Source organism: Nelumbo lutea, chromosome 5 (genome assembly GCF_056320005.1).
Source record: "Nelumbo lutea isolate HS-2025 chromosome 5, American lotus-T2T, whole genome shotgun sequence".
NCBI lineage: Eukaryota > Viridiplantae > Streptophyta > Magnoliopsida > Proteales > Nelumbonaceae > Nelumbo > Nelumbo lutea.
This window is the reverse complement of record NC_142688.1, coordinates 8,511,283-8,576,172: the sequence shown is the minus strand read 5'-3', so window position 1 is coordinate 8,576,172 and position 64,890 is coordinate 8,511,283. Positions and strand designations below refer to the sequence as shown.

Below are 64,890 nucleotides of genomic sequence, written 5' to 3'. Positions count from 1 at the left end.
AAGTTATGAGGCAACGTGATATTATATTTTGAATCTCATTCTGCTATACAAGTTAATAGCCTCCTTACATTATTTTATTTCATCTCCAAGTCTTTGCATTTATTTGGGTTAGTATGGTATAGTAAGAATAAATATTCTAGCCAAAAGGGGGCACCAGAATAGAACTTATTTGGGTTAGCATGAAAAAGCATTCAGCATTCAGATTTACGCTTAGAACTTAAGGAAAGATTAGGAAAAACTGCAACTATTTTCCTTAATTCATGTAGATAAATCATCTCAACAATTTCTCTATACTTCCCAAGCAGGCCAATCCAGTCCCATCTGGTTCTTTGTACCCTGAAGTGCTAAACAGGTAAGTGAACTGTATCTGCACTCTTTACAAAGATTATTGTACTTCCATGAGATCTTTCATCAACATTTACCAGTTCCTTTCATCATCTAACCTTCGTTTAGTTAGATGGCCTTATAAATATCAAGCTTCCTTCTGTCAATTGCTGAAGTTCTGTGCAACTTTGTTTCTTGAAACAAGCATCTTGTGCCCCTTGCTTCTATTAGCCACCTAGTTGGTTGCATACTCTATCATCTTTTCTTGTCCAGAGGAGACATGCAGATTCCTATGAGTTAATCTGGTTGTGAGGGGTCTCATATTGTTGAGCTTCCCTAATTGCTGATATGCCAAGCATTTTCAATTTGATGGATAGCTGTCCACAAAGTTAAATACACAGTATCATGGTTGAGTTGGCGGAGCACTTGGTCTTAAAATTACTTCAAATTTAGTGAAAGTCTTATTCATTACTCTGTTGGAAACTGAATGTTCTTGCCTGGGTTTTTTCATAGTCATCCTTGCTTTAGCTCTTATCTTTTCAAACTGTTCAGTGCTCATTTGTTATGCAGTCGCTTCTATCCTGCTTGGCAAGGTAAAGTTTTTCTATAACGTACTGATTCAATGCTCATTTCTTCGAACTATTCATGGCTTGCATCTGAGTGTTTCTCTTCCTTTTTGATAGACCCAAAGTAATGGATATTTTCTTCAACGTTTTCCAGCTCAATCTGTGGCTGAATAGACTTAACAGACAGTTATTCATATTGTTAGATGAAGCAAACGGATATCCTGGTTGTTTTCCGTATCAAATATGTTGCTGAAAGAAGATGAAACCAAGGAAATGCGTGAATTGGATTGAATTCCCAAGCTTGAACCTTAAGGCTGAGTTTGGTTTGACAGAAAAAGAAGAGAAAAACAGAAAGTAGAGGGAAAGTTACTTAATGAATTGATGTGTTCCCTTTTAATTTATTAATCTTGATTTTTTTTTCTCCAATAGGTTTTCACTCGCATAAGATGATGAAAAATCCTCTCCTCTGAAACAATTGACAGTGGAAACCCTGCTTTTGATTAATTCTACCGTAGTCTTAATTCCCACCTCCTCAGGATTTGCCTTTTGTTCAAATAATGAACTCTATCAATATAGTACAGTACTTACAGTAGTACACATGATGCACATGGTTAGGATTTAAAACCTTCCCTGTGAAGAACTAAAACACTTACTAATTGATGAAAAATACTGACAACTAAAATAAATAGGAACAGAAAACATTTTGAATCCTCACAGACAATAGAGAGAGAGAGAGAGAGAGAGGTGCATAACCCAATAGCAGATACAACAATACAACCGGACACAACATTTACAGGATCAGTGACACAACAATTACCAACGACACCAATTCCCCTTTTCTTGTTTCTGATTCCAACTCCTTGGATTCACCAACAGGAGCACTAACAGTACTAGCGGCAACCACACCAACTCCCCCCAAGGCTAGTGAATCATCTTTGATATCCTCTGCTTTTTTCTCTCCCTCAAAAGCTTTTGTAGAAACTTGTGGAGCAGAATCAGAACTACAAGCATCCTTTGGATTTTGTTAGCTCAAGTAGAGGTGCTTCATCTATTATTTTGTTTAAGAACTAGTTGTAATATTTACACCATTTCAGGAAACCAGTTGACCAATGTTTTGATGTCTTACAACTAGTACGGGAATTAATGGATTATTGCTTGCATAATAATTTGATAGTTGATATTATGCTAATCTTGCAACAATTTGTTATTTCGTCAGTTTAAATATTATTTTTTAATATTTTTATCAATAAAATAATAACTTTATTTTTAAAATTATTTTATTACCATTTTTGTTGAAATTAATATTTTTTTTAATTAATATTCAATTGCCGAAGCCTTTTATTTTCAATTTGTTTATCATATAAATTAAAAAAATTAGACATATGACCAACTATGTAGATTATTTCATAAATTGTATATGAGATACATGAAATAAAAAAAGTGTGGTGTGGACTGGTCCACACCGCACCTACAAAACGCCATTGTGGGTGTGGACTGGTTTGATCCACATAATTTATCCATAGTTTAGAACAATTGTGAACTGTGATGTAGTGTGGATTGGTCCCTATCACAGGGTATGGTGTGGATACACCTAGAGGAGTAAAACGAATCATGTTGCCTGCAACACAGCCCGACCCGAATTTGGATTGGCATGGCACAACCTGCAGGCCTGTAGTGGGTTGTGCCCAACCTACCCAATGAACTAGCCTAGTCTCGACTTTTTGGGGGGGGTTTTATAGAAATACCCCCCCCCCCAACAACTATAAATAACTATATATGGAGGTATTTATATATTTTGGTTTCATGAGAGAAAGAATGACACAAATGCCCCCCAATAGCTATATAACAACTAGTTTGGGGGCATTTTGGATAAAGTGATAAATAACTTTACCATATTTTTTGTATATTCAATAGTTGTAAAGCATTTTTTCAAATTATTGTATTTTTTTAATTTATTTCATATTTTTTAATAACATAATTTTTTTCAATTTGTAACTATATTATATTTTTGTATTTTATTAATTTATTCCATTTTCCAATTTTTCATATTTCATTCATCCAACCATTGTATACTTTGTATCGTTCAAATTTAAATGAAATAAAATTCCTATTTTCTTCCAATTTGTTATTCACTTTGAGCCTTTGTCTCTTTTACTTCTTATTTAGTTAAGTATTTTTTCATTTCTTTGTTAGATTTCTTATTTTTTCAAATAGTTCCCAAAATTAAATATTTTAGTTTTAATTAACAAAGAAATTAAAAAACAAAATATCAAAAATGTCAAAAAACAAAAAAAAATCAATCTGGCCTAGTTCGGTCCATGCCCAAGGCCCAGCCTATGCCTAGCTTGGTACAACGCAGCTTGTAGCCCACCCAATCCAGACTCACGGCATGGCACAGCACGGGGCTGCACGGGTTTAGGCGATAAATAGCACCAGGCTGACCCCCAAATTATCCCTGAAGATAACAGCACGGATACAATGACCCGTTTTACACCTCTATAAACACTCGATTCCAATTCGAATTCCAAACCCCTATTCCCACAAACCTAACGGGACATAAGGACTCCCTTTTTTGGGATGTACATTCATACAGAAATAAAGTCTATCACTTTCACTTTTGACGTGACGACCCGTGAATCACAGCCTCTTCAATCCAATGATGTGGCCCATTTTGACATCACATCACTTCATCTAATTTAAACTAGGGCCGCATGAAAACATCCAATAGAAAACATTTCATGCAACACCAAAGCCCCCAACGAAATGCAAGCACATCAGCATCTCATCTGATATAAAATGCCTTAAATAGTTAAATTTAAATTATTTAATTGAGAGGTTTCGAATGATCTTTCAAGCCGTATATTGAAAACATCTCCCGATGTGATAGGAGGAAAATATTCACAATACACGGCGACGGCGAGGATATAGTGTGGGACGTTGTGGGGGGCAATTTAATGGAGGCTGATTTGAACTGGGAAGTGAAACACGGGCTCTGCAATCGAAGGCAATGATTTCACACGGATGGCTTGATGATGGGAGAATCGGATTTATTGCTTACAGTGCACCGCAACTGTGTATCGAAAACATCAATCTCCTGTAGTCGATGTTATCATTGATTTAGCGGAAAATGTTCACAATGCATGGCTGAGATGCGATGTGAGGTGGTGTGAGTCGCGCTCTATATGGAGCAAGTCCCAATTCAGTTGATGGTTGACTGGTTGATAGTTTGATACTGGTTGAGTGGACAGGAAAAAATAAAGGAGAGTGTGTGGGTTGTGAGGACAATAAATGGAGAAGATTTTTCAGTTTTCACACGGAACTCTGGAGGGGAAGGTGGAATGGAAGCCAAACCACCAAGATACTAGGAAACCAACACCCTTATTAATTGAATCAATGATTCCAAGTTCTCAAGGACGAGATTTTTCACACGGGTGCCCTGCATCTGTAAAGTGAAGCCAAGATCAGCCACATCACCAAGATATATACCAACACCCTTGGCCTTATTAATTGTTGACTGAACGATTCCGAGTTCCCAACTAGTTACGAGAGTTCCAAGTTCCAACAAGAACCAGCCCACCCACTTGACCACTTGCACTTTGTAATAGGGTTTTAACATATAAAGGCAACTTTTAGGGTTTAATATAATAAAAATAATATATTAAAAAAATTCAAAAATAGGTTAACTTTTTAAAAATAATATCAATAAAGAATAAAAAGCATTGTTCATCTTTCTTTTCTTATCATTTGTTCACCAGAATCGTCGTCCGATGCGCCTCCATCCAATTGGTGCACGATTTGGCTACTCTTAGCTAGAAGGCGATCCAAACTCCAATTGAGCGGCGAGTTTGATCGTTCTGCAAAACAGTGGATCAGACAACCCGGGGTAGCTAACTCGGCAAGGTCGCTCTAATGCTTAAATCAATACTTATGTTGTGAATGTGAGTTGAATGCTTGAGAACTTGAGTGCTAGTGAGTAGAATAATCACGCGTACCTCTCTTTTTTCTCCTCTTTGGGTCTTTGGGTCTTTGGGGTTGGTGTCGTTATATAGGCATTGTTTAGTGTGGGCCTCACGCACTGCATCCGAGATTTCCGGGAGATCGTGTCTAATCGGTCCGAAATCCTTGGAGGTAAATATCATGCACGTTGACCACCCTCCGAAACATTTGGTACGTGGGCCAACTCCCAAGAATCGTGGGTGTCGGGATATGCATGCCGAATTTTTCGGTGAGCACATTTCGTAGGTCGCCACTTGGATCTCAGTCAGGTCAGCATGCCCTCGAGGGAGGTTGCTCCTTGCGTCGAGGTCACTTCATCCAGTGACGATGTGTTGTAGGTCGGCCCTGGACGAGGTGCTTCTAGCCAACCTGAATTGTGGTCGACGTTGCCAGGTTGGCAGTGAAGGCAAGTCGCTGGGTCTAGGCGAAGAGAAACCACGATCTGGGATTCCAAGCTATATTGCTTAGGTGGTGTCTATGTGTCAACTAATTGTTCCAAGATGTCATGTGTCATGATGTTATTGGAGGGCCAAATCCGCCATAATAAAAAGCAAAAACACTTTTCATCTTCCTTTTCTTACCATTTGTTCACTAGAACCGCTATCCTTTGTCGCCTGCCATGTCTCCATCCACCTCCGCCTCTGCCTTCGACAACCTTGCCGGAGGCGGCCGGAGGTAGAGACGGCGGTGGCATTGGACAAAGAAATCACTAGCGCCGCTGGCTCCACCTCCGGCAACATTGTCGGAGGCGGAGGTGGGCGAAGGCCACGACGGGTGGCAAGAAGAAGATAATAAGTGTTTTTGCCTTTTATTGATATTATTTTTAAAAAGTTAACTTATTTTTAAATTTTTTTAAATATATTACTATTAAACACCAAATGCCCTTATATGTATTACCTCTATATTTAATGAAAACAAATGCCAAATAAAACAGCCGGAAAGATGGAACAAGACAGAGATTCCAGCAAAGAAATCTTTTCTTTCATTTGTGCATTTCAACTCATCAAAAAACTAATTTGAATATGGAAACCAGATAACATTAAATAAATACATACAAACTTAACGCTACCATGTTCTAAACTAGTAAATTACCACCTACCCATTCATATTCATTGATACAGTATACGACCTCATTTCTTGTCCTGGTCTCTTTGACTCTTTCTCCAAACCAACCCGGTTTTCTGTTCTGAAGCTCAGATCTGCGTATGCTAGCTAGCTACTGCTACGGAGCTGTCAACCGATGGAAGAAGAAAGCACCGCGATAATGGAAACTGTTAGTTATTTTTTCCCCGGGTGGGGGCAGGGGGAATCAGGTTACAATGTCGAAATGGATATGCCGGAGAAGAACCGGAATAACGACATCTGGCGAGCTCAACTGAGGGAGATGACCGTCCGACGCCATGACCTCGACAATGGATTCGCCACCGAGGTTCCTGTGCAGGTATTCGGACACCACCACCGGAACAGCCAAGTCCTTACTACTCTGTAGTATGTGACAAGGGACCGTCACAAGGCCTAATACTTGCCTTAAATCGCTCTGGAATATGGTCTGAGCCACGCTGAGGGCTATATCGGGTCTTATGTTGAACAACGTCCGGCTAAACTCCTGCACCGCCACGGAGTCCATATCGCCTCCCACCGCCAACGGCGCAAACCCCGAACACCACGCCTTGTAATTGTCTCTCATCGCATTGAATAGCTGGTCTAGATCTTCTTGTTCGAAGCCTCCGTAATACTCAGCGTCGTTCAAGTACCTTCATATATTCAATAGTTTGGTCAGTTGGAAAAGAAATGAAATATACACATGGCTATAGGTGGTGAAGACTGTCAAGTTTAAATTTTTTTTATTAATAAAAAATAATATTACCTGGGTGAGCTGGAGATCATGATGAGTTTGGAGAAGAGATCGGGGCGAGCGACGGAGGCTAGAGCGCCGACCATGGCGGAGACTGAATGGCCAACAAAGATGCAGGAAACGATCTGGAGCTCCTCCAAGATGGCGAGGAGGTCGTACGCATAGCCTTCGAGAGTAGAGTAGCGATCAAAGTCGAAATAGTCGGGATTAGTGGTGCCGGCGCCCATGTTGTCGAAGAGGATAACCCGGTAGTCGTTGACGAGGTGAGGAACCAAGTGTTTCCATAAGGATTGATCTGTACCGAAGCCATGAGCGAGAACTATGACCTGTTGGCCTGATCCCAACACCCTTAGGTTGTGTGCTTCCTCCACTATTCCCATTTCTTCTCCTTATTTTGTATTCAGGTGTAAAAGGTTAGACCTTTTAAGTAGCCCCTTCTTCTTCCTAAGACCTCCTTTGAACTCAACAGATGGATTAAGTGGGCTGTGGGCGTGTTAGCACCACGTATTTGGTTACCAGAATCAATGACGATGGAGATAGCGACTTTTGGGATATGGTGGCCACGAGACACCTCAACCACACATCGGGAATATATCCCATGAATTACAACATAAAGTACGAATGATATTCCCGATGTACAGTTTTAGGATCTTGTGGCCAGTGTCTTCTCGTCAGAAGTCCGGAATCGGAGATGGGGCACTTCTCTGCAATTTGGATTTTGGACCACAACCGTCCAAAGATCCGTTCCCTTCTGCATTTTATTTTATTTTATTTTATGTTTGTTTGGTAATTAGCAGATTACATTGATCAACTAGAAGAAGGTCTATGATCTATCCAAGACTTTACAGCCATCCAGGGCAATCAGACTCAGACCCCACCAAACCAGACTCTACCAGACCTTTTTCCGGGGGATACGCCACATTGTTTAGAAAAGTGATATAGACAAACAGAGCCCCAGTTTTATCCAGAATATCTTTACACAAGAAAAAAAAAAGAACATGAAGCCAGATCACAGTACCTCCAACTCAAATCTCGAATGAGGGAGACACAGAATATCTTTACATAAGTCGAGACTTTATAGCTATTGCCGGGATAGGCGAACTGCACTTTGAAGTGGTGGGCACACGAACTCTATTCCCGTTTATCGTATTTATACTGGAAGAATATCTCATTCTCTCTGTATAGTATTTATATAGGGGGAGATGTTTTCAATTCACGGGGGTAGGGGTAGTGTGTTGTGGGTAGAGATGTACAGAGTTCTCGTGGGCAGGAAATCCGAAATCCACTTTGAAACCCCCTTCGGCCCACCCGCATTCAGCAGCCATGGACCCATCATAAAATTGTGACATGTCCTATATGAGATGTGCCATGGAAAGTATTTCATTCACAGCTCACAGGAAACGAGATTCAGCAAAGAAAAAATTTAGTTGTTGGGGCCAACAGCCTATGCTGTTGAGATAATTACATTTTAATTTATTTTGACTAAAAACTAAAGCTTGGGCGTGAATAAGTGAACTGCCCAGAACGTGTCTAACCCAGAAACTGTCTCAACAGCTTATGATGTTGGGCCCCAACAGCCAAAGTTAAACCATTCAGCAGATTCATTTAATAGCTAAACTTTGACTGTTTGTAAAAAACAGCCTACGGCCCTACGCTATTTTAGGATTTACACTCGACACTTTTTAGTTGTAAAGATCAATAAGGACCTGAATTATTTAAGATGCATGTCTATAGGCTCCCGAAACAGCGCAGGCTGTTTTTTCCAAACAGTCAAAGTGATCTCAAAAACAAAAGCTGGAGCCTGGAGGGGTAATGGTTGGCACGGCCCACTTTTTCAGGCAGCCCGCTACACCAACACACACGCTTGGGTGGGCTGTGACTGCAACCCCTCAAAAGGGAAGCACATGACTTGCAGCAAGAGCCCAAGTGGCCCCGGGCCAGGCCAGGCCACAGGTTGTGAGCAGCACTAAGTTTTAGAAAAAAACTAAAAAATAAATTAATAAGATAAACAAAAAAAAATTGAAAAAAAATGGATTTGTACTGTTCAATCCACCCGAACAAATTTTAGCTCCACCATACAGTGACCAAATTGGGCTCCTCAAAACCCAAGCTATGTTGGGCTAGGGCCAACATGGGCCAGGGCCAGCCCAAGTTATGTTGGGCTATGTTGGCTTGTGGCGACCTGGCCCACTTAAAAGGTCTAACAGATGCATGTGTGGCCCAAATCAACCTTAAATATACTCACATTATCAAGAGTCCGTTAGGTTGCAAGAATAGGGATCTGGAATCAGAAATGGAATAGAACGGTTTATTTGGGCGCAATTGAAATTTCATTCCAATTTATGGTGGAATGACATTCCCTCATTTGAGGGAATAGTCATTGATTCATTGTCTCCCCCTCAAGAATGAGAATCCATTCCAGTTTATTCCAGTTCTGATTCAACTCTCATTTGAATCAAACAAGAGGAATAGATCATTCTCATTGACTCCAAGGATTCTGATTCCAATTCTGACTGCAAAATCAAAGAGACTCTAAAAATTACGCTCAATGATAATAAAGGATCATGAGCAATTAAAATTATTGCATTTGCAAGTAATGAAAATAATGAAAATTGATGACAATACGATTAGTTGGAGCAGTAGAGAAATAAGAGATTGAATTGGACCAGTCCAGACTTAATGGTCCAAAGCATTTATTGGATTGGATTGGCCCTGGTGCATTCGCAATGGATTTATATTGGATGAGCTCAAATTGAATCAATATCCAGTCCGTTGATAGAACATAATGCATATGCCAACGGACAAGATTTGGATTGGGACCAAACTAAATTAAAATCAATTTAAGCAGATTGGACGATCCAGACATTGAATTAGACTGGTCCAAAATGCTCCATATTATTCAACGGATTGGATTGAACCTGATCCATCCATAATCTGACTCACCAGATCAGATTGAACCAAATACGGTCCAATTGACACACCTGCTTCGTGATTATGTATGAACTGTTATATTGATCATAAATATGGTGACGTCATGGACCTACAGGGGTCAGCCGTCAAAGAAAGCAAATGAACGGTGCGAGACAATGTGCATTTAAATAAGGGAAGACGAGGTTCACGGTGTCGACTGTCCATACATCAATCATCACCATTAGGGTACTGTTCCTAAATCTTCGAAATGACCACGCAGGTCCAAAATTGTCCTCAACACAAGGTCGTGTCCGAGGAAAGTGTAGCACCGGTTCAAGAACAATCCAAATCATGCATATTCATGGGTTGTACCGTTGTATGGATAAGACAGTACCCATGTGCAATTTTATGATTCCAATGCTTTTGAATGAGGTTCTTGAACGACGTTAGCAGTAGATATGTGCAATTTACAAGTATATTTATGCATGGTGGGAAAGAGAGGGAAATGAAGGGCAAGAAAAATTGAGATCCCATCAATTAAAATATGGATGTTACCGCATTACACTAAGAAATGGAATGAATAATAATAGCAACGGTATACCTTCCAGTACATATTGATGGACGTGAGATAATTACCCACTCTAGAGAAAAAAAAAGTACAAATAACTTATATTAATGAAAATTATGTAGCCACTCGATCTGCAATTGTTGAAAGCATAATAAAGCTTAAAGACACTCAAGCCACTGCTACCTTCTGGGTTTTATTTGGGCGTCCGATAGAATCATTTTCTCTGGAGCGAGCATGTTTTCCATCAAAATGTCTCCCACCCCTACCATTTTTTCCTCCCCTGTACAAGACATAAATGTCCCAATCAAAACTTTATTTTGGATTAGAATAAAAGTAAAACCGAATACCATCAACCCTTGGAACTTTTTTTGCTCAAACTGGCCACACCCAGAATTGAACCCGAGTTGTCACACTTACCAGCCCAAGATTTTACCATTACAAAAAGTAATGGACCCCTTCAGAAGCAAATATTCATGCAAATATAAAGTAGATAAAGCAAATATTCACCTTCCTCTATTGAATTTACTTTCCCTGTGCCTCTCCTGATTACCACGGAGTAAGTTCCAGTACTCCGTCTCTGCCTCACCTGAGTATGGCAAAAAAGGTGATAATTTCTTAGCGCAGTATCTTTCAAAACGAAACTAAGGGAAACGATTACAACTGCAATACATTTAAACCAATAAGTAATAGATTAGATGTAACATCCACACAATGCCCAGCTCAAGGCTGATGTCATTAATTTTGCTACTTTTATCAATTAAGATTCATCTGATCCTTCCCGCCCTTTTATTTTTCAGTTTCTCCTAAAAAAGCAATCTACATGGCCACTTATCATTTCCAATAGAATTCATGCAAAAAATGACACTTTAGGCAGTTATAACTGTGCAAGCTGTTATTAAAAAGAATAGAAACATGACCTGATTTACATCTTTTCTTTTTTGTAAGTACATATCAATCGTAGTTTTTATGACTAACCAATCATTTTTTCTTCCTTATTTATTCGTTTGGGGGGATGGTTAATATCAGATTTGCTCCTCACAGAGTGCACCTCACACCAACCCTACAGCACATTGCATCCATGCATTGAGAACATCTCCCATTCTAGATGTTATCATTCATGGGGTGATGTTCCCAATGCATGGCTGAATGCACTGTGAGGTTGGTGTGAGGCGCACTCTGAGGAGAAAAATCCAAATTCAGATGGGTTGGGGTTCAGAAATATGTAGAGCGTACTAGCATAATCAGGAGCTAAACATGTTCATGAATGCCATTGAATCATGCAACAATGAAAAGGGCTAAATAGGCAAGTCTACATCTGCAATAGTAATGGATTAGACACACGTTCATATACCCCCGCCCCCACCAAAAGGTTGACACTTAAAATAAACCATTGCTTTCTTAAAATGATATATGTATTGCAACTGCATAATACTATCAAAACATAAAAAATCATTCTCAAACTAGGCGCAATACATGCAACAAAGTGGCTTTAAATTGTGCATTTCTACATAATGTCAAAGACGCTGTTGAAACCTTGCACAACATAGAAGGCTAAGCAAGAGAGGAAAGGGTATATGGCACATCTACATCAACCACAACCCCTGTTTTAGAGATGATGGAGAGAAGGATTCATGTAGCTCGCCCCTTATAGTTGGGACAAGGCTTAAATGATGAACCCATCAGTCAGATGTTTTTGAGCTGATGGCAAGCAAAGTCTAATCATGGGTATCCATACACAGATTTACAGTAAGATCTGCAATATTGTTTTGCATTATTCTTAAGTAGATGCAGATAAAGACTGATGCATACCAGTAACTGCTTCCAAGGTAGCAATATAGGTCTTCACAATTAGCCCACCTTCATCAGCGAGCGCTGCTGCCGCACGAGCTTTTTGAGCTGCTTCTGGTGCTTCAAAACGTATATATCCAGATTCCTCTCCAATTCTGTAGTCAACAAACTTCGAAGTAGAAAGCACACACATAGGCAGAATGTTTTCAGAACCTCTCCCATTTATATATTCTTCGACATTGATCCAAGACAATCAAAACAACACAAACAATATGACAATATCAGGAGTCATAATAACACTAAATAATTTGACCTAAGACAAGGTTGGTTGTAGTGGAGACAAGACACGGGCTCGGATAGCACCTTCGCCCGGGTTGGGGCTGTGGGCAAAAAGGGACAGGCAACCCCCCTGGTTGTATAGTCCCACAATCCAGGTAAGAAAAAACTGAATTAAACAACTACCATGCATAAGCTCACTTATCCATGGCGAAAGATTAACTTGGTACATGTTGAGGTCACATGGAACCAGCAAATAGCCAATGAAGCAAGCAGTATGACCGTGGGAAGGAGCAGGACAAGGAAAAAAACGAAACAAATGGTGGTTTACAAGCAGCTGAAGAAACAGACAAAAAATCAAAGATGCAGATGAAGCAGCAGCATTGTCAAGGTTAATTTTAGAAACAACAAGGCTTAGTTCTAGATATACATTGATAAACACAAATGTTACACTTCGGATCATTATCTTCAAACCAAGGTCTCATATTTCAATATCATGAAACATCAAAACATGCATCCAGTAATGTAGTATAAGGAGAAACAAGCACCATAAATCCATATGACTTTTCCATAGAGATATCAAAAAACTATGAAAGAAAGTAAAGATATTGAACAGTATGACATGGGAGAGAGGAATTAATGATAACTGTCCTAAAAACTCCAAGATTGCAAGGTCTACAGAATAATATCCCAAGTGGCCTATGATTTGTCAAAAAGCCAAGGCTCACAATGATTTGAGGGTCTCCTTGGAGTAGAGGGATTTTTTTTAGCAAAGGTAACTTTTATTGAATTAAAACAGGAAAAAGTACACGAGTGAATGTACTGAAAACTAAAACAGCTGAGGCAGAATTATTTAGGTAAGCAGGAGTCACTATACAAGCCTTCCCTTAAAACCCCTGATTCTGCAAGGCTGTCTGCAACAGTGTTTTGCTCCCTAGGAATCCAGACCAGATTTACATTCATTGACTCTAAGATATCTCAAGCATCAACTAGCAGATGTGCAAGTCTCCAAGGCCCTCCTTCCTCCCTTAGCCAGGCTATAGTAATTAGAGAGTATTCATAGTTAAAAAGCAAAAACCCAGCTGTTTAGCAAGCCAAATTCCTGTGAGTACTGACAAGACCTCTGGCTTTTGTAGCATCAGCCCTCCCAATCGGACCACTATAAGCCCAGCTGATCCCCCTCTCCCCATGGAAGACACCACCAATTCCTGCTTGGCCAATAGATCCTTGGGCACTGCCATCAAAGTTTAGGGTCATCCCACCATCTTCCCTAACAAGGCTTCTCATGGTCAATTCAGATCTAGGAGAGGACTGCAGGATGGCTGGAAGGTTGCTTTGGAGGTCATTTAGAGACAGACCTTTGAAAGCTTCAGAATTAGCCACCCAAAGGTTACAGAGAAAAGTTATGTAGGAGATTAGATCTTCCACATTTCTGAATTAATTTCCACAGGTTATGTTGTTCCTTTCTTCCCATAAGCCCCAAAGGACTGCATGGAGTAAAGGGATGATGGCTACATCTTCTTTGTCTACCCAATATCAGAGGTCTTAAGGATGATAATTTTTTTATCCAAAAGTAACTGGATAGTCAATCATGAAGGGTGAAATTTTGCAAGATTTAGGATGCAACAAAATCATGCAAACAAGAAAAACAATAGATGGAACCTTTAAACCATGGCACCTGCAATGTGAATAAAACAAACAAGCTCCAATTAATGTGATATAATGGCTCAACAAATTGCTCAACAATTCTGATTTTCAAGCTAACCACAAACTCATTCTTTCAATAATGACTAATCAACATACCCAAAACAGGTCATGATCAAAGAGGGGGCAATTAATACATGGGACCAGATGAAGCTGAAATTCAATGAGTTTAAATATGCTGGCAACAAAATCACACCAAGACACACAATCAGAGACTCAATAGGAAACTTTATTGCTGTCAAGAGAATACCTTAGGTCATGATCAAAAAGGGGGCAATTAATACATGGGACCAGATGAAGCTGAAATTCAATGGGTTTAAATATGCTGGCAACAACACCAAGACACACAATCAGAGACTCGATAGGAAACTTTTTTACTGTCAAGAGAATATACCTTGTTACCACAAGAATATCAACTAGCAATTTGTTAAGGGTAGAAAGAAGACCAAACAACCCTACAAGATAAGGGACAACATTTGGGTTTCAAAAATAAACGTTGGAACTACTGTCTAACAACTATATCCTTTGTATATGATTTCTTTTCTACATTATGAAACTTCTTTGATCAGGATGGCACAAGGAAATAGAAAATTAAATGAAATTATCATCTTTAACTATTATATTATCATCATAACCCCTTTTTACATAACGGTATAATGGAAGTGTACCCATTAAAAATGCAATCCACTTTGCAACCTGCAACTTCTAAGGCACTTATTTTCACCTATTGGTCGAAGCCAAACTCACAAAATATGCACCGATGAATCTATTAATGAAAAATAATGGTTTTCTGTGTTGATCCCTCAACAGATTACCCAATATGTTTTAAATGAGGCATCTGCATATCGCTTTCAGGCTTCTAAGATTGTATAAGGATTATTTTCACTGTTTACAAAGCATGTGCAGCATCCATGACAAACCATGAAGATTTCCTTGTTATAGTCTGACATTCAAGTAAGAAGGCAAAGTTATTTTGAAGCTAGGTTTTTTATGAATGTTATTTTGAAGCTAGGTTCACTTTGCTGTTTGCGGGAAAATTTGGAAGGAACAAAATAGAAGAAAAGTTGAAGCAAAATATAGTGTTGTGATTAAATTTGTATGGAAACATGAAATTTAATTTCAGATTGGATTCTTATCCATTCATAATTTGTACATTTTTTGTAGGAATTCGGTTGGCTATATTAGTGACTGGAGTGTTACCCCAACAACCTTTCCATAGCTGTAATTTTCTTTTTATATTACTAATACTTCTTTTCATTTAGTCAAAAAAAATCCATGTAGCCAAGACAACAATAGCTTCAAATAAAAATGAGGCATGCTAATACAATAATCAAACATGGTAGGAGATATATCAACTAGAAGTCTAGAACAAGTCCAACAGAATACATAAAATACCACATTAAGAAAGATGGAGAATGAAGATGAATGTCAAGAAGATAAATAAAATTCTCTATACTCAACATCAACAAAACAAAAAGGATAGAAAACAAAGGGACCATTGTAAACATTGCATGATTGGAAAGTGAAATCATTCAAATGCAGATGAATTTCAAAGAGAAAAGCAATTACCTTGACAGTGCCAAATCTGTTAAAGACATCCTTAAGATCTTCACGCAAGACAACATCATTGTTGTCTTTGTACATAGTAGCTTTGGTTATTTCTCCACCTGATGCCTTCACATTGCACTCTTGAGATGCATCTTCAGGAGGTTTCTTCTCAGCCTCATGGACAGCCTCTCCAGACTCCTTTTCTGCACTCTCTTCATTGACTTTCTCAGTAACTTCTCCCCTCTCAGCTTTAACATCATGCAAAGGTTTTTCTTCAACATCTTTATCACTTCGTGAGGCTTCTTGTCCACTCACTTCAACAGAATTTTCCTTGAAATCTAGTTCCTCCCCTGTCTTACAGGCATCTCCATTGTCATCTGCTGTCTTAAGAATATCACCTTGCCCTCCTGACACTTTCTTAAGTTTAAACGCTATAATTAAGCCTTTAGGATAGCTGTGATGAACATAAAATTAAAAAAAAAATTAAAACAGAAAAAAAAGATAATCACAATAAACAATGAGACAATGGAATAAGCAGTTAGACATGGTTACTGGGAACTTACTTCCCACTTGTACTAGAATTGTTTTTAAACTTTGAACCTGTAGAGGAACGAGAATTCTCATATTCATCTACCATTTTTGCTCTTTCAGCATCAAAATCTTTCCTGAACAAAACAACAAAGTAAATGTAAGATCTTAAGGTTCAGAACAGAAAAAAGCATGCATGCTGCAAAGAAGCCAAAAACTGAATTTATTTCTAAGAAAAACCACCATGTTAGGCCATGAGCATGCAGGAAGATTAACACACAAGTATATCAAAAAATGTGATTTTGTATTTATTTGTCAAAGGAAAACCTAAATCCCTAACATTCAACAGAAAGCCTTACCAAGTAACAAAATATGCATGTAAACTCTAAGTTTTTACATAAAGAATTGACCATCAAAATAACAAATTACAGTAAGAAAAAATTGTACACAGATGCCCAAAATATCAATTAAGGGAAAAAATAAAGTGGCCACTTAGCACAATAACAGTTTTACTTTTTGTCTTATATGGGAAGCATAGGAATGAAGCTGAATTAAAAAAAAATGGTTTTTCCTCTCGGTGATACAGAACCATTTAACAATTTCATACCCATATATATTGGGTGCCTGGGATCTTTTCAAGACTATAGAGATATAGTTGAAATTGTAAGAGCATGGTTGATTTTCTTATATCTTAACAATTATAAAAATCTTCTTTTACTAAGTTATTCCTCATTTGAGAATCCATAAATTATTTTCAGACTTGAACAAAATTAAGGTATCTTCCATTTTCTTTATGAGAAACTACAATTACTATAATGCATTTTCAAGTCAGTTCATCTCAACAAAGATTCAAATGTCACATTTAAAAAAAAAACACACACATTGTAGATCCAAGAATCATAGAAAACTATGGAATGCCAGAAAATCAACATAAGACAATGGCATCACATATTATGGAAATGATGTAAAGATTTCAACTGTTAGTATAACATTTCTCCTTCAAGTTATTCATCAAAAAAAAATTCAAGTGTATGCAAAACTTTCTGGTTCACCAACTTTGGAATTAAACTATTGCCTTTTTCTTGGTAAAAAGATCATAAAGAAAAAGGTTGGAACAATTGCCCCATTCTCAAAACTACATGACATAAGAAGCTTAATGTCTCAAAACAAGCATAAGAGCTTATTACTATAAGGGTAGAAATAAATACTAGATCAGCATATAGGTCTTTTACACATTAATATGGTGATAGCTTCACAAGTAAATCAGAAAATCTATCAGATGGAATCATTATTGGGGTATAATGAGGAATATACATGAATCTAGGGATAAGCACAGCCTTTTAAAATCCGAGTTAAAAAAAAATTACCAAAAAAAAGGACAAAAACTTTGAGAATTCTTTCCCCTATAAATTTGTTCCATAATTTTCAGGAAATTGCTAAAAGAATCCCAACTTTTCTTCTCCATTTCAAATATCGTATTATAGTCTTCTCACATGTATGTTGCACACCAGCACCATGGAAAAAACACAGCTTTTTGAAATGACAGATTTCACCAAAATAAATGACAAATGCAATGCAGCCACTTCACATGAATGAATAGAAAAATTAGTACTTTAATATCTGTGTTAAAACTAATATATATATATATATATATATATACACCAACACAAACAATTACAACTAAATCATACTTTGGTTTTAGCTTTAACTCGGTGCCTGCATAGAACAAACTTTGTTTCAGAACATTTTCAGCATCTTCCTCTGATGAGAACTCAATCAGAGCACTGCCACAAAAGACCTTCTTGTCTGCAATATGGCGAGGTAGCCTGACACTATTCACCTGCAATAAAAACATGCAAGTGATCAGATAAAAAATAAGAAAAAAGTGAGTGGGAAAGGAGAGGCCAAGACAGGTGTCCACAGAATACATACTGAAGAAGGGCAACAGATAGCACAGCTAGCACTAGATTCTTATCAGTATACGTTCATTCATATGTCATCAACTATAACTCCAGCTCATCCTTACTTGACTTTTAAAGCACAAATTCAAAATAAGGTGGTGACTGGTGACTTATTTGTTGCCATGTCCAGCTGTCCCCATGAGAGGGAAGCAGCATACCATGCCTCCATGCATTTCCCATTCAACTCAGGTTTATGGACAACTTTCTGTGGCCTCACCAATTATGTAGGGGCTGCCCCGAATCATTAGGTCATTTGCTGTATTGAGTATGAAGGGCATATAATGGGGACATTGCATGGAATGTTGTACCTCTTATAATTATTCCAATACAATAAAAGGAGAATAAAACATACGCTTTGAATGCAATGCACTCAAAGTGGAAGTAATTGAAGTGCAAAAGAGACAATCCATATCCACTCATGGCTTTCTGTTTCACAGCTATTTTATGGACTTCCCTAATCATGCTTTTTGTGACCATTATATCCTTCGTGTAAAGATGAATGTCGATTTATGGTGTTTCATGCTTCATAGGGCTGTCTTTTTTCTCTTTATACATTAGCCACACTTGTATTTATTTTGCAACACACAATTAAGACAAACACTACTTTCTTCAATAAAAAATGGTATAAATAATCCAGATATCTTTATTCTAGACATTGATGAAAACTAGGCCCCAATCAAATTGATACAAATCACATGAATCAGATAAACTGTGAGATTCAATGATTGAACTGTAAGATTTGATTCAGAAAAGGATCCACTTGTAAGATTTAGAACCTACAAAAAGATAACATGGACTAGATCAAGCCAATCTTCTTACTATGAGCATATAACAATAACATTCAGATTTTAGCTGCATAGATAACCAGGAGAGAATGATCAAATTATGTATTAAAAGCGCATATTATACATATAGATCTAAAAGCAAAATACATACAATGAGTGCTCTGTGCTCCTTTATGACTTCTAATGTAAAATCTATAGCAGATATGCATTGCATCTTAATTAACTGAAAAATGGGATATAATAGCCTATTCACCTTATAACTTGAAAAGTTAAACTTTAGGTATAAAAAATGAAGAAATAAACAGAAGACTGAGACTGAAAGCTGGAAGTGTTGCAGTCCAACATGGGAATAGTCCATCTAGATCATATATGAGAAACAAACATGTAACAAGAACCTAACTGAGGGCAACTACGTAAATTCCAGGTATTTAGCTGATAATAAAGTTGTAAATGTCATATAAAAACAATAATAGCACGGAAAAAGTGTAAAGTGATTAAAAAAGAAATTCAGTACCTTGCCATATTTATCAAAGAAGGACTCCACTTCTTCAAGTTTCACATTATACTCTAGAGGTGATGCAGCAATGGTTCTTATGTTTACTTGCTCTATAACCTCTTCTGGTTTTAATAGTTCAGTACTCCTGCCAACCTTCTTTCCTATAACAGGAAGCAAAAAGAGGAAAAGCATTAAGCAAATAAGATCAAAAGACTGCAGTCAAAAACAAATGATATCAACATAGTCCAAGAAAGAAATAGCATCGCCATCAAAGAAGATAGTGAATAGAGCCCCATTCAATGATTATTGAGAAAATAAAAACAAGAGAACATTGAAAAGAAACATCAAGGTAACTTACAAGGATATATCATATAGTATTCATAGTTTTACTGGAATCAGTAATTCAGTAGTATAAAAGAAAATATTGGGCTACATTGCAATATGAAACATTTAGGTTCCGTATAAAATAAAATAGAAAACAATGCATAAGATGACATATACGAAAAATGAGAGGAAAAAAACTTGTCTTTCGTGCTGATATAGCTCAGCGCATATACTTCTAACAGTTATAAGCACGATATAGCCACTAGCCAAACTACGTATTCAGACAATAAAAAAGCCTATAAATTAAAACCAGACTAGAAACATCAACATAGTGGTTTTTCCTCTTTCCTTCGCCCACCCTCGTTGATAAATTCCAAAAGAAACCTCAATAAAAGAAGATTCACAGAAATAATAATCCATGAGATAAAAACAAAAACTACAGCATGAAGGATCTGCATTGTTTGATTTAATATTTCCCTAGACTAGAATCATATTTCCGAACCGTGAAAAAAAATAGCATAAATATCGTATGAGTAAAAACTCACCATCCTCGGAAACTTTAAGGGAAGCAGAATTTCTTAGAGTTTCAGCGACGGCCCTCACCGTCTCTTTCGACACGTCGTCCGGCTTTAAATCACCCAAACCGAGATGGCTTCTCATCCGAGAGAAAGAACATATTAATGCCAAACTAACCACTAAAGTTTTTAGTCAGGGTCAACGGAGCAGAGAAGACAACAGAGTTAACTAAGCAAAAAATAAAAAACTCAAATTTGACAACAAAATGGTAACAATTTCACTTAAAAGGATACTGCCATCTTCGCTCTCGCTCACCGATTTCTTAAGAAAATTATCCCTAGGAAGATTGCTATCACTGAAGTAGAACTCAACCTGTAAGGAGAAGATAAATGATTTTGCAACCGATTAAAATTCAACACCCCCGGGTGCAAAAATAAATAAATAAATACAAATAGGAGGCGAAAAGATCATATGCTTTTAACCTGGCGAAGGACTTTCTTTGACGTTTCTTCGTCCAATGGGGCAGTCGCCATTGTAGTCCGATCTATCGAACTTGAACAGGTGCAGTAGGAAGAAACTCGTAGGTTATTGTTGTTCGGTCTATCGAACTTGAATATTTGCAATGGGAAGAAACTTGTAAGTTTTTAGGGTTTTAGCAAATTCTTTTCAGCTAGGGGAGCACTTAAAATTCCACTTTCTTTTCCCTCTCTTCGTCTCTCGCGAACCCAATGGACTTTGAGTTCACTACGCCACTTTACTCCTTCATCGACGGTGAGATAGAAAGAGAAGGGACATCGGACGGTCAAAGTACGACCACGTGGCACATGTTACAATGTAATCCTAATGGTAGAGCGACGTGGTTTCCCGGAAGGGTCCCAATCATTCCTAAATAAACGCGTGTATCATTCGCACGATCTTGCTTTCGCCGTTACCCCTCCGGCATCGTAGATGGAAATTGCCTTTTTGGAAATTTACAGCACCTGTATATTCATACTGAGGCACGCAACCTTGACCGAGCTCAACCCGAACCCGGAAGTATCCGATTCGACATTTTACATGTGTAGGCCTTGGATTTCGATATTCGGCTGAGGCTTCCATAAGGTGCAAACGGATCTAATCATGATCCGATTCGATAACCAAACCTATTTGCTAAGATTCGGGTCACCTCTCTTCGGATCTCCGAATGCATAATAAGATTCGGTCAGAAATCGGATTGGATTTGGATTACTCCCTAGTCCGATCCGATATATTATATATTTATATGGGTAAATCTCTTAAATTACCCTTATTGTTTAGCGTAAATGATACACGGTACCCTTACTGTTTAGTTATTGTCTTACGGTACCCTTGTTTTCTGACAATTGTCCAAATCCTCCCCTTTTGTTACTTGATCGCCGGGTCCTATTTGCATTCAACACCACGTGATTGATACTTTTTTCCATAATTCCCAAACTACCCTTTTATGATAAAAAATACCCTTTTGATTTTAGTTCGGACTCACTGTCTTTGTCAGCACTGAACTGATTGGGTTGTTACTTGTCACCAACACTAGAACTACGGTGTAGGGCTCACTAGCGTCCTATTGCTAGTCACCAGCACTGGACCGTTAATTTCAGTGCCAGCCTCATTGGTGCAGTGGACATTTTCTTAGAGTTAGGGATGAGCAAAAAAACTGGAAAACTGAACCCATCGAAATTGAACCAAAAAATTGGTTAATCGAACCAGTCGATTCGGTTTGAGTTCAATATTCTTAAAAAACCAAAAATTTTGATTCGGTTTCAATTAACTTATAAAAAAATGATGATTAACCAAACCGATCTATATATATAATAATATATATCATATATAATATTATATTTATTTTTATACTTTTTAAAAAAAATCGGCAACCACAGTTACGTGCATGTGGCATGTCCGCCTTTCCCACTTTTATTTTACCGGTAACATGCATGTCTTTTCAATTTTCCCCTTTCCCAAGTCCCAAGTCCCAACAGGCTGGTGCACACTCGTAGAGGCTGAGTGAATAAACTTGTGCGCACATAGGCCTTTCCAGTTTCTCCATTCTTCAAAAAATGAGATGCTTCACAATTTTTCCCCCTTAGAGAAAGAGAGGCTTAGTAATGGGACTTGTGAAAATTGGATATTCACAATTTTCAAGTGGTGCACACTCGTCCAGGCCACACTCTTCTTCTCAGTTTTCCCCAAATGTTAAGTAATGGATTTTCAAATTTTTTATTTCCCATTTTCCCCTTTCTCACTTTCTCACTCTTGTGACTCTTGTCTCTTCGTCTTCCCCAATCCATGTGTCTCTTTCTCTTTGAGTATGTTGTCTCTTCATCTTCCCCAATTCATGTGTCTCTCTCTTATTCTCTATTGTCTATCATCTTCGTCTCCGCCACGCCAACCATCAAACAAGTAAGCACGCAGCAACAGTGCAAGTGTGCAACGTCGGTCGCCACCTTGATTCCGCCAAACCGCCACCTCCCACTCCCAAGCTTTGTTTGACTATCTCTGCCTCTCTCATCTTCACGGCTCCGCCACCTCTCAGGCTTTCACTTTAGGCGACAACAACCACCAGGCACCAGCAAATCATCGGCCACCACTTCGCCCTCTCCAGCTCGCCCCTCTGTGATGCTTGTTCAAGCTTTTTATTTATTTTTATTTTGAGTGCAAAAAATAAAATAAAAAATTGAACCGCAGTTAACCGGTCCACTGGTTAACTAATTACATCAGTTCGGTTTCGGTTTAATTTTTAAAAGAACCGATCAAGTCAGTTCAGTTTCGGTTTAGTTTTTAAAAGAACCGATCAAGTCAGTTCAGTTCAAGAAAAAACCCCACGATTCGGTTAACCAAACTGTGAGCACCCCTAGTTAGAGTATGGCTCGTCACCGACGTCCTCTTATAGAACATCGACTATGTCGTTTTAACTTGTAGCGTTGTTTTAATTTGCAGCATCGGCAGCGCCAACATCGTCGTTGGTGACCCCAAGGAGGGTTTTGAAACCCGCGGTGTTTTGCAACTATGGTGTGGGGTAGGATAACGACGGTGACCAATGCATTGTGCCACTGCCATTGCAGCGTGGGGGAGGAGAGAGGAGAATGGTGGTGGGATTTCGAATAGATGCAGTCATTGGTTGTCATCTATTCGACGAAATTCCTAGCCCCCACCTTGCACGCCCAACCCCCACCTCATTCCGGCATGCCCACCCCCTTCCCCCCCAGCACACCCAGCTCCCCGCTTCGCACGTCCAACCCCTCCCCCACCCCTTCCACCCCATATGCCCAGTCACCCGTATGTGATGTTTAATATGTTATTCTAATGATTGCAGGTACAACAATTGTGATATGTCATCGTGAATGTGGTGTGTCCATGCAGTGGAGAGTGTGTCAAAGTCATGGCTAGGCATGGAAAGTTTGAGAACGTTGCCCAGCAGTTCAATGAGTGCCACTACTATGTAGGCTATCGGTTAGGTAATTTTGTTGTAGTTTGCCCAACATCTTCTATGTAGGTTAACATATTTTATGTTAAATAACATGTATTTGTTGTAGTTTACCCTCAATAAATGATGCAACATTTTCTTATGGAAAGATGAAAGCAATGATGTGTCTTATTACATTGGGCTATGTCGAGTGTTCACACCGAAAAAGCCTAGCAGCCAAGGAAAACGGTTCTAGGTGTGTGCAAAGCCTAAGGTAAGAAAAAATGTGTTATTCCATAATTGTTTTGTTCAATGACTTATGAAAATTCAATTATTTTTTGTATGAAGTAGGTAGCTGTAATTTTTTTTCATGGGTAACACCGTTAGATAGTGTAACCATGAAAGTAGATGATGGTTTAGGACCTTCTGGAATAAATGAAATGTCATCTAGGGAAACATTGGACGATATAGTAGCAGTTGTACAATTTGAGAATGATATTTTGGATAAGATGTCCGAATTTTGTGATAAGTTATTGAAGCATATCAAGGATTTACGCATAAAAGATGCATGATGTGGCTTTCTGATTTTGCATTAGTGTTTGAAAGTGTTTGTTTAATATATAGGGATGACTCTCACAACTCTCTCTCACTCATATGTTTTATCAAACATTTGTGAACCTTTTTTTCATATACTGTTAAGTATAATATTATAGTATGTTTATTGTCCATTTATCATTCTTAAACAAATATTACTGATGTAATATATTTGACTGCCATATGTTTAATTCCTGTCTTGGCCATTAAACAAACTGTCATATATTTGATTCACTCTCATAACAAGTTGTAATATATTTCACTCACATCCATAACCTATAAGAAAACAAATTGTAATATATTTGAACCTAATAATCCTTTGTTATACAATAGTTAGCATGATGCGGACCTCTAAGAAAACAAGTTGTCCCTTGAATCCATATTTATGAGATGAAATGGAACTAATTTAGAAAGCCCCTTCATCCAACCAAGTTATCGCTTGAATAGTGAATATTGATATAAATTGTTTATATCTCCACTATGTACCTGCAAATTATGATTTATTGGATGCATGGTATGGAATTGAGCTAATTTAGAAAGTCTCTTCATCCAACTAAACTGTCTCTTGAACAGTGAATAGTGATATAAACTATTTATATCACCACTATGTACTTGTAAATTATGATCATGGGTGTGATATAAGTTTAAGGGCACCCTAAGTTTAAATTTTGTTATATTCAAAATATACCAAATTCTAAAACATATCACAACATAGGTGTGTCAAAAATAAAACAACCATCACATCCATGTATAAGTTTAAATTATCTTATATTCAAAATATACCAAATTCTGAAATATATCACAAAGTTCAAAAAATATACCAAATTTTGAAACAACCATCACATTTATGTGTCAAAATATATCAAAGTTCAAAAAATAACACAACTAAAAATTATGTCTGAAAGAACCCAAGTCATCATATGGGTCCTCTCATGGTTGGGAGTATTCTGAAACAACCATCACATCTACGTGTCAAAATATATCAAAGTTCAAAAAATAACACAACTGAAAGTTATATGTTTGAAATAACTTATGTCATCATATGGGCCCTCTCTTGGTTGGGAGTATTATGAAACAACCATTCCCTTGAGTTTTTTGAAGTTGCTACATAAATGTCATAGACAGAACCTATGATTTGCACCAAGAATGCAACATGATACTGTTTCAACAATGCCCTGCAAACAAGCATCACATTTATTAGTGTTATTTATAATAAAAACAAAGAAAATTATGCATTAACTCAACCAAGCAAATATATACATACATTCTACCTGTCCGACATAAATGTCCACCTATGTGGGCCATCAATACCCAGAGCATCTCTTAACTCAACAAAAAACCATGTCCAACTGTCCTGACTTTCAACTTCCACTACAGAATATGCAATAGGAAATATTCCGTTATTGCCATCAATCTCTACAGTTGTGAGTATTATACCCCCTATTGCACCAGTCTTGGTGTGGTAACCATCCAGTCCAAAAATATTTATAAAACCATCTAAGAGCCCATCCCTTAAACCTGCAAGGTATATGAAGACTCTTTTGAAACCCCATATGTGTCTTATTCTGAGGCAAATGGGGCATGCAGCTTCACAACAGACCCAGGGTTGCTTGCAAGCAAGGCAGTACAATACTGAGGGAATACTGCATATGAATCTGGCTATGATCCCCTAATCCTATTAACAACCTTAAGCTTGGCCCTATGTATTTTCCTCAAGGTGACATCTATCCCAAACATTTTCCTAATTTCATACCTAAGCACATTGCTTGACATGGTAGGATCAGCCCTTAATAGTCCTTCAATCTTTGTTGACAGCCATGTATTTGTTGTCTCCCTATTTATAGTCACCCAGATACAACTATGTGTATCATTAAGGGTTTTCACTATGAAACTATTTCCATAATGGCCAAGGGATGCACGAATCCTCCAGTCACAGTCAACTACAACACACACACACACACCAGTAAATCTACACTTCTAATTTTTCTTTCTTTTGATCTTTATACCCTCCACCACACAATACTGTCTCAATGCTTGACTAAACTCCTTCACATTGGTAAACTCTATACCAACCCGAAATCTTGGTTTGGAAAAGTCAAAATCCCTTGTATTGCCCCTTTCCCTTAGATAGTCATACTCACTGATAGGCTCATAGTCAGACAAATCAACACCACCACTATCATCTACACCCTCATTACCATCATCCTCATCCGAACCTTCTTGGTCCCCACCATCATCATATGAATAATCATCACCATCATCATACAAACCCTCAAATTCCCCATCATCAACATCATGATGATTATCCAACTCCTCATCATTGCCATGGCTATTGATAGTGCACGATCTGGATGCACCTAGTTGGATAGTAGTTTGAACGCTGGTTACTGAACGAGACGAGCGGACTGCAAGAAAATATATCAGAGAATCTAGGGTGGCTAACCCGGTGAGGTCATGCTTAAGTTAGTATTCTTGTCGTGGTTGTGAGCTAAAAGGTTGGAAGTAAGAGAGCTAGAACACACTTAATCGCGTGTACCTGGGTCTTGGGGGTTTGTGCCCTTATATAGTGGAGTGTCATGGGTTTCACGAAATGTTTCCGAAAAAAATGATGGAAACACATGGTTTTTCATACAAACATGTTGTGCACCGCCGTACAACCTGCTAGAGTTTGTAGCAGAAGTCATGGAAGATGAATGCGGATCTTCTCCGCTTGAACGATGATATTCTTCTTCGCTGAACAATGATAAATAGTGTTCGGGTGGGAATAATCCTTTAATCATTCCCTCATTAAGGAAGGGTAAAAACATAAAATCAACTTTTCCATCCCGATTTAATGACAATTACAATTGTCATAAAACTCAAGGGTACCACAAGGCAATAGCTAAACAGTAGGGGTAGTTTAAGAGATTTACCCTATTTATAAATATATAATACATATTATATATATATAAAATATAATACACATATATATAATATATTTATAAAATATAAATATATAATACATATATATGTTATTTATTTATTTATAAATATATCTTTATAAATTTGTTATATTATTTATTTTTTTATAAAAAAACATGTATATATATGATGATGGAAATAATTAAAAAATATGTGTAGTTTTTGTTTTTACTTTATTTAAATTAGTATATTTTAATTTTCTTTTTCATTTGTAAAGAAAACAAGCTGGATCGGATAAGATCCGTAGATCTAGCCTATCAATAGGATTCGAATTCAAATCGAGTCCTATCAGATCCAATCGGATCTTCGGATTGGATCGGATTCAATATAAACAGTCTCAAATCATATTTGAATATACCCTTATTCAAATCCGATACAATCTGTTTGCATCCCTAGGCTCCCAAGTATTTTGTTTTTTTAAGTTGGGCCCAAATTTAACCCATATGGACCGACCCTATTTCATTATTAGCCTATCCTAGCCACATTTTTTTGGTAAAAGGCCACTTACATGCATATATACGAATACGTATGCATCATATATACAATATCTTAATTATTGGTGTTAAATAGATTTAGTTTAACTTGTTGATGTTGGGAGTGCAAATGGTTCAGATCCTGATCGTATATATCCTATCCAACCATTGTTTTTTTCCGGATTTGGATAGCCCTTTATCGGATGATCGGATAATCGGATCCGATTGAAAAAACATGTATATATTAATATGTTTATATTGCATTTTTTATAATTTTTTATAGGAAAAGTTGTCGATAGGTATTCTGTAGTTTAGGTCGAGTGCCGATTTGGGATCCTGGGATCCCAATCTTCCTGCGATTGGGCACGGAACACAGGCAAACATTCAAGCCGGCGTATAATTGGCATTGCAAGCAGCGTCGACACCACAAGCTTTGCGGACGTTGTAATTGTCATTCGGTAATGACCATAACAATTCGCACGCGTGGCCTCTCAGCCTCAGAAAATTGATTCGGCCGGTTGGGTCAATCACCAACCTCGTGTTCCTGTAATTGAATTTCGTTACTCTTCTATTGGCTTGGGATGGGTTTACTTTTCCTTGTGAGTTGGTCCAACAGATTTCCATTGGAATAATCAATGGCATCGACACCATAATTTGATAGCAAGTAGGCCACTAAGAAAGATAATCCATCCGACGATCCACCTCTCCATAGACGGTTGATCCATTATTGATGGTAAACTGGTATAGCTCACTATGATGATGCTCAAATGTGAATGCTCTTGGTGCTGGATCATATTCATCTGTCCATGATGCTAGCATCTGGTTTGTCTCCAGCTTCATGCCTGGGAGGAACGTGCTCGATGGGTTGCATTCATCATAGACGAAGCTCTGCCATATCGGGTTGTGATTCTCATTCTCTTCTCCTCCTCCTCTTCCTCCTGCCGTCAGGATAAGGTTCCCAGAATTCAAGAGCGTAGCGTTGGTGTTAATGGTTGCAATTGCGACTTTTGTAGATCAAACTACTTTTCCTTCACCATCTAAAATCTGGAGGTTTCTGTCCCCCGCGATGGTAAACACTCCATTCCTATTTGGAATTGGGCGGTCTCTGTTGGTGACCCATACAAGCGTTTGAGGAGACACACCACGATACCAAATCCCCAGGTACCGGTTGTAGGTAGAATTACTAGGAGTGAAAAGACCCCAATTCAAATCTGCCTCTGGCAGAAATGAGAGTTAAAAAAAGGTTTAGCAGATTCGGACTCTAATATAAGTTTGGGTTTTAAAAACATGGATTTGTCGCTTCCTTTATTTTGGGCTGTTGGAGGATAGGACTCCGGATCACCTGCCCACAAGAACTCTGCTCACGTCTACTCACAACACACTATCCCCGTGAATTGGGAATATCTCCCCCTATATAATACCATTTATGAGGATGAGATGTTCTCCATGCGTAGCTGTGGTGTTATTTGGGTAAGATGTGGGTAAAGTTTGTGTCGGCAAGAGATTCAGACTTGGAGGATAGCGAGCCACGAACCCTTTATTTTGGGCTCTTGGGTTTTTGTCATGAAATGATGGTGGACTATTGAGAGTTTGGGCTCTGTTTCATTTTCTTGAGAAAGAAGATGATGAACAATGTCTCAGAGTAATTTTGACATTTTCAAGAGTCTTAAATCGTACATGAGGTCACGTGATATATAGAACTGACGATTTATTAACGATAAGTACTAGATTGTCACATTTCAGAAGCTCGGGTATTAGATTGTCATGTTTTAAAGTTTTGGTACTAAATTGGCACTCGGCCTAAAGTATAGGGTAACTATCGGGAATTTTCCCTTTTTTATAAAAAAATGCATGTATATATTAATATATGTGATGAAATAGTTGAAAAGATACTTATATTTTTTGTTTTTATTTTTTCTTTTAATAATTTATTGAATTTTTCATAATTTGAATCAAATCAGATCAGGTTTGGATATCAAACATCCTTAACGGATTCTAATGATGCACAATCTGTATGCTCCTTACTGGAAGGTAGCTCGAACGTTGATTTGTTACATGGCCGATCGAATTGCAAGAAAATGGTATCAGAGGTCTCGGGGTACTTTACTCAATGTGGGCACTCCAATGCTTAAGTTAGCAAAGAGTTTGTGTAGAGAGAGTAATTGTTTTGAATGCAAGTAAGAGAGCTAAATTGCACATACCTTGTGAGGTTGGAGGTGATGCCCTTATATAGGCGAGCTGTCGTAGGTCTCACAAAACGTGTTCGAGATCACTGGCCCGTGTAACTCGAAGTTTGTTTCGCACCCAAAGATGGATTCCGTGTGAGCTGATAAGCCTTATCTGGATCCTTCCAATATTGGCGGGATAAGGATAAGGTCCGTTGTCATACGACGTGATCCCGAAGAGGTCAGAGATAGTTGGCTAGCTTCTAGAAGAGGGCTACGTGGTCCCTCAGCAATTTGGTGCATGTGAGTTCCTTAGGACCTTGGTCTTGGCCGACTGGCCCAAGGTGACTTGGCCTGTTGAAGTGTCCAGAAATGTTAAGATGTCTCCTAATCGACAAGTCCCTCCTCCTGACAACATGTTAACAAGTCAGGCCAAATTACCCTTCATTATATTCGATTCGAGTCATCATTAGTGATATTCAATCGGACTGGATTCGAATATGATCAAATCCATTTGTATCTCTAATCCATGTGACCATTCAAGCTCGGCCCAACCCATGTATAAGGGATATATATATATATTAATACGATTGGGATGCTCTCCTTATACAACAAATGGAATCTATTCGTGTAAGTAGATTCCCATGTGAGAGCACCCCTATCCTATTAATTACAATTATTATTATTATTATATATTTAATAAATATATAATTAGTGATTATAATTAATAATTACTGTTATTATAAATATTGTTAATAAATAGATATTTACTTTAATTTTGCTTTAAATTAAAATGATAAATATTCTTATTAATAAATGTTGTTAGTAAACTTAGTAATTATTGTTATATTAAAAATAATTGAAAACGTTATTAAAAGTATTGTTATTTATTATTTAATAAAATATTATAATTACTATTATTGATAAATACTATTAAATTAATTTAATTTTGGTAATTATTAATTTAATGAATATTGTTAATAAATCTTATTCATAATTTAATATTTACTTTTATATTAAAAATAACTAAATAACATTATTAAAACTATCATTAATGATTATTTAATTAAATAGTATAATTACTTACTATTATTGATAAATGTTGTTAATAACATTCTAACAACCGATGGTTCGACCGTCCAGTTTGAACGGATGGACTGTTCTGACAACAAAAATTATAAGCAAAAAATTAGAGAACCATTCTGGCCAGTTGATCATTTGACTTGAACAGATGGTCCATTCTGACAACAAAAATTATAGGCAAAAAGCTGAGTTTGTGAGGTCCATTAAATAGTATCATACGTGTTATGTCATTTGAGCGTGTGACTCATACAACCCGAAAATGGAACCGTTCTGGCCACTGGTTTATGGGTTAACGGTTCGATTGTTCGGTTCTAACAGATGGCCCGTTCTGACAACAAAAAATTCCAAAACCATTCTAGCCATCAGTTTTCGGGTCGATGGTTTGATCATCCAATTCGAACAAACGACCCATTCTGACAACAAAGATTACAGGCAAAAAATTGAGTGTGTGAGGTCCATTAAACAGTATCATACGTGTTATGTCATTCGAGCGTGTGACTCATACGACCAAAAAATGGAACCGTTATGGCCATTGGTTTTCGGGTTGACGGTTCGACCGTCCAGTTTGAATGGATGACCCGTTTTGACAACAAAAATTTTAAAAAAGGCCAAAAACCATTGAATGGGTCAACGGGTCAATGGTTCGACCTTTCAGGTCAATGGGTCGTTGACTAATTCAACATTTTTTGGCTAGGGACCGGGATTGGGGTAAAACGGAACTGGTTGCCTGGATGGTACTCAAATAAAAAAAAAGAAATGGATGACCCGTTTTAACAAAAAAATTTATAGGCAAAAAATTGAGTGTCCGAGGTCCATTAAACAATACCATGTGTTATGTTATTCGAGCGTGCGACTCATACGACATGCAGACGGAACCGTTATGGCCACCGGTTTTTGGGTCAATGGTTTGACTATTCAGTTTGAACGGATGGCCTGTTCTGACAACAAAAATTAAAAAAAAAAACAAAAACAATTGAATGGGTCAACGGTTCGACCACCTGGGTCAATGGGTTGTTGACCGATTAAACGATTTTTTACTAGGGACTAAGATTAGGATAAAACGGAACCGGTTGCTTGGATAATTCCCAATAAAAAAACAAAAAAATGGCCAAAAACCATTATTGGAGTTAACGGGTCGACAATTCAACCGCTCAAGTCAAAAAATTGTTGACTGGTTCAACAATTTTGACAAAATAGTGATCAAAAGATAAAGTTCCATTCCAATCCTTGCGAAGTAGGGTCCCTCCGCTAGTACATGTTTATTGAGAGTAGGACTTTATTAGGAGAAAAACGTCTTTGTGAGCCCTGTTTTTTGTTTTGAAAAGGCATAAACAATTTGTTTTTGTTTTAGAAAATGATACACGTTTAATAGGACCATCAACACAATGTTAAAAAATAATTTTTTTAGCATTGTGATTATATATATAATATGATATTAAATAATCAAATGAAAACATGTAGCAGATATACGAATTGGTTTACTGCACCTCATAAAAAATAATTTTTTATATAATGTCAACTTATATTTACACATTCCACACGTGCTAATGCTATTGCATACCCATGCACTACTGTCCTTTAAACCATATATTAAAAAACAAATCTTTTTTGTTTCAGTTTTGGAAACAAAAACACAGGTATAACCAATAACATGTTCAGGAAAAAAACAACACCATGTTCTTTTTTCCCTACTACAGTTTTGTGAATGATCGTTTTCAAACCAGCCGATTTTACTTTATGCTTTGGACTAAGGGTGTCAATAGACCGGTTTTGGATTGGATCCCGTCCAATTCAAAATTAATTTGGACGGATTGGACAGACCAACAAGACATTGGATTGGATCAACCCAGTCCAAAATATTTATTAGATTGGATTGGACCTGGTCGGTGCATAATAAATTTATATTGGATTGGGTTGGATTAAGCCAATATCTGATCCATTGATATAATATAAGAATATATGTGTCAATAGACTAGGTTTAGATTGAAACCAATCAGAATCAAAATGAATTTGAACAGATTGAACGGTCTAGACATTGAATTGGACCGATCCAAAATATTTATTAGATTTAATTGAACCTGATCCATTTATAATGAACTCACATTGGACAGGATCGAATTGGACCAAATCCAGTCCAAATGACACCCCTACTTTGGACTGTCAAGAAAAACAATCACTTTATAGAGAATTCGGATGGGTCCTCACATCTCCCCATGATCCAAACTCCATTAAAGAACACCCCCTAAATTTTTACTTCAGTTTTAGGTTTGTTTATTCAGTTCCCTTCTTTATTGAGGGTTGAGGACATATTTTTGTTTTCCTTGCTATTGTGGAAACTATCTCCATTGGTGCTTTTCATGATTGCACGTGTCCTATTGTGAATTGTGATGCAATGACCAAACTCGTTTACTTTGTTGCATGTCCACCAAATATAGAATCCTGTGCAACATGGGTAGGTGTGTATGGATTAGTTAGGTTTGGTCTTATGTCAGAACCTAGACCCGACCTTGTAGAGGTCGCCAAAAACTTGGAAACTAACTTACCGTACGAGGATCAGTTTCAATGTTGGTTTTATCCTTGGTGGTTCCAATATTAGTAAACTTGACTTTCAATAATAATAATAATGATGGTGGTTAAATTGATTAATTAGTATATTAGCATTATTTATCATATATATTCAAATACTAGTAAGTGTATGCATACTTTATACATGATAATTCTATATGATGATGATAATAATAATAATATATTTAAAGTTGTCTATAAAATCCATGCATTTTTTTTTTAATTTTTTGTTTTTCACTGTTAATCAAATGCATAGTAAGGGAAAATCTATAATGCGAGAAAGATATGGTATGGAAAAAGTTTTGACCAATCAAAACTCACCCATTAATTTTGATAAATCACACTTTATTCACTACTACTTTTAAGATTCTAGTTAATTGATAAGTTATTTTTCAGATATCATCTTTTCATATTATGCTGCAAAGCTTTGAGTATCTTTGACAAGCCTACCAGCTTGACCAACCAGACTATTCTTTTTATAATGTTCTATCCTCTTATGTATCTTCATTTGTTCATTTATAAAAAAAAAATGTAAGATTTAAAAAGAGGGAATTGAATGAGGTAAAAAACAATAGTTCAAATTATATTTTAAATCCCACGATTAAATAGGGATTAAATTCACAAAATGGGCATTTTAGTTAAAAGAAAGTTTCACAATCTTATTCATATTTTTAATAATAGTGTAAATATAGAATTATATTTATGTTCATTTTTTTTCTATAAATTTTTATTTATATGTGTGTAAAAATAATTCTATTATGTACACTTATTTTTTTAATATGATAAATATATTATATTGTACATTTTTCCAAATGTTTTTTTTTATATTTTATTAATTTTTATTATTTAATTACGACAATAAATGTTGCCACATTTGACCCAAAAGTTAAACTATTGATCTCTACCAAATGGGAAAATAATTTCATTCTTGATTGGTTTTAGATTATGTAATTCATCTTCATCACTAATAAAAATAATTATTATTTATTACACTTGTTTTTTAAAATTGGTTAATAATATATCACAAACTGTCTAACTTTTTCTACATTTTTGTAACATTCTATATTTATTTATATTTAAAAATTTTATTATCTGATTATGACTTCAATGGCTGACCAATTTTATTCGGATGGTTGAATTGATTAGTCATCACTTGGACAAATAAAGGTTTCATCTTTATGTTTTAAAATATATGGGTTTTATATTGCTAAAATTATTAGACATTGATATAATTAGTAACATTTATTAATGAAAAAATATCTTAAACATGTGATTTAATAATAGAGAACGAGAGCTAATACCTTAAATATAAGACTTAAGGAGAGGGGATTAAATGAGGTGAAAAGCATTAATTGAAATTACATTTTTAACCCCCATAATTGAAAATTGACTAAATACACAAATATGGGCATTTTAGTCAAGAAAAGTTATAGGACTTAATAAGAGAGAATGGTAGTTAATACCTTAAATATAAGACTTAATGAGGGGGGATTAAATGAGGTGAAAAGCATTATTGGTTGAAATTACATTTTCAACCCTCATAATTAGATATTGACTAAATACACAAATATGGGCATTTTAGTCAAGAAAAGTTTTACACTCTCATTTGCTCACCCCTAAATGGGTAGGGTGGGGCATTGGACTCTAGAACTGGCTTGAATGGCATTTGGTTCAAAAAATTTGGAACTATACCTATTTAGTAACAAATTGGGTACATAGGGCCAGTTCAAGGCTTATCTAAGGTTAATTCTATCCAATTTCAAGTAAAACCTACCCATTTGCTCACCCCTAAATGTGGGTACACATAATGCACATTTGTCTTTGCGTGGTGCAAGTGGGTCACCCACAAACCACAAGCCCCTAACAAGTATTATTTCCAAAATAAAAGTATTTTTTTTTTAATTTTTGTATTAAATACACTATTTTTATGCTGATATGGGATCGAGCTCTTAAAATTACTAAAAAATAGTGGAGTGATCATGGGCTGGATGGGCAACGCAGAGCCCTTACTAGACCCCAAGCCTGAAATATAAGCCCGGGCCAAACTAGATTCCAAGCTTACAACTTAATATAAATTATCAAATATATCACCATCGTCTTCATCGTTATCATAAGCCTTATCATAATTCCCAATTATGAATCTTTTTTCGTTAATCCATTCGATTTACTGGCATTGTTAAAAACATTTACCACCTTTATGATACTAAATTACTAATTGGTTAACGCAAGTCTTTCCAATATCAAGACTTTATCAGACCAAGCCCTTGGACTGTAAAAGACTATTCATATTAAACACTTACTGATCTTAATTTCAACATTTGTCTTGTAAATGGCTAATGCCATTAACTTAAGCAAGGTTTAATATCTAATGGTGCCATTAACTAATTGGTTAATGTATCTTTGGGGAATATTCATTTTTGCGTGTTTGTTTCAAAGGAAAATCTGGGAAATGAAATGAAAGGAAACATTAGGGATGCAGGTTCCCAAAAAAGTATAGGCAAATAGGTGAGAAACTATTGTCGAGAGCCCTTTCATAGACATCGTCTCCTTCCTTCGAGCCGTCCAATGGTCACATCTCCGACATCACCTCCGGTGTTCTCATTGAATGGTAAAGTTTAGATCCGGCACTATCTCATCATTATCATTATTTTTGATGTCGTTTTTGACATATTCCATTGAATGGGTTCCCCTCGAAATCTCACCACTGGCTCCCTCCGTCCTTGGTCATTCAGATCTCACCATCGAAGGTAAGCTTAGATCTGACATGTTTGAACCAGATCTAGCTTCTAGGCGAACATGCATTTGAGTTTGTTTGCCCAGAGCTCTAGATCTGGATTCTGGAATATGTTTGTTCAATTTGGAGTTTGTTCTCAGTCATGGTAGTCTAGCTTTAGATTCCAATATTTTTTTTGGTTTCAGTTGATCTTAGATCTAATATTTTGTGTTGTTATATATATTTTTTTGCTCCAGGTCATCACAAACAACAAAATAGGTGATTTCGACTTAAGGTAACACATTCTATATTTTTTTGTAATTAGTTTCTTTCACTACCCTGTTAGGAGTTTAATGGGTTTCTTTCACTACCCTGTTTTTTTCTTAGAATGTTAATTTACAGTACAATTCATTGATTTGGAATAAACTTGCCTTCTTCACCTACAAAATAAGATTTTCCCTTGATTGAATAGTACTAGATCATGTGGTATCAAGTTCCTTTGATTGAATAAGATTTTCCCTTTGCCAAAATTACATGTTCATGTAGTCGACCATGCCATGCCATTGACGGAGGTGAGAAAGGATGACAAAATTGGTTTAATATGTTTCCTGTAAAATTTTCTTAAAAAACAAACACACCATAAAAAAAAAAAAAAGAATGTTTCTCAGGAAACAAACACTAGATGCAAAAATGGAAAAAAATATTCCTTTTTCATTCCATTATTTCTCATTCCATTTTTTCTCAAAAACCAAACGGACCATACAGTTTTTTTTAGCTTTTTATTTTTGGACTTTTCTAGTGAAAACTTGTTTTTTTCCCTTCATTCAGAAGCTTATCCCAAGGACCCTTTGCGTGGTGGCTGGTGGGTGCGTGGGTGGAGAAGGGTAAAAAGAAAACCCGTAGACAACACTATTTAAGTAAATGCAACTTGGGTGGCCGGCCGGCCCTATTAATTAGTCTGGAAGAAGGTTTAAAAAAGAAGGTAAATCAGTTGACTCGAGTGAAGCAGTCTATTTATAATATTAAAAAAAGGTACAGTGTAAATTACATACGGTCTCGCCTAAATTAGTTTGGAATAGAAGTTAAAAAAAAAAGGTAAGTCAATTTACTCGAGTGTACCCTTTTTTATGTATGGACCCATTTCACTGTACCTTTTTTTAATATTATACGCTGAGCTTTCAGTCATAACAATTAAATCCATCTGAACTTTGACCCATCTTCACTGTACAGACCAACAAGACATTGGTAATGCAAATGATTTGCCCCTGTACAGACCACTGTACTTTGACCCATCTTCACTGTACATTAAATCCATCTCAACTTTCATTTATAACAATTACAATGACCCATCTTCAACCTCATACTTATACTTTGCCCCTGCTCTGTTAAAGAATCTTAGGCTGTGTTTAGTTGCAATGCAAATAGATTTGTACTGATGTAAAACTGTGGTAATGTAAATGATTCAAGAGTAAATTCTGATCTATTATTGTTTTAAATTTTAGCCTATTTTTTTTTATTGCATTACAAATCAAATAAATTAAGACATAAAACAAAATTAAATGAGAACTTGCAGTTTTTGTACTATTTACACTAGTACAAATGCATTGGTAGTGCAAATAAAATTGCACTGCAACCAAACACAGCCTTATGGTAAAGATGAAATTACAAAAGTTTCCATTCTTTTATTTGTATTTGTTGATATATTTGTCAATTTTTTTTGTGCTACATTTTTTTTTTGTTTTTTACAGTATTCAATATTTTCCTTTTTATGTTTTGTACAATTTTATTTTTTCTTTTTGTTTTATTTTCCTATTCTTGTTCATTTTTGTTATATTTTCTCCATCAAATTCTCTGTCAAATTTCTATAAAATGGTATCATATAAGGGCCGTTTGAAATTTTAGAAATGTTAAAACATATACAACCACCATATAAAAATCTTTATTGAAATTAAACGACGAGGAAAAGTGCTGGGATCTAAAAGATGGATGATAGGGGATCAAATGTCACTTAGACTTAGCCCCAAAAATAAAGGTTGGTAGTCCGTAAATTACCAAAAATACCAACCCGTCTATAAGCTAAGCCGACTTACCTTTCCTAAATCGGGACCACAGAAATGATAAACACGCCAACAAACTGAACAATCCATGGATTTAATGGGTGGACAACCTGCTAGATGTTAGAAACTGCGCAAATCAAACTTGATGGAGCGCGATCCAGTTGGTCTTAGCTGTCCACTGCCTTGCTTTCGAACGAGGTAGCAGGGATCCTGAAACGGGAGAGATGGGAAAGCTCCTGGGGAACCCGGTGTAGAGGCTCCGAAGCTCAAGTTAGAATCTTTCAAAAGCAAGGTAATACCAGATAGCGCAAAGTTTTTGCATACCTCTGTTGTCGGGGGGGCAGGGGGCTCTTATAGTCGCTTCGCGTACTCGTCCCGAGGCCCTTGTCAGATCGGGTATGATTACTCTTGCGCTTGTCAACTCGGCTGTCGTCCCTTCTGCTGAGACAGAACCGTCACTGCCTAACCGTCTAACTGGAGATGGCGGCGTCAGTGGCGGTGGCAGGTGGCCGTTTAGAGTGCTGCTGCCAAAACGTCAGATCCCAAGTCAGTCAGGCGTGGCGCCCTCGGGCACGGAATTCCCTGGTGCCAGGCATGGTACGACTTGTTTGGCTTTGGTGCCTAGAAGATGATGCGAAGTGCTGAGCGAGGCGGTCTTGAGCTCGGAGGTATCCCAAACTGTAACAAGGTGGGTCAGTTCGGCGAAGTGTGTCCCGAGCTGTTACAAGGTGGCAGTTCGGCGAAGTTTACCCCGAGCTGTTACAAGGTGGTAGTTCGGCGAAGTCTACCCCGAGCTGTTACAAGGGCAGTTCGGCGAAGTCTACCCCGAGCTGTTACAAGGTGGTAGTTCGGCGAAGTCTATCCCGAGCTATTACAAGGCGGTCAGTTGGGCGAAGTCTATCCCGAGCTGTTACAAGGTGGGTTAGTTCGACGAAGTGTGCCCTTGTTCCTGCCTAGGCTTGACCCCTTTTGCCGAGCTGTCGTTTCTGCCACGTGTCTCATAATAAAGAGGTCGGGCCAAATTTTCCTTTATCAATTGCCCCCCACTCCTTGCGCCGAGGGCCTTGCCATGGTGCGGGGAGTTTTCACGAGGTGGTTGTAGATTTGTCCCGTCCTTCAAACCTTCACTGTATGAGACACTTTTGCTAGGGTTTTTTCGGTTTTCGAGAAGGCTGGAAACGTGCCTTACTCAAGAATGCTGGTGGTTGTGACCGTGCGTTTTAAATTTCAAACCAACTCGCGCCGCTGGAACGTGACAGCAAGCCATTTCAAAAAGGCACGCCACTGCTGTACGTAAGCCGTCGACTGTCAGGGAGATGTGCGGCGCGTCAGATTCGAAAAGACGCGTGTCGAAGCGACGTCGGTTTCAAAAAGACGTGCTGACGTTTCGCTTTTTTCGGAAAGATGTGCGCCAATCACGTCTCGACTTTAAGGGTTGCGCGGTTGGTAAGAACGTGGGCCGTCGGATCGTCTTCAGTCTGCACGGTCGATTCTTGGTTACTGTAGCTATAAATAGTGGGGGACCCCGGTTGGTTTGTCACTTCTGCGGTTGTCTATCGAGTTCGCGTCCAACCTTCCAACTCGCGTCTCTCTTCCAGCTCGCGTCAAGGCTGGTTATACAGTCTTCACGGTTTTTTAGCTTGTTCTTCAAACTTTCCGGTGAGTACTTTCTTGAATCTATCTTTTCCCCAATGTCTAGCTTTGATAGCTCAGACGATTCTTCGAGTAGGGCCGACGTAGGTTCCACCAACCGAGCCGTGTCCCCAGACTGCCTCAGTGACCCCGAGGTGGAGTTTGAAGACTATGAACTAGTGTGCCGAGTTGCTTCGGGCAGTTTGGCGTCTACCTCCCGCCGAGGTCGGATGCTAGACAGGTTTGGTCCTTCGACCATGACGCTTGAGGGGCTTCAATCCATACTTCTGTCCTACAATCTTCCTGGGGGGTACACATATTTCATTCCTTCGGGTAGCTTTCCTTGGGAACACGGTCCCAACGAGATCGTGATTTTTCGAGAGCAGCTCGCCGCAGGGTTGCGACTTCCTTTCCATCCCATCCTCGTCGAAGTCATAAACCACTTCGGTGTCACCATTGGCCAGCTTCATCCGAACTCTATTCAGAACCTGGTGGGGACGATATCCCTTTTTTGCGAGCAGAATTTCCTCTTGGACTTAGAGATATTCTCCTCTATCTTGATGCTCAAGAGACAGGTGGGTCCTCTTCCTGGGGGGAGACGGGCGTATTACCTTACTCCTCGCCAGGGTATTAAGCTTCTGCACGATCTCCCTAACAAGGTCCCGGCGTGGAAGCGGGACTACTTCGGCGTGCGAAGTGCACAAGGATGGCCCTTTCAGACCGGGTGGGGTGAGGCCGCTCCCGACTCGGGCGTAACTCTTGATAAAGAGACGGTGAAGGGTCTCCGGCAGTGGGCACGGCAAGGCTTAAAGTGCCACCACTACTTAACGGAGGCTAAGCTTTTTGCAGCCGACCTGAGTTCGGGTAGGTTTCTGGCTATGCGGTTTCTTGCTTGCTCTGCTCCTTCATTTTTTCTGATGTCGAACTCGTTCTGCAGGTGTGATGGATGCGGAGAGAACTCGCGGCGGGCGTTTGTTCCAAGGTATGAAGAGGAGGAAGCGGGTCGCCAAGCAAACTCGTAACGAGTTGCCCCTGGATGGGGAGCCCCAAGCCCCAAACCATACGACAGAAGATCTGTCCAGGGAGCCCGAAGTGACTCCACCGGTGCACGAGACTGCCGGGGCGCCTTTCGCTGAAACCACTCATACGGGCGCTCCTGCGTACTCAAGTGCTCCTCACTCCGGGTCTGCTCATACGCGGGCTGGGCCCTCAGGCTCGGGATCTCAAGGGGAGTTTAGGAGCGTGTTGATGCCGAACTACGCTCTTCAAAAGAGTACGGATGCTACTTTCCCCGAGGAGGTCGCGGCGTGGACCGATCTTCCCTTGAATCAGGTCGCTTGCCGCGCCGTAACACATGCCATGGTGGTAAGTGAGATTCCGTCTTCCTTTTTTATTCTGTTGCTTCTGCTGTTATTTGCTCACTTGTTTCTTTTGGTAGGTGAATTCTTCAATTCATGCCTTGGCTGCCCAAGTGGAGCTGTTGAGGCTGCTGCTCATGCTGCTGAAGAAGCCTTCCGTGCTGCAGAGGCAAATACCCGGGCTGCTGAGGCGGCTGCTTACGCTGCTGAAAAGGCTGCTCGCGTCGCGATGGCCAGACAGGCGAGGTCTCAGCGTGACGCCGAGGCCATGGGGGTAGTTGTCAAGCACATGGCGGACTTGAAGTTGGATTTGCAGCATCAAGTCGAGTATCTTCAGGAGGACATTAGGGAGAGAACACAGATTTTCTCCCAAGGCATTGAAGACGCCAAAAAGAAGGCAGTTGAAGACTACATTGCCTCCCCGCGTTTTGACAATCTGATGGTGGACTCTTACAGGAGGGGGTTCAAGTTGAGCCAGTGGATGATCCGGAATACATACCCCGACCTCGATGTAAGTGCCATAACCACTTCGCACATAACTCAGGAGATGGCCAATGCTGCCGATGGCGAGCCAGACTCTGAAGGAGAGGCAGGGCCTTCGGGTGTTGTTGAAGTGCCTTCCGATGGCGAAGAAGTGGCTCCGGGCATGTAATTTTTTTTTTTGCCAATGTACTGTTTCTTGCAATGGAGTGTCTTTTTCCCCTTGCTCATCTTCCCCGAGCTGTTTCTTTGCCGGGTTTTTAGATTTCCGTGGTCTTTTATGCCGCAAACTGATTTTTTTTTTTGCCGAGCTGATAATGTGCCGAAGTTCCTCGGCTTGCCTTGTGGCACGGCCTGATTTCGTCCACTTCGCTAGGTGGTTTATAGGTAGTATCGCCTCAAGTTCACGATGTTCCACGTTCAGGGTACTCGTTTGCCTTCCAAGGTTTCGAGTTCATATGCGCCCCCGAGCACTGTTTTTACTTTATAGGGACCTTCCCAATTAGGTCCAAGCTTGCCGACGCCGGGTTCGGGCACCATAATTTTTCGGAGGACCAGGTCGCCGACTCGGAAGCTTCGTCGCTTTACTCTGCTATTGTAGTAGCGAGCTACCTGCTGTTGGTATGCCGCTGTTCGGATGTGCGCGAGGTCGCTTACCTCGTCCAGTAGGTCGAGGTTGGTGCGTAACTCATCTCTGTTCGTCCGATCGTCGTATGTTTCTAATCGCAACGTTGGTATTTCGATTTCCGCCGGGATCACCGCTTCAGTGCCGTAGGTGAGGTTGAAGGGGGTTTCTCCCGTGGCTGCTTTTTCGGTCGTTCGGTGAGCCCATAAGACACTTGGTAGCTCCTCGGCCCACAATCCCTTAGCTCGATCCAGACGTGCTTTCAGTCCGCGCAGGATGGCTCTGTTCATTACTTCCGTCTAACCTTTGCCTGTGGGTGCGCGACTGACGTGAAATTTTGCCGAATCCCCATGTCTTGGCACCACTCTTGGAACTTGATATCCTCAAATTGTTTGCCGTTGTCGGAAATTAGAACCCGAGGTAATCCGAACCGACATACTATGTTTTTCCAAAAGAAGTTCTGTATGTTTCGGGCCGTAACAGTTGCCAGAGGTTCGGCTTCTATCCACTTCGTAAAATAATTTACCGCAACAACTAAGAATTTTCTCCCGCCTGTTCCTGGTGGGAATGGCCCAAGGTGGTCGATGCCCCATTGTGCAAAGGGCCACGGGCTGGCGAGGTATTTGAGGTCGGAGGCAGGTTGATGGTGGATGTTAGCGTGCTTCTGACACTTGTCGCATTTTCTGACGATCTCGACAGCTTCTGCCTTCATCGTTGGCCAGTAGTATCCTTGTCGAAGTGCCTTTTGGGCGAGTGCTCTGCCCCCCAAGTGTCCGCCGCACAGGCCTTCATGAGTATCGCGGAGTACAAACTCGGCTTCGGTAGGTCGCAGGCAACGCAAATAGGGGAGTGTGTACGACCGTCGGTATAACCGTTCGTCTATTATGACATATTTGGCCGCCTGGCGTTGCACCCTTTTGGCGGCATTACGTTCTACAGGGAGGGTTCCGTCTATCAGGAAGCTCGCGAGTGGATCGATCCAGCTCGGCTCTGCTTCTAAGATGGGAGCGACCTCCTCTGTCCCCCCGAGAATACTAGGCCGAGGTAAGTCCTCTATGTACACAGTTCTCATATTGTTGTGACTCGTGCTGACTAACCGGGACAGGGCGTCGGCCTCAGTGTTTTCAGACCTCGGGATTTGCCTGATGATGTGTGACCGGAAGTTGAGCAGGGCTTCTTTTACTTTGGCCAAATATGTGATCATGGAGAGATCGCGTGCTTCGTACTTGCCGGTAACTTGGTTTACCACGAGCTGAGAATCGCTGTAGATGACCAAGTGTTTTGCCTTTAACTTTCGCGCTAGGTCCAGCCCGGCGATTAGTGCTTCGTACTCTGCCTCGTTGTTGGATGCCGCGAACTCAAAGCGTAGCGCGTACTCTACTTTTGTGCCGCTCGGGCCGCACAAGACTATTCCAGCTCCGCTACCCTGCCGGTTCGAGGAACCATCCACGTGAAGGATCCAGGGCTCCTCATCCCAATTCACTCTTCGCCTGATCAGGAGAGATGCCACACTGGATGCTACTTCACGGGGTTCGAACTCTATGGGCTCAGGAGCTCCAGGTTCGCCGCAAATGGGGACCTCGGGCTCGACCTGTGGGGCTTCTTGGCTGAAAGTGCACTCGGGGATAAAATCTGCCAAAGCTTAGGCCTTGATAGCGGTTCTCGGTTTGTACTGGAGATCATACTCGTTGAGTTCGATGGCCCATTTCGTCAGTCGACCGGAGACTTCGGGTTTGAGTAAAACTTGTCTGAGAGGTTTGTCAGTTAGGACGATGACTGTATGAGCCTGGAAGTACGGGCGGAGTTTCCGAGCTGCTATTACTAGGGCGTATGCTAGTTTTTCTATCTCTAGGTACCTTGCCTCTGCTCCCTGCAAAATTTTACTAACATAATATATGGGTCGTTGGACCCGGTCTGTTTCCTTTATTAGTACCGAACTGACTGCCTCGTCGCTCGCCGAGAGGTACAGTTGTAAGACCTCGCCCACCTCGGGCCGGGCTAATGTTGGTATACTAGCGAGGTAACCTTTTAGTTCATTGAACGCGAACTGGCAGTCCCGGGTCCATTCGAACCCTTTGCCTTTGACTGCCTTGAAGAAGGGTAGGCAGCGGTCTGCTGACTTAGATAAGAAACGGCTTAGAGCAGCTATGCGGCCGTTTAGCCTCTGGACCTCTTTTACTTTCCGAGGTGGTTTCATATCTAGAACGGCTTTTACTTTGTCCGGGTTGGCCTCAATACCGCGCCGATTGACAATGTAGCCTAGGAACTTGCCCGAGGTGACGCCGAAGACACACTTGTTGGGATTCAACTTCATGCTAAAGTGTCGCAGGATTTGGAAAACAGAATCTAAGTCTTGTATTAATTCTTGTGAAAACTGAGTTTTGACGACCATGTCGTCTACATAGCACTCTATCTTCGTACCAATCAGGGGCCGAAATAGCTTATTTACAAGTCTTTGGAAAGTTGCCCCGATGTTTTTTAGTCCGAAGGGCATGACTTTGTAGCAATACAGGCCAAACTCGGTAATGAAGCTGGTTTTTTCCTCGTCGGATGGGTCCATCCTAACTTGGTTGTAGCTCGAATAGGCGTCCAGGAAGCTTAGCAACTCGTTTCTCGAGGTCGCGTCCACTAGGCGGTCAATTCTGGGGAGGGGGAAGCAGTCTTTCGGGCAAGCTCGGTTCAGGTCAGTATAGTCGACGCACATGCGCCACTTGCCGTTTGCCTTTTTTACCAACACCGGGTTGGCCACCCAGCTCGGGTAGTGGACTTCCCTTATGAAGTTTGCTGCGAGGAGCTTCTCAACCTCATCGTCGACCGCTCTCCAGCGTTCTGGGGCTAAGTTGCGTTTCTTCTGTCTAACGGGTCTGACTACAGGGTCAGTATTAAGCTTGTGAGTTATCAGTCCGGGGCTAATGCCGGGCATGTCGGCCGCGAACCAGGCAAAAATATCTAAATTTTGGAGTAAAAAACTTACCAGTTCGGCTCGTAGGGGATTTTCGATGGAAGCTCCGATGCTTAGTGTGCGAGCTGGGTCTGTAGCTGAAGCCTGGATTGCGACTGTTTCCTCCGTGGGCGAAGCTCGCTCCTCACCTTGCTCCGCCGGCCGCTCCAGCTCGAGGTCGTCGGCCGCTTTGGTTTGTCCCTTTAGGGCGGCAACGTAGCACTTGCGGGACTCGAGCTGGTCGCCCCGCGCTACCCGTATACCGAAGTCCGTAGGGAACTTCATGGCCAAATAGTAGGTGGAGACCGCCGCTCGTAGGACATGCGTGATCGGCCACCCTATTATGGCATTGTATGGGGAGGGGGTCGCGACTACCAGGAAATCATGGTTGAGTTTGACCGCACAAGGCCATGTGCCGACTTCCACAGGGACAGTTATTTTCCCGAGGGGCCTAACTTCCTCTCCGCTGAAACCTACCAGGGGAGTGTTCGCGGGCTTCAGCTCGCTCATCTTTAACTGCAGCTGGTCAAATGCCGATTTGAAGAGGATGTCCGCTGAGTTGCCCGAATCTACGAGCACGCGCCTGACCTCGAAATCGCTAATCCTTAGCTTAATGACAAGCGTGTCATCATGGGGGTAGTAGACTCCTCGCGCGTCGTCCTCCGTGAAAAAGATTGGCTCTTCGGTCTTTGGCCTCTTTGGGGTGTTCCTTTCTTCGAGGGCCACTTCGCGAGCTGAAGTCCGGGCTGCTGCCAAGGTACACCCTGCTACTACGGATCCTCCCACTATTACATGGATGGTTCCCCGAACTGGCCTCTCTTCCGGAGGCTGCTTCTGCAACGGTTCGGCGGGTCTGTTGCTAGACTCGGGTGCATCCTTTTCTTGCTCCCCTTGCCGACCTGCTTTATTGTTATTGTTGTGCTGTACAAAATTTCTCAAGTATCCGCGACGGATGAGTCCCTCTATCTCGTCCCGGAGGTTATTACACTGTTCGGTGCTATGACCATGGTCTCTATGGAAACTACAATACAAATTATTGTTTCTATCGTTCGGATTTCCCTTCAGGCGAGGTGGCCACTTAACGTACGGAGCGTCTTTGATCGTCATTAAGATCTCTGTCCGCCTCGTGTTCAATGGCGTGTAGTCCGTCCGAACTACTAAGGGGGCCCGGAAGGACTGGTTCGGCTTCGGCTCCCAGATTGGGTTTTTTCTACTCACCGGGTTGGGGAGCTCGCCTTCTCTCTTTCTTTTCTCGTTCCCGCCCTCGGTTCGTTGGTTGATCTCTTCCTCAGTCCTCATGAACTTATCCGCGAGTTTGAGGAATTCGGCCACGGTCGCGGGCTGGTTGGCCACCATGTGCCATTTGAACTCTTTGTGCGTCACCCCTCTTTTGGCCGCCGCGAGCTGCACTGCAGGGTCCAACCGTGGTATTTGCAAGCATGCCTCGTTGAACCGCTTGATGTAGCCCCGAATAGACTCTCCTTCTCTTTGGACCACTTCGAAGATGCTTTCCTCTGTTCTGGGGCACCGTCGGCTGGTGACGAAGTGTGTGGTGAAGACTTGCACGAACTGGGCCCAACACTTTATCGACCCGGGGGCCAGGTTCCTGTACCAAGTGCGGGCTACCCCCTGAGGGTGGTGGTAAAGGCCACGCACATGCACGATTCGCTAGCCCTGGCGAGGTGCATTTGCGACTGAAAGGCGTCAACGTGGTCGTTGGGGTCGAAGGACCCGTCGTACTTGTCCAGAGGTGGGAGTTTGAAGTCTCTGGGTAAGGGGACGACCAGGAGTTCCGATGCGAGGGGGGAAGGAACGGAGATAGCCGGGGTAGCCCCTACCTCGTCCGAGCTCGTGGCTTTGCCTCTGACTTCCGACAAGGTGCGGATGGCGGTCTGGCGGCTTCGCCGGCACCTTCGCCGTTGAGCGGGCCTTGTGCTGGCGTTGCTGGCCTCCGTGTTACCGACCTCGATGGGCCCGGAGTGCTGGTAGTCCGCCGCCAGAGCACTGAATCGATTTTCGGTGAGCAGGAGCTCGGGCTTGGAGCGCCGGGGTGCCGACCTCGCGGGCGAGGTTCCCGACCCACCCGTGGGTTGCGAGGTGGGGATGACATTTCTCTCTCTTCGGCCTGGGGACGAGGCCTGGCTGTTGGGGTGGTTTTGGGGCCTGGAGGCCTTCGCCTGGCGGGGGCGCCCATCCTGCGGGGGGGCCTTGACCGGCCTCGGAGCGGGGTGGCGAGGTGGAAGTAGTGGTTGGTTCAGTGGCAGTTGGGGGAACTGCTGCTGGTAGTGATACTGGGAGATGTTGTGCAGCACTTAGTGCTGGTGAAGCTGGTGTTGCTGGAACTGTTGCATTTGGGCTTACATTGCCCGCATGCACTGCACCAGGTCCTCCAACCGGTCTTGGCTAGCTGCTAGGGGGACGGCAGTTGGTTCAGTGAAAGTTGTCTCAATGGGGAGAGGAAAGGGGACGTTTGTGGTAGGAGGGTTTACGGGTGCCACTGCTTGTGGCGTGTTCAGGATGGGGATCCCATCCGCCGAAAGGGGGATGGTGAACTGTCCAACGCACACTACGGGGACCTGAAGTTGCTCCCCGGTGGCGTTTGTCTCCGTGCCGCGTCCGGTGTTGCTGGAGGAGGCCATGAGTGTTGGGATTTTTAAAGAAGAAAGGGGGTATCGAAGTTTGGAGGGAGGCTTTTTGAAGCGTTTCCCACAGACGGCGCCAATTGATGGAGCGCGATCCGGCTGGTCTTAGCTGTCCGCTGCTTTGCTTTCGAACGAGGTAGCAGGGATCCTGAAACGGGAGAGATGGGAAAGCACCGGGGGGAACCCGGTGTAGAGGCTCCGAAGCTCAAGTTAGAATCTTTCAAAAGCAAGGTAATACCAGATAGCGCAAAGTTTTTGCATACCTCTGTTGTTGGGGGGGGCAGGGGGCTCTTATAGTCGCTTCGCGTACTCGTCCCGAGGCCCTTGTCAGATTGGGTATGATTACTCTTGCGCTTGTCAACTCGGCTGTCGTCCCTTCTGCTGAGACAGAATCGTCACTGCCTAACCGTCTAACTGGAGATGGCGGCGTCAGTGGCGGTGGCAGGTGGCCGTTTAGAGTGCTGCTGCCAAAACGTCAGATCCCAAGTCAGTCAGGCGTGGCGCCCTCGGGCACGGAATTCCCTGGTGCCAGGCATGGTACGACTTGTTTGGCTTTGGTGCCTAGAAGATGATGCGAAGTGCTGAGCGAGGCGGTCTTGAGCTTGGAGGTATCCCGAACTGTAACAAGGTGGGTCAGTTCGGCGAAATGTGTCCCGAGCTGTTACAAGGTGGCAGTTCGGCGAAGTTTACCCCGAGCTGTTACAAGGTGGTAATTCGACGAAGTCTACCCTGAGCTGTTACAAGGGCAGTTCGGCGAAGTCTACCCCGAACTATTACAAGGTGGTAGTTCGGCGAAGTCTATCCCGAGCTGTTACAAGGCGGTCAGTTGGGCGAAGTCTATCCCAAACTGTTACAAGGTGGGTTAGTTCGGCGAAATGTGCCCTTGTTTCCGCCTAGGCTTGACCCCTTTTGCCGAGCTGTCGTTTCTGCCACGTGTCTCATAATAAAGAGGTCGGACCAAATTTTCCTTCATCAAAACTGATCAAAGGGTATGGACCTCGAGGTCCATAGATTTCAGAAAACTAATTCGTTTTCATTTAAACGTTGATACTTTAACTTTACTAGCAAGTAGCAACCACGACCATTGGTTTGGAGAATGAATCCAATATCATTACTCTTTAGAATCATTCAGCTGTGGCAATGTCACTTTAGAGATGAATTGAATGGGTACGTGCACAGCATCAATCACGTGACTTGGGATCCTTTGTCATCAGATCCACTTTACTTTTCTCGATTCATATGAAAGCAAAGTTACCCTAACTTGTAAAAGAAAATCTCCCTCACCAGTTGTCCAGTAGCTTTAAGAAAACACTCATGAGTAAATGGTATGGTTTCAATCAAGCAATCTACCCTTACAATTCACTCAATCGAGCTTGCAACAACCAGAAACAAATACCCAGCTGACCATAAACAAAACTCGTACTAGAATAAACATGGCAGTAGACTGCAAAATGGTGGGCTCCTTGTTGATCTGCATTTTGAGATTCATCATGCCTTCCTTCCAAGTTCAAATTCATTCTCTGGGGAAAAAAATTCAGCCAGAAGGCAAGCATGACAGGACAGACCGTAAACGAAGAAAACCATGGAAGTGAAATAATTGTCATCAGAAGACTCAGAACTCAGAATGTGAGTGAAATAGATGCTAATTTGGACTAATCAAAGTTCCAACTCGACTCGATTATGTACACCATCTTCGCTGTATTTTTATCCATAATCTCATTGTTGTCTCGCATTTGACATCCCTATGTATATATTCTACACTATTGTTATTATTCTTATTCACAAGAAAATCAACATGTAACCATTCTGGGCATGTTGATTCAGGAAGTAGTGTACTTCAATCCTGCTCTGTCTGTCTTGAGTTGAGAGAGAAGATATCAACAGGGGCAGTAGTGCAATCAATAGTGCATTGCTCCTTGAATCTACCAGTGGAAGAATTTTGATGGTGATCAAGATAGATTACGATTACCGTAATGTCATCATGGAAATGCCGCCTCATCCCTTTCTCTATCCCTTTAATATCATCGTATCTCATTTCCCTCTTCCTTGCAGCCTCTCTGAGAGCAGCTCTTATCAACCTCTTTGCTATGCCCTGCCAAAACAATAGCAATACTTCCAATTTATCATAGGCGTTAGAGGAAAAGGGGTCTTGATATAACCAACAGTGGGTCAACGACAATAAGGGATATCCAGTTTTGAGCATCCTGCTCAATAGGAAGGTACCATACCTTCCAATAAACACCTAATTCCAATAAAAATAGTCATAGAGTAAAAAATAGATATGAGTTAGAGGTGCTTACGACTCTTGGATTTTTAAAGACAATCTCTACAGCTGCTTCATCACTTAGTTGCTCCCACAGTCCATCTGATGCAAATATCAAGAATAAGTCCTGTGGCTTTAGTTTTCGAATCTGGATTGAAGGTTCTGCTGTCATCACCGGTCGTTTTAGTGGAACAGGAGATCCAAATTGGTGGAAGAGAGGATCCCTATTGAACTCAGGTTTCTTAAGAAAGATATCTCCAATAGATCTTGATACCTAAATAGGATGGAGTTGTTAAAAACTAAATTGCATATTTATAGAATACTTTTAAAGAAAGGATGATATCCAAGGACAAAGTAAAAACCAGCAAAAGGAATATGTTCTCTTTGGCACAAATTCCATGTGGGTCTTATATGCAAATTCATTTGAGCTTCTATGCTGCTATTATGGTTGCGTTCTACCAGTGAAGCTAAGTTTGGCACAAGTGAAATAAGTTTCCACAGGGAGCATATATGTTCATTACATTGCATCTATGACAAGAAGTATCATCATAAGCCATGAAAAGTCTTTCAGATAGCCAGGATGGGGTAAACAAGAAAAATATTTGTGACTTATCTCACCATCATTTTTCCATGATGAGTCTATGTGCATAAGAGTGTACCTGAAGCAGACATTGTAATTACTGGAAGGGTAGTAACGGGAAAGTGAAGCTATTTGCCACTTTCTAAAAAACAGATTTGACCGGTGAGGTAATTGAAAGATAAGGACCACTATTAGCCAACAGAAGGATAAAGGATAAAGATAAAAGCAAAGCCTGTATATAGAAAATGGCCAAAAGATGGGTTTTGTGCTTGATTTGAATCAAGAAAATCCATCTGTTGTCTGCAGCTCCCTCTACTTTATGGAGACTAAAATTCACATGAATGGTTATTCAGCATCTTTCCTTTTGAAGCATTGAATTCCAATTTGCATGTCAAAATATTACAAGGGGCTCATATTGTCAAAATCAATGGTTATTCTATCCTTCTTAGACACACAGTATTGCTTTTTTGTTTAAGATTTCCTGTAATCTTAAGCAAGTGTCTAACAATCAACTCCCCATGTGAGGCACAAATTTGTGATAGAAGTTACCAAGTAACCTAAGAAGTCCAAACAGAAGTTTGAGCCTGTAACCCAAATAACATGTTCGTTTCTAGTTGGAGTAGCTAGACAGAAATCTTGTGATAGGCTAAACTGTACATGTATGTTCTATTAGGATTTTTCTTTTTTTTTTTAATTTTTAATCTAGAGTTAAAATGGTCATAAACCCTAGATAATACCACCGAATAATGCCCATACAGACATCAGTTGATACTTCTAGAGCAGGTAAAAAGAAAAACAATCTGAAAAGTAACCGAAATCAATTACCAATTGCATTAACACAGAACAACCTTAGAGATTCGAATTTAACAGAAGCAGTGAATTCACAACTCTATTTGCCTTTGAATTCAATATAATAGCTATTTTTTTCCTCTTTAAATCCTTTAAGTTAAGAAAACCTTAATTTAAGCTCTCTCCGGTCCATTAAGATCCCTGAACAGCATCATACTGATTTTAAACTCCCTAAACAACGGATATCAACAGGTAAGAATTAAAGAGTAACAAGAAGGATAATGTACCTGAATTATGCCTTTTATACGCCAAACTCCCCGAGTATACACGACAACATGCGAATCATCAGGATGAAGCGCTTCAACCTCCTTCCTGACCTCCTCGACGGCAACATTATGGTCGGTCGATAACCGTTCGGCCACCACCGGATTCCTCCGGCCCTCAGACACTCTGCGGCCAAGAACAGCCCTGGAGTCCCCAAGATTCGCTACATACAACATATCATTCGAAATAGCCCCAACCAAACAACACGAACCAACCGAAGCAATCTGTGGCTGTGCCGGCCATGTTCGCTTCACCAAATGCAAGAACTCCTCCTCAGTCGCATTAAAAGCCTTTTTTATAACATCAGCAGACAGTCCCCCTTGTTCCGTCGCAAACTCTAAGAAAAAAAAAGTAATAATGACTTACAAATGCAGAAAAAGGGAAGAGAGAAAAAAAGCGGGCATGAAAAAGGTCGGGCCGGTTACTGTGGAGGTGGTGGAAGAGGTTGCCGTTAATGAAACGAGAGGCTTCAGGGCCACCGTGGCCATCATAGACGCCAACGTAGGTGGTGGAGGGAGAGGTGAAGACTTGGCTTTGGTCTTCGAGGTGTGAATTAGCTTGAACGACGGCGATCGAGAAGTCACCGGAGGCGTGAGGTTTCAAGTCCATGTGCCATAAGAGGCCGTCGCCTCCTCTCCGGCCGAAGCATCGCTCCAATGGTCTGCAACACGACCGCAACATCTGTCTGCCTATCACTCGCTCTCTCTCTCTCTCTCTCGCTTTCTACAATATATGCTTTCACTTTGTTTCTTATTTTTGCAGTCTTTGTGCCTATGGACTTCTCAATCTGGTGAGACTTTGACGTCAATGAAATTAGATGCGAAACCCCGGGGTGGAGGGGGCGGTTTGGGGAGAGAGTAGCGGAGGAAGAGAGGGAGAAAAAGACACCGAAATTAAAAAGACGTAGTTGTTGTTTTTTCGTTGGGGAAAAGAAGACGGGAAAAAGTCGTGGCGATGCCGCGTAAGAGAAAGACCACTGCCACTCCGCTCCACGCGTGTGGCATGAGGCGTGAGTGAATAATTAAAAAGACTTTTTTATCCATTTTTATTTATTTATATTTCCTTAACCAAGTTGTCGCAAGGCCCGCAAATAGGGCTCTTCACGCGTCGAGTTGGATCGGTTTCTTGAGGTTTTTTCAACCGATCCAATCAGGTCGGGTTACCTGAACTTGAAATCGAAATCAATCCAGTGTTAAGCAAAATCGACCTGATCCATTTGGGTCGATTTTGGCTCTAAGTTAAATCATACTTGATAGAAAATGGTGGGTGGGTGGAACACATTAGAAACTTAGAATAAAAGTTATCATGAAAATAGAAAGTCAAACTGCATTGGAGAAAAAAGACCGAATTCTATATATTTCAAGAAACCTTTTAATCTAAGTAAAAAATGATACCTAATTCTAATTGTAATTGGTTGCCTATTTTGTTTAAAAGACCATAGAAACTAGGATCTTTTGATTATTTTCTTTAAACTTTTCCAAAAAAATTCATTGTCTAGTTGTCTTACAATACTTGTCATTAATGTTATTCCTAACTAGAAGACTAGAAATTAAGTTAGGTTGTAATTAGGATAGAGACAACTTAGTTAAGTAGGAACTAAGTAGGTTGTAACTACTAACTAGGAAGTAGGAACCAACTACTAACTACTAAGTTGGTTTAGTTCGGATCGGTTTATGATGTTTTACAACCCGAAACTGACCGGTGCTAAAGATAACCCGACTGACTTAGGTTGGATCGGTCCGGGTTGGCCGGTTTGGTCGGGTTGGGCCTTCTTATGAATAACCCTACCCTCAACCATCAAGAAAGGGATAGATATGCTCACAACAAAGGGTCCGTTTGACAAGTCTTTTTGATAATATTTTCTTGTAGTTTTGATGATCAGTAGACGCATCGAGCTTTTAACATAAGATCTGGGAAGCTTAAAGACCGTTTGACAAATGTGTGTCATTTTAGGTCTTTCCACGCAAGATTAAAACATGAAAGACACCTTCATTTAGAGCTTCCCGAAATCAGTCAAAAATAGGCTTCGCGCATCTTTGTGGTGTCGCGCCTTTTGGCAGTTAGACCTTTCGTGTGCCAAATGAGAATAAACCGATTTTTGATTTTCCCGACTTATAAATATCGAAAGACTGTGCAAAAAGATACGCCAAACAGGCACCAAAATAAAATTTCCAACAAGTTTCAACATCATCAGTGTCCGCACATCACATCCACCTGCATAATATTATGTATGAAGAGATGTTCCCAATGTACGGGACTAGTGTATTGTGGGTAGACGTGGATAGAGTTCTTGTGGGCAGAAAATCTTGAGTCAGGAATTAGACTCACAATGGTTAATATGCAAATAGATGATGTTGGAACTTATTGAAAAAGTATTTTGTTATGAGAATAAGGCTTAGTTTGAAAAGAGTATAAATACAAATATATACAGTGTAAATATATGCAAAATGATACAAAATATAAGGATTTTAACTCTACAAATTTGCATTTATACTCCTTTCAAATTGAGCCTAAGTAATATTTGATCCCTAATCTCTGGTGGTGTTTATGATCGGATAATTGAATTTAAATGAAACAGACCGTTTGGTCCGACCTAATTTAAAAATGGTTTAACCTGTTTTCAAGATTTATCAAACCATAATATTTTGATTTAGCCCGTTTATTGAATTTTAAAATCAGGCTATTCCATAAAATGAATTAAACCAAATCATTAATAAAAAATATAGTATATATGTTTAAACATATGTAATATAATTATATACAATAGAAGTACTCATTTCATACCGAAACATATAACATAATTCTTTAGTCATTCAAAACACAAACTATATCACATATGTGACTTGGATTTAATTTTTATGACCTATATAGAACTTAAGACAACTATTCATACATAAAAGATTAACTAAACCTATAATGTTTTTAAACTACATTAACCATTCACCACCTAATCAAACAAAACAATTTTTTACTAATTTCTCTATAGCTTGTTCAGTCTCTTAAATCGTATTGGAAACCAGGCCACATCATAATAAAATGGTATGATATAGTCTAGAAATTTATCATAAAAAATGGTAACATCTATGATAGATGTTATGTTTGTGCTTTGAATTCTTTGTGGTGACCCATTTTATGAATTTGATCTGAAATAATTTGAGAAAAACTCAAAGACAAAATTTCATAGTTATTTGTGGTGGAAGCGTAGGGCACGGGTTAGGGGCGTAGCTCCCGCGGCGGTATGGACCTGATTCATATTCAACTTATAGATCTAAACCGAATATAACGAGTTATGTATTTTCGAGGGTTTTCTCTCTTCCATACTCTTTGTTTGTTAAGAGTGTGTGAGACATTTGGGTGTTTAGGGTTCATTATGTGAATGCACAACTCTACATTTTTTCTCCATTGCTAACTACATAGTGGATTTCTGCTCCTCATTCACTCGTGGACATAGGTTATAAGCCCGAACTATATAAATCTGTGTTTTTTGTGCTTACTTTTCTTTATCTCTATTTTGCTTTCATTTTGAGTGCCATTCAAATCGGTATTTCTTGGGTTTTTCGTAACAACAGACTTTAAAGTTTAACTCTAATTTTACTTTTTCCATTTAATTTTAGGAAATATTTGAATGGACAAAATCTATAGTGCAATCTATTTACTATAAAACAAAACAAAATGATCTAGTGATAAAGTGAAGCATCACATGTAACATCTTTAACATGTTTAATAAACACATTGTATTAAATATAAGCCAATAAAAATTAAATAGACCATATGATGTTTTTAATATTATTGTTTTTTTTTTCATTTCTTATACAATTTCTGTACCATAATTGCCACGAAGTGTAAATGTAGCTATTCAATCTATGTCTTTATAGATAATAGGGGTGCAACTTGAACAGGTTTGAGTTGTTTTTTTCCTCGAATTTTTAATGGGCTTGTCCCGAAAGCCTGAACCCAAAGCAAAATAGAGTGCTAATTCGAGCCAAACCCAAGTTGCATTCCTAAGAGATAAAAAAAGGATGGAAGAAAGGACACAAAAGACAAAATTAGACTTCTTTGTACCAATTTCTCGTTGCTTTCACTTTTTTGTTTTGGTGAGGAAAACAAATAATTGCATAAATTTGTTGTTTAGACTGTGTTTGGTTGCAATGCAAATAAATTTATATTGATGCAACACTATGACAGGACAAATGATTTAAATGTAAATTCTGATATATTTTTGTTTCAAAATGTAGCTTATTTTGTTTGATTGCAGTACAAATAAAGTAAATTAAGACATGAAGTAGAATATAGTAATACCCAAAACAAAGTTAAACGAGAATTTGTATTTTTTTCATTTGCACACCCTTGCATTTGTGCTAGTGCAAATAAAATTGCACAGCAACCAAATGCAGCCTTAATACAAATTTTCAATAGGGCAAACAAATTATGTCAAGCGGCATGTCCTCATCTTGAAATTGTATTCCCTTGCAGAGCAAATGAATTTAGAAAGTTTTCATCCTAAAACTGTTTCTTTTTGGCCTACATCAATTTTATTGCTATGTCAGGCATAACTTATGAATGTCAAGCAGAAAGCTTTTTGGCCTACATCATTAAATTATGTAAGACATAATTTTATTTCTACTTCTAAATAAAATCCTAAAAGCCAACTCACTCTCCAAATTGATGTATTCTCTATCAACTTACATAGTTTGAAGAAAAAATAAAATATTTATAGAGTTCATATACAAAAGTCGTTTATCGTTTTTTCACTGGAGATCAAGAAGTTCAAGATTTGGAGTTATTTTCTAAGGTCTGATAAAAATAAATGAAAAAGATTACAACAATAACAGCGCTAAAAGCCACTTATCAGTTTTTCCACTGGAGACCATGATGACAAGACAATGGATGGTGAGATGAAATTTGGTTTGGAAAGAAGTGAAAACTAGACAGTGGGTTTTATATATACCGTTATTTTTCACCGTAGACCAGAAAACGACTAATGGTGAGCATAGATTACTGAGGATGAAATCAAGTTTTTGGAAAGTGGGTTTTTGTTTTACCAGTTTTAATTTTGTTTAAAAATTGTAAAAACAACCTAGCACTATTTGCACAATTCAATCCATTTATAAAGCAGTTGTATCTATTTTCGTTAATCTTATTTGACACTATAAATAACGCGGCCCAATCATAAACAAATTTATGATGAAAAAAGTGTCATTTCTTCATTAAGGAGTGAAAGTGGATGCATTTCGTTCGTATTTCTACTTGTGAAAAATAAGGGTTTTCATGACTCCATGTGCTTGGCAAAAAGCATGCATGTAATCTTTGTGAGCAGATTACCTCATTTTATGGCATCACTATTGGCAATGAATTCGATTGAATGATATATTGGAATGGGCCGTACGCGTAGTATCGTAAGTAAGCTCAATAAGCAATTAGTAAATATTCTGACAATTATATCAAAATTTGTCTTTTTTTTTTTTTTTTTTCAATGGTGGTGGGTTAGGGGTATTTTAAGTGACACTAAATGCTTACTCGACGTACTCATCAGGTGTTCCTATTTGATCCAGACGTATTAAGAATGAATTTTCCTGATAAGAAAAAAGAGATAATAAAATTTCCCTTTGATAAAGAAAAGAAAAGAAAGACAATGGGATAAAATAGATTTTTAATGTAAATAAAAATAACAAGTAAGAAAAAGAGCATTGTAACAGCAGTGGAATAAATTAGATTTTACAACGGAATGCACTCAAGTATCGGTAAAATTGGTTTGTTTGGTTATTTATTAGATCGCATCATTGTAGGTAATTTGATCGTGATTGAATGAAATTTGCCTTTTATGTCTTAGAAAAAATAAGACCGATTATTTTGGATAGATGAAAAGTAACTTAATTATATCTCTACTAATGAAAGGATGCATATAATTCCACCCACTATAATCCTTCTGAGTTTTGACAGTCAAAAGATTAAAGAGGCGTTTGGCAAGTCTTTTTAGGAAGATCTTCTAAAATTTCAAAATCTCAAAATTCTTATGAGCTTTCATAGATAGATTTTTGAAGACCAAAGACTGTTTGATTTCAATTTTTTTCAAAGTTCTTCTTAAAAGCTAGAAATACCAAAAGATCGTTTGGCTAGTATACTTGCCGGTTCAGCCCAACTCGCTATTTTTTTTGGGGGTTTGGACATAATTTTAGGCCCATGGGCTTAGGTTTGGGCTTTAAATACCAAACCCGACTATTTTTCGGGCTAGTCTCGGGCTTTCTCAAATAAGCCTGGTCAACATTATTACATATAATAAAAAATAATACTTATGTCATATATAATAAATATATGTAATATATATTTTTTCATTAAATTATTATCAAGTATTAATATACTATTTAGGAAATACAAATTAGTTTATTAATTTATTAAATTATTACTAAATTAATATAATACTAGTTTATAAAATTCCACCAAAAATATGACATATTATGTGCAGATTGGTAGGGGTGCTCACTATTAGGTCAACCGAACCGTGGGGCATTTTCTTGAACCAAATCAGTAGTACTGGTTTTTGGAAAACTGGTAACTGGAATCGAACTGAAGCCAATTGGTTAACCGCAAGTTCGATTCGTCAATTTTTTGGTTTTTTAGTTTTTACAATATATATTATAAATATATAATAAAAAGTATTAATATATATCTAAAATATTATATTATAAATATGCACATTTATATATAATGCATATTTATTAATTTATAATATATAAAAAATAAAAAATATATAGAAATATATGTATATCGATCGGTTCATTTAACCGTTGATTTTTTATATTGGTTAATCGAAACCGAACCAATACTTTTGGTTTTTTAAAAGCACCAAACTGAAACCAAACCGACCAGTTTGGTTAACTGATTTTTCGGTTCAATTTTTTGTTTTTTTTGCTCACCCCTACAGATCAAGCTTCAGACTCGGACTCAAGATTTTGGCTTGATGGGCTGGCCAAGCTCAGGCTTGGGCCTTGACATTTTCTATTGATAAAGAGGCAAAGCCTAGCCCAAACCCGGCCTTTGAACAATTTTAAACCCCACTATTGGATTAAAAACTCAGTTTGATCCAACTTTCCTAAACTTACAAAATACCCCCTAAACTTTACTAAAATTACCAATACCTTAATATAATTATAACCTAACCTTTTCCATTTCAACTAATGTTCATCTTTTCCTCCCTCTCGACACACTACGACGGAATGGTGCGCCTCCGATCTCTCTCTCCTATCCAATTTTTCTCTTTTAATTTTTTATCTCTCCCTCTCTTTCCTACTGTTCTTCTTCCCCTCCCTCTCCACACACAACGGTAGAATAATGACCCGAAACGCCTTTTCTTCTTCTTCTTCTTCACAGCGGCGACGAACAGTTCTGACAATGGCGACTCCATCCGTTCAATTCCATCTCTCTCTCTTCCTCTCTTTCCCCTTCTTTTTATTTTCTTTATTATTCCTTTTTTACTGATTTCCACCTCTATATTTACCATTGCAAATCATAGCAGCGGCTGTTGTTTCTATCCACTCCATTCCATTTATTTCGTTCTCTCTCCCTCTCCCTCTCCCTCTCCTCTCTCTCTCTCTCTGTCTCTCTCTCGTTATTTCTTCCTCTCTCTCTCTGTGTTGTTATCAGCTCCTCCAACAGCCGCTGCAAATCATCTACAACTCTCACCATAGTAACTCGACGCTGCGACGAGTTTGAATCTAATAACGAGCCTTGATTAGCATTCCTGAGAAGAAAAAGAAGAAGAAAACGAGAAGCACATACCTTCGAGTACCTTTGAGTAGAAAGTTTCTCATGAAAATTGTCAAAAGCATCAGGAAGCCAAGAAGCCCTGATAGACCATAAGCTTGGCTCGGGGTTTCTGAAATCCATACCACTTTGGTGTTTTAGAGTCTTTTTTAGGATTTGTCTTTCGGTATAACAAGTTTTCATCAGCTAAACAGAAAAAAAAAAGATCATTTTTGATCCACCGGACTTTTAAAAATCCAAAAGATCTTTCAAAAAGATTTGCCAAACAGTGCCTTATGGTGAGAGCATTTTCATCTCAGTTTACGACTTGGTGATGGTCTGACCAATTTAGTGGGTGTTTGACAACATTATTGATTTAACTTTTGCAAATCGGTTTACTTCAACTTGAATTTTAAAACCTTGATCTATAATTAATTCTTGGGACCGGTGGTTCTGTGTAGGGCTCAGATCTGCTACCCGCATGCTATTTCTCTCTGACTCTATCAACGGGACAATTATTATATATGAATATCTCTCTGGGGTTGATTTGCTCCTCACACGCGTGTCACATGCATATCCTACCATGAAAACATTTTACATAGTTATAACTTATTATTCACAGGAGATATTTTCAATGCACGGTGGAGGTGCATGTGAGGCGCCCTGTGTGAGGAGCAGATCCCATCCCATCGATTTGTGGGTCACAGATTGAAAGTGGGTTATATTAGGTTGGTTCCTTCGCATTTTGGAATTTATACAAATAGTTATTTGCTTATTTACCAAAAAAAAAGGCAATTAGCTACGTAAGTTTTTATTTTTTACACTTTTTGGGTGACCCTAAACCACACATCTACTTTGTGTTGATACATGTTGGCGCCCATTGAATTTTATATTGGATTGATGGTATGCAACTTTATTCTTTTCAAGAAGAAAATGGTATGTAACTTAAGAAACACAAAAGAATGCCCAAAATGCTCAATTATGAGAAAAAGTGTACATTCACCATTATATTCTTTTGAATCAAATGAAACTTGATGCACAAAGAATAGTGATTTTATGTGGTCCCAATCCCTTGAATTTTTGTCTCATCTTTTGATATGAAGAATATTGAGATAATGGAATTACTTCAAAAGCTTTTTTTTTTTTTTTAAAGAGTCCATATTGGTTGGAAATAGAATCATGCACACGGTGCATAATTTTGTCTCCCATTCATTTAAGGCTGTTTTTAAAAGAAGAAGAAAGAAAAATAAACAATGTCACATCAGCAAAAACAATATATTTTTATAAATGTGGTAGATAATTTTTTTTTTTGAGAAATAAAACCACACCGGAAAACTTGGGTTGTTTGTAAGCTTCTTGTTCATGACACATTATTGTATTCTTTTTGACTAAAAGAATATATGTTACAAATACTCTTTTACCCCACACCCATGGTAGAGTGTCGTGCGCAGGGGGTGTTTGACAATTAATGCGTGATTGTGTTTTCTAAAATTAAAATAATTGCCACATCATAAAAAATGTATTATTTTTGCTGACATGCATGACAGTTATTTTTGTTTTATACTCGCTTCAATTATCACCCCCCTTCTATCTATCTATCTATCTATCTATCTATCTATTACCTCAACCTTGCATTCTCCTCCTTCCCACCACTCCCAATTTGCCATCTCAACAGCCTCTCCCTTCCATTGGGTTGTCTCTCCCCCCTAACTCAGGTCTCATACTTTCTATAACAACCTAACTTATCTCCTTAATTAGCTCAATATATGTTTTATATTCTCATTCACTTCTATATTCGGATTCCCCTATATTCTCTCCACTTTATCATAAAAATAGGGCCATTATTTAATAATTTTGGGTTATTAATAATTGCTCAAAATTTCAACGTTTAGCGTAATTTGTATTAATCATTGAAATTTTGATAAAAATTTATTAATTTTTTACAATAATAATTTATTGATAAAAGACATTACTAATTAAAGTAATTTACTAATTTCTATAAAATCAATAGTTATAGTTAATAATTATGAAATAATTTAGGGAAAATCTTTAACTAATAATCCATAATGATTTTTTTAAATAAAAAATTAAGAAATTAATCTATAAAAAATATATTATCCAAAACTATTAAAATGATAATCCATTATTATTATTCAAATAAATAATTATTAACAAATTTAGGAAAATTAAATTAGGAAATTCATCTATTAGAAATTGTTTCATAATTATTTATATAAAATTCCATTATTATTATTATTTCAATAAATAATTACTAAATAACTTAGAAAAAATATTAAGTATATCCACACCGGTCTAGACCACTTGGTTGACTTTGATCATACATGATTTTACATTAATTAACAACAAATGGTTTACTTTTAATTCAAAATAACGTAAGTTACCATGATTACATTAATTTACTATAATTACATTTGCTTTGATTAATAGTAAATAATTTAGGTTAAAAAAGTAAATAATTTACATTAATTTATTGTTATTATAAATAATTAATTTACTATACATTACTATTTACTAATCAATAGCAATTTCAATAATTTTTTTTGGAAACTATCATAAAACGTTGAAACTTATTGTTATTTAGTTAGTTTTAAAAAATTATTAGAATTGTAGGGATGACAAATTTTCCTATAAAATAGGGGCCCTACTCTGCCCCGCCTTGAACAGGGCAAGTTTTCTCAAATCTTAAATGTGGACGAGGTAGAGATGGGGTGAGGACAGGGAAACTATTTTTCCCCCAAAATAGGGATGAGGTTTGCATATAATTCACCAAACCCAATGGTAAATTAGTAAAATATCCGTAAATTTAATATTGATTTTTAAAATATCTCTAAGTTTTCCTCATATTCTTATAATCTTAGGATCCCATAATTTCATTTATCCCCCAAATTGTCATAATCCAATTCTTAAAATACCCCAAATTCTCATAATCCAATTTATAAAATATCCTTAAATTATATTTTTTTAGGTGGTTGCTTCAGAGTAGGAAAAATTTGGGGATTCCTCATCCCCTGGACCTACCTCGCCATTCGGGTTGCCTCAGGATAGGTGGTTGCCTCAGAGTGTCTTGACTTACAAGGGCGAGGGACAAGGAGGGGTGCCATGTTGTTTCGAGCTTTTCTCTTTGTGTTTACAAAGAAAATTAAACCGCGTATCCAAGCTTCTATTTTGTAGGTTATCAAACCAAGCTTGTGTTTTCAAACAAGAAAATTGGATAGCCTGGAATGAATTATTAAGAATAAATAAAATGGTGGTTTAGGGGCAAGGAACCTCAGTTATTTAATTTGGCCCCTCTTAGCTAAGCTTGCTTGGAGTCTTTTTAAGGACTCTCAGAGCTTATCGGCTAAAACCTTGAAAGCCAGATAATACCCCAAGAGCCACTTTCTTCAAACTGGAGGAGTGTGTTGGAGGGTAGAAAACTCATTCTTCTTGGAGGGTGTTGGAAAGTCAATGTGGGATCAAATTTCAATATTTGGTCTGATCCATGATACTCAAAATGCTACAGTTTTCTCCCTGATTGATTCGGAGAGAAGGTGCTGGAACATGGAGAGAATCCATAATCTCTTTCTTGAAGCTACTGTTAAAAAGATATGTAGCATCAGACTGGCTAGTAATGAGTGGGAAGAAAAATTTATTTGGACCCCAACTCCGACCGGAAAATTCTCCGTAAAGTCAGCCTATTGGCTGGCTGTTAGTGTTAATCAGCAGTCCTTAATCTCTACAAGGAGATGATCCCTCCCAAAAGATGTTTGGAATCTGATTTGGATGCTTCTTGTTGATCATAATTAAGATGAGACACTTCATTTGGAGGTGTTATTCTAATGGGCTGCTTGTGAGAGAAAACTTAGAGAAAAGAAAGGTTGTAAGCTCTGTTGAGTGTCAGAGATGTGTTAAGGCGAAGGAAACCCCCATCCATGCTTTATTTCTGTGTAATTAACCTAGATGTGTGTGGTTTGGTTAAGAGATATAGGTCTAAGGATTGATTCAATTGATCAAAATGAAGAGTTCAGTAGTTGATTTCTGAAAACCATCTCTCAAAATGGGAAGCTTGTTACTGAAACTACTGCTAAAGTGGCTATTTGTCTGTGGATTATTTGGAAGGACAGAAATTCCTTCTACTTTGAGAATACTGACTTAAATCCTTTTGTGGTTATATCCAATGTGAATAGGTTGATAGCAGAGATATTTCAGCCATTGCCTCGGAGATTGGAAAGTTGTTCTAGATCTCGGGTAGCTCCAAGCTCCTAGTTTTGGTGGTTACCTCCAGCTCAGTGTGTTCTAAAAGTCGACGTTGAAGGAGGTTTGTTTGGCTCCAGGCAGAGGTTCTTTTGTCTTCTTGGCTCGGGACAGTTCTTGTGCTATGTGGTGGGCTAGTGGAGGCCAATGCCGTGCTTCTTCAGCTGTGCTCGCGGAAGCCCTTGCTCTCTATGAAGCCTTTGAAATTTAGTAGCACTTTAGAACTGGAATTCAGACCCTGTTGTTGAGTTTGATAATCTGCATCTAGTTACTAGCTGCCCCAGTACCTAATCGATGGACTGTCACTAAGATATTGTGTTCACCATAAAAGATATTCTCAGCCTCTGTGAAGACCGTCCAGTAAAATTTATTTGAGTCCCGCGAGAAGCCAATTTATTTAGTGTATTTCTGTTGTGCTTTCTGTTTCCTTTTCGTTTTGTTTCTTTAATATTGTTTGTTAATTGCTTGTTTCTCTGCCGTTTGATTAATGAATCTTCTCTACCAAAAAAACAAGAAAACTTTTTCCTGGCAACGAAACTAAAGCGTAAGAGGTCTAACAAAAGTCCGGAGTTAGGGGCCCGGCTCCTTGAAAAAACAAACTAATATAAAGGTTGTATTTGAATAATAGTGGAAATAGAAAACCAGGACAGAAGAATTTTTGGGATCTTCTACTTTTGCATGCTGTATCGTCTGGTTTTAAAGAATATGAACACCAACAGATTTTATGCCAACTTTTATTCATTATGTTGATGGATGACAGAAATGATTTGGAGGCTTAGTTGTTCCACTATCTACTTACTGAATCATGAGATCCGAGCAACTATTCCACTTTCATAGTTCCATATTGCATCCGATGATCCATAGTCCAAACACAGTGCACACTTGGGAGAGCTGAGCTGAACATTCATCAGTTAAGCTGGTTCAATTACTTACAGGCATTAATTTCAGATAAATTATCTAAAGAGGCGGAAGCAAACTGTCTAAAAGTTTATTGATTCAACTAATTTGAGCTTTCCGAATTTTTTTTTTCATCAATTGTAACTTACTATCCATGTAGGGACCTCCGAAATCCGAATCCACTGCACTTT

The 64,890-nt window shown here is 39.1% G+C and overlaps 3 protein-coding genes and 1 long non-coding RNA gene across 4 annotated transcripts; 1 reads left to right on the top strand and 3 right to left on the bottom strand.

The window, feature by feature from the left end:
- Positions 1–5,845: 5,845 nt before the first annotated feature.
- Positions 5,846–7,218, bottom strand: LOC148850185 (karrikin insensitive 2 receptor CA-like). Its single transcript, XM_088943264.1, has 2 exons — positions 6,754–7,218; positions 5,846–6,640 (listed from the first exon to the last, which is right to left on the bottom strand). The coding sequence occupies exons 1-2, from the start codon at positions 7,119–7,121 to the stop codon at positions 6,196–6,198; spliced, it is 813 nt and encodes a 270-aa protein (XP_088799390.1). The 5' UTR covers positions 7,122–7,218; the 3' UTR covers positions 5,846–6,195.
- Positions 7,219–10,157: 2,939 nt separating this feature from the next.
- LA1 (La protein 1) lies at positions 10,158–20,896 on the bottom strand. Its single transcript, XM_088943793.1, has 10 exons — positions 20,628–20,896; positions 20,439–20,517; positions 20,175–20,324; positions 19,324–19,466; positions 17,755–17,903; positions 16,099–16,200; positions 15,557–15,989; positions 12,029–12,176; positions 10,727–10,805; positions 10,158–10,499 (listed from the first exon to the last, which is right to left on the bottom strand). Exons 1-10 carry the CDS (start codon positions 20,676–20,678, stop codon positions 10,388–10,390), a joined length of 1,446 nt encoding a protein of 481 aa, XP_088799919.1. The 5' UTR covers positions 20,679–20,896; the 3' UTR covers positions 10,158–10,387.
- Positions 20,897–35,829: 14,933 nt separating this feature from the next.
- LOC148850183 (uncharacterized) lies at positions 35,830–36,642 on the top strand. Its single transcript, XR_016099761.1, has 2 exons — positions 35,830–36,151; positions 36,375–36,642. It is a non-coding gene; the product is annotated as an uncharacterized LOC148850183 (long non-coding RNA).
- A 12,837-nt stretch (positions 36,643–49,479) lies between these two features.
- Positions 49,480–52,740, bottom strand: LOC148850182 (putative protein phosphatase 2C 63). Its single transcript, XM_088947306.1, has 4 exons — positions 52,234–52,740; positions 51,772–52,145; positions 50,153–50,389; positions 49,480–49,944 (listed from the first exon to the last, which is right to left on the bottom strand). Exons 1-4 carry the CDS (start codon positions 52,487–52,489, stop codon positions 49,690–49,692), a joined length of 1,122 nt encoding a protein of 373 aa, XP_088803432.1. The 5' UTR covers positions 52,490–52,740; the 3' UTR covers positions 49,480–49,689.
- Between the last annotated feature and the right edge of the window lie 12,150 nt (positions 52,741–64,890).

Excerpts from the sequence above, each read along its gene's own strand:
- LA1 (XM_088943793.1), bottom strand. The coding sequence starts at position 20,678 with ATGGCGACTGCCCCATTGGACGAAGAAACGTCAAAGAAAGTCCTTCGC. Across the intron at positions 19,467-20,174 it reads CCTTAAAGTTTCCGAGGATG|GAAAGAAGGTTGGCAGGAGT; the intron begins GTGAGTTTTTAC and ends TTCCTGTTATAG. Across the intron at positions 12,177-15,556 it reads ACAGATTTGGCACTGTCAAG|TTTGTTGACTACAGAATTGG; the intron begins GTAATTGCTTTT and ends TCTACTTCGAAG.
- LOC148850182 (XM_088947306.1), bottom strand. The coding sequence starts at position 52,489 with ATGTTGCGGTCGTGTTGCAGACCATTGGAGCGATGCTTCGGCCGGAGA. Across the intron at positions 52,146-52,233 it reads CCTCTTCCACCACCTCCACA|AGTTTGCGACGGAACAAGGG; the intron begins GTAACCGGCCCG and ends TTTTTTTCTTAG. Across the intron at positions 50,390-51,771 it reads GTATAAAAGGCATAATTCAG|GTATCAAGATCTATTGGAGA; the intron begins GTACATTATCCT and ends CATCCTATTTAG.
- LOC148850185 (XM_088943264.1), bottom strand. The coding sequence starts at position 7,121 with ATGGGAATAGTGGAGGAAGCACACAACCTAAGGGTGTTGGGATCAGGC. Across the intron at positions 6,641-6,753 it reads ATGATCTCCAGCTCACCCAG|GTACTTGAACGACGCTGAGT; the intron begins GTAATATTATTT and ends GAATATATGAAG.